Source organism: Hyperoodon ampullatus (assembly GCF_949752795.1).
Source record: "Hyperoodon ampullatus genome assembly, chromosome: 12".
NCBI classification, from domain to species: domain Eukaryota; kingdom Metazoa; phylum Chordata; class Mammalia; order Artiodactyla; family Ziphiidae; genus Hyperoodon; species Hyperoodon ampullatus.
The window spans coordinates 19,268,815-19,340,903 of record NC_136925.1 but is presented as its reverse complement, the minus strand read 5'-3'; positions in this window follow the sequence as shown (position 1 = coordinate 19,340,903).

Below are 72,089 nucleotides of genomic sequence, written 5' to 3'. Positions count from 1 at the left end.
AATTAAATTCTTAGAGGAAAATATAATCGTGTCAACTTCAAATGTTGAGTTGAACTATTCAACAGTGAGCTGTTCTTTTAACTGCCCAGTGTCTGAGCCCACCTCTTCCTATGTTATGCCAGCAGCTAAGGTCAGCTCCAGGCTTAGGTGTCTGGGTCCTAGGAGTAATAAAGCCTTTTGCCCAGAATTTCAACATCCCAAAAGGCAAAACTGAAGTGATAGTGACGAGACAAATGAGAATTGGGGACTTAGAGTTGATTCGTGAATGGGTTAAGGCTTTTGGGCTGGGGTGAACGTATCTGCATGTGAGAACTACGTGATTTATGGCAAACGAGAGGGTGGTGGGTTACGGGCTGAACTGTCTCCCCCCAAATTTCATATGTTGAAGTCCTAACCCTGAGCACCTCAGAATGTGACTGTATTTAGAGATAGGGCCTTTCAGAGGTAATGAATGTAAAACGAGGTCCTTTGGTGGGCTCTCACCTGAAATGACTGGAGTCCTTGTAAGAGGAGATTAAGACACAGACTTGTGCACACGTAGAGGAAAGACCACATGAGGACATGCAACAAATTTTAAAATTGCAAAGGGCTGACAAACTCAAAGACACAATCATGCGGTCACGTGGCAGGACTCTCCCCAGTGCTGTGCAGGGCGGGGCCCCGAGGCTCACGCTAGGTTAGCTGTGTGGTGAACTGCCTGTTTGAAATGATGGGAAGAGACTGGATACCTCGAGGGTTAGATTTTCTGTCTTCCCATCCTCTTGTTAGCTCCGTGACAGTAGATTTGTAGAGAGGGTTTCTTTCTCATGAGCCTCCACCAGGCTCTTAACGTTTATGTTTTCAGTCCAGCCAAATAATCTTTTTGTGCAAATGTGCCTTCTGGAAGAATCCTTGCAAATACCCTGCCCTGTGTGGTAATTAATCATGGTCAGTTACTCTTTTCAGTGGCATTTGATGGAGATCTCTGGACTTGGGCTTTCTGGGCCCTGCCAGCTGCAGGTGATAGAGCAAAGGGGTTGGGGGTAGGGTCCCTGGATGCAAAGGAAAGCTATTCTGCAGTTGCACTGAAAATTTGAGGATTTGGGTGAAATTTTTCAGTTTCAGAATTCGTTGGATCTCAAATCAGGTTGCCAGTGCTGAGGTCATTTGCATGACCCTTTTACCATTTTCAAAGGCAAAGCTTCCCTCTTGCTGAAGACTAAAACTCATAAAACTGTGCCAGAGAAATATGATTTTTTTCACAGTCCACAAAGCTGTCAAAAACGAGGTTTGCTAGTTTTGCTTTTAATGTGTAAAACCTTTCACGTGGCTCCAGGCACAACCCGGCATCTGGTGGCCAACCTGTTGGATTTCCTTCCAAAGGAAACAGTAGAAGCACTGTTGGAGAAGAGGATGGCATTGGCTTCAGCTGGAGCTGGGAGGGATGTTGCTCATACTCAAAAGTGTGGAAGCACTGGCTTCTACAGGGACAACCTTTATTTTAGAAGTAGGTTTAAGAGCACACATGCATAGTGTGTGTGTGTATTTGTGTGTGTTTGTGTGTGTGGTATTTAGGCTCTAGCTGGGAACTCTGGCCTGTGGCTCTACCTGTTCATGGGAGGACAGATCCAGATGACCCAGAATGCTATTTTGAAACAACTGAGGCCTTGAGTCAACTGCTCTGGATTTGAGTCCTGGCTGTGCTAGATCACAAGCTGTGACCATGGGCAAATTACTTAACCTCTCCAAACTTGAGTTTCAACATTAGTATAATGGAGACAATAATTCATGAGCTCCTTGTGAGGTTATATTGGGATTATGTATTTAGAAGTTTTAGTACAGTGCTTGCTAAAAGGGTGATGAATGTAATTAACATTCTTGCTACCTACCTAGTAGGGTTATTGGGAGAGGGAGAGATGATGAAAATAAAACTCCAGGCACATCATGGGCCCTCAAGAAATGGCAGTTACTTTTAATTTCTATTAATAAATGCAATCATGTTCAGGAGTACTAGCCGTGATGTTTTCTCCCCAGGCGAGTCAGTTGGGCAGAGGTTGGCAGAGCCAGAATCTGGGGGGAAGGATTATGGAACAGCTGGGGTCCCTGCATTTGATTATACTAAAAGTAGTTCAGTGAGTACTGAGAGATATGCCATGGATTTCATCACTTGGATGTTAACCTTTTCAACATCTGAAACACTGAGTTTTGGAGAACAGAGTTGGTGAATGGTCACAGGATATGGAAAACAAAAGACATTTCATGGACACCAAAGCATTTTTACATATTTTGCTAAAAGGGATACAACCAGAAAAAACAAAAACCCAATGAGATTCAAACTGAATTTGTCACCTCTACTTCGCTTTAATCACACTAGGGATTTGTTGCATGCACTTGGCTAGCTGTGTGTTCTTAACTGTGGAGCCCAGTCACAGACTGTCTGTCTAAGGGGACTCCAGCAATCCTACCCCATCTGCACCTTGGGCTCCGGGTGCAGACTCGTCATCTAGGGATTGTGTTCATATGCTTTCTTAGTTTTGGTAAAGTTTTACTGAAAGTCAAATCCAAGTTGCACATATAGAATGCAAGAGTAGCTCTGGGGTACAAATCTTTATAAAAATAGAACTTATCTATTATAGAGTTAATTTGTTTCCCAGCCAATTTATTTTTCTTTAGAAAATAAAACCCACACATTTTATAAGACTGGAGTATTTTGAGTTTTGAAAAAAAGATTTAGTAAAGGATGAACATATAAAGCACCCTATAATCTCTAGAGAGGTGAGCAGGAAATACCAGCTTGAAGCTTACAAAAATGGTAATGACCAAATCTCCTAAGAAAGTAATCTTATAACATTTTATGGTCATCAGTCCATTTTACACATGAGTAAACAGTGATAAAATGAGGTGATATATAAGCAAGTTTGTAACCAGCTGTGCCTTTTATGACTATATAGATGCCCTAACTCTTGATAGAACAGGAGTTAATTTCTTTAGTTGAGGACAACAATCACTACATTTATTCATGTAATTCTCTTGCAAGGGAATAATCTTGTGTTAATTAGTGAGTTAACACATGTATTGTTTATATTTTTATTTTTTGTATATTATGATGTTTTGACACCTGAAAAACCTGGCTGGGGAGAGACTCCCCTCCTGGGGCTAGCCTCAATTCTTAGAAATAGCTAAGAGCCCAGCTGGGAGCATGCATTTCACATATAAACTAACCAATCCAGAGCCACACCTCCTTTACGTGGCCCAAGCATCCTTGGAGGCAATATTCCTCTGCCTTTATCATCCCAGGGTCAGGTGCCAGGCAACCAGGGACCACGCCCATCACTTAGGGTCTGCCAAAATTATTCGAACTATCCAATCCTAAACTGATTGCCTTGTCCTTCTCAAAGAAACTCTAATAAAGGCCATGGCCTAGACGCTTCCCTCACCTCGGTCCATGTAACCTCCTGACGATGCTGGTGCTTCCACACGTGGTGCTGTCTGGCCTGCCTCCTGTCTCTAGGGCCTGTGAGTATAAAGCATTTTGTTTTCCTGACCCTCTCCTAGTTTCCTCTCGTGGCCACACGTGAATGACCATCATCCAAAAGAGCACATAACTATATGTGGTAATACGGGTGACCTCAGGTTTCTGCTACTAGATGCCATGCTACCCTTTCCAGATGGGCAGAAGCACAACTGTAGAGCCAGGCCACTGGAACTGAGAACACATCTGAACAGAGCTGAACACGCTTTTGTCCTCCTTGTCCCCACGTGACTCTCAGTTTCCCTCTCTTTGTCAGTCCTTTAAGCCTACTTTCAGCTTAATGGTTCTTGTACATTCCTTGCTCAGATCTGGCTACTCACCTACTGACACGTGGTTCTTGACCCTGGACTTCTTCTTCCTCTACCTGAACCCAAAGGCAATACTGCCCAGTTCCTCTCCAACCACTCATATCCCTCTCACCTGGCAGCTCACTTTAGTCCATGCCACACTACATCTTACTTGCTGAACCACTCGCCCAACACACACACACTCACACATACAGTAAGAGGTGACATTTGCCATAGCTACCTAAAACAGACAGCTAGGTTTAGTTCAAAACACTAAATAAATAGAAGTTTAATTAGTAAATGTGTTAATACTTTCTCCTATTTTAGGATATTTAGGAGTTATGTAAATTCAACCTCAAATTATGTATGCATGTGAGTACACTGCCTGTTACACTGTAGGAATATAATTACCATGTCACTAATTAAAAAATAAAAGAAAGCTGCTTTCTATTACTGAAAAAATGGTTTAAAGAATTTCTCCCTGTTGACACTAACCGATATTTACTGCTGTCTCCGTTTTAGTGAATAAAAATTTCATTGATCTGTTTCTATACGATTGCTGTGCTAAAGTAAGCAAATCAGTAGCACAATGTCCTCTTCAAGCTAAACAAGCCCCTTGAAATATTTTTTTAGACCATTAAATAGTTTGCTAAACATTTACTTAGAAGTGGTATAAAGACCAACTTAAACCTGGATGAAATAAGTACAAATAGAATTAATAAGCAAGTCTTGTGATACTGTTTGCTGAATCTTATACATGGCACAAAGATAAACTTGGATCAAAAAAACACAAATAGAAATAATAAACAAAAGTTGCAATATATATTCGCATACACAAACCTGCAAACAGTTTTTAAAAACTCCCCTGGGTGACATTCACCACTACCCCTGTTTACCCTCCAAAGGAAACTCACCTTCTCACGCTCTCCTGTGAGTAGTAAGTGGTGACGTCTCATATCTATGAAAACCTCACTACGTTCCAGACGCTGTTCTGGGTGTGATACATGTGTTACTTAATCCTCCTAACTACACGCAGTAGGCGAGAGAAGTAACTCACACCAAATCCCTAACAAGTGGTCAGTGACGAATCCAACCCATTCTTCCTCCAGGGCCTCCGGAGTCAAAGCCCCTGTGCTCCACCACCGCCCCATCTCACCAGAGATCAGAATCCCTCCGCGGAGTGGAACTGGAGAGAGGCCGCAGAAAATGTTGGGGGACCACCATCTAACTTCACTCCTTCCCTCAGCCCCAGTGAAAATACCAGTGAAAGGGACTTCTTTTAAAGACAAATTCAGACAGATGGGAAAACAGGAGATGAGATGGCGGCAACAAAATTTAGAAAGCTGGAAAAGCTGAAGGATGAGGAGGGGCTAAGTAGCTCATCCAAGAAAACTGAGCCCTAAGTTCCCATCGGGGAGCCTAATTGTAACTAATTAACACCCTCCCCCAGTCCCCATCACCACCCCGCCAATGGACCAAAGGCCAATGCTCAGGAATCTGTGGAGCCAGGGATCTCTGGCCTGGGAGTGAGGGAGAGAAGTGTGGGTGAAATCCTTGAGCAACAGATTCTTAGATCCCACCCCGCCCCAGAAAGTGTTCTCTCACCCTCTATCTCCCTAAACCTGTAAGAGTTCCTCCTATGCTTGGGAGTTTACCAGTGAAACCATCTGAGTTTGGAGTTTTAAAGTTTTTAATTACAATTTCAATTCCTTTAATAAGTACCATTTCATGCTCATGAGAATGGTTAAAATATTTTTTAAAGAATGTCAAAACCAAATATTGCTGAGGGTATTGTATAACCAGAACTCTCATCTGTGGCTGGTGGAGATGTAAAGTAGTATGACCATTTGGAGAAGGATTGGAAGGTTAAATTTACGTTTATCCTGTCACCTATCAACTTCACTCCTAGGTATTTATTCAGTACACTGTGTCTCTTTCCGTACCTGCTGCCTGTTTTACTGGGCATAGGCATATGTAACCATTTGCAATCACGGTTTCAAAAGATTGTTTCTGTTAACCCTTTATTTCTGGCACAGTTAGGATATATGCTTGATAATGTTTCAGTCTCTTGCACTTGTCTTAAAGACATTTGAAGGATGAAATTATCCTTGCCCTCCTTCTCTTCAAAGCCAATTTGTTTAGTATGAAGTTATAACACAAACAAACCACACTTAAGCATTTGCCACACTGATCAATGTTTTGAGTATTTTACATAATTTCACTTACTTAATCCTCACAAAACTTATTGGAAGGGACTGTTATTATAATATAAAATCAAGGCCCCATTTATAAATATTTTACAAAAATGAAACAAAGTGAAAGAAACACTGTAATTGTAGGAGCCAGGATCTGCAATCAGCCATCCTACCCCAAAGCCTTCCTTAAACTGTTTATGTGCCATCCTCTTAACCGCCCTCTCAGCAACTTGGAATCACTGATCCACAAGACTTGACAACATTTAGTTGTGCACATGCAGGTGTGTGTGTGTGTGTGTGTGTGAGAGAGAGAGAGAGAGAGAGAGGAGAGAGACAGAGGGAGAGAGAGACAAGAAATGAGCATAGATGGTAAGAATTTTTGATTTTTGTTGGGGGTGGGTAGAAGATTGTAAACAAGGGGAAATTTTCTTTTAAATGTCACTTGTTAAAATGCAAAATGAAAATGTCATTTTTGAACATCTAGTTCATGGTCTGAGGCTGTTAGAAATTTTAAATGGATGAACAAACAAAGGCTGAGTTCTAAGAATGGGAAAAAAGTTGAATAAAGTTAGCATCAGATAACAGTAAATTTCTAGGCTGGAAATTTCTTCCCTCATTTAAGGAAGAAAGTTAGAGACCCATTAGACACAGAAAATGAGACTTCATGTAGTAATAATGTTGCAAAGAAAATTATTTCTCCTCTAAAAATAATGACTCCTTAAATGAAGAGGAATGATCACAAGATAGATATCAGCAACTCACTAAATGTATCCAACATAATATGAGCAATTTTTTTTTCTGTAATTCAGTTTCTGATAGGTATAAGATTGCTGCATGGAATGAGACTTAATCAAGACATACAAGCAGAGTATTATATATAATAACCTTACATATAAATAAATACTATTAATTTATTGTATTATGTAATAATAATGATATAAAAGGGCACAATAGGAAAACCTGAGTTTATATTTTATCTTATTTTCTAAAATGGTAGTAGATGGTGGTAGATTAACCGAACCAGGTAGATTGAGCACTTCAAATTGGACCAACGTTACAGAAATAATGTTTCTCAGTTTTTGATCTCTCTTTGAGTTGTTTTGAACTATTGCATCCTGCTGCTTCTAGATGAGGATTTCTGAAACCGTGAGTATGCAGGATTAGTCCTGGACAACAGCAAATACAGTCAAGGAACCGAGAGGTAGGCTTGGAAGAAGAGGAAGCGGGTGTTGGCTAGCCAAAGTCAATATTGAAAAGTCATGAGGACATGTTAGAGCTAAGCTAGAAAAGTGGAGCATGCAAGCACTGCAAGTAGTTTCCAGAGCAATCCACGTGTCTTTATAATGGTTGAAAATATACATATTTGCTTTTGCCACGTGGAATCTTAAATATTCTGTCTCACTTGACCCATTGTAGAGTTGTTGAGACATTTAACTTTCTGAAATTCATCAGTATCATTTATGTTGAAAAAGTAATCAGGTTCTGCATACATTGCTAATTAGACAACTAGGACTGGGCTAGAAATATCAGCATGAGAAAAATTAACTGTATTAAACCTATAGCCATACTTGATGGTGAAGTCATAGTGTGCCTCCAAAGTCACACTCCGAGAATCTCCAAACAAACAAGATCCTGCTCACTACTACTACTAGTACAACTGGTTTTCAGGTTTTGGTTAACACGGTAAGATGGTACAGAGAAACATCACGCATGCCTAAAGAGAAGAGAAAAATTATGTGGATGTAAGATTCTTTCAGAACTAAAAATACACAACTAAAAATTCTTAAAATAAGAAAGATACTTCAGCATGCTGAGGAAGTTCAAGATAAATATCCAAAATAACTTTTCTTTATATAGGCAATAGCCAGTTAGAGAATTCCAGTCACAATGGTAACCTAAAATATAAAATAACTAGACAAAATACTAACAAGCAAGTGTGACTTTTTTTTGAAGTGAACCACAGAAGTAACTTTTTTGAAGTAAACCATAACAGTAATTCAAAAGATATGCGAGAAAGAAATGTCATGTTTCTGAATGACACTAAATATTAAAGATAAATTACTCATTTACTAATCAAAATTTATTTTTTAAATTTTAACTTATTGAAATGATTCTAACATTGAACTAGCTCATAAAAGTAGAGGTATGAGAATGGCTTATAAAATCTTGAACAAAGGAAATACTGAAGTCAGACTCATACTACCACAGAATAAAATGTAACATGGAACTCTGGTGATTAAAACCATATGGTATTGGCAAAGAATTGACAGATCAATGAGACAGAATGGATAACTTTAAAACAGAATCTAGTATGTAGAAGACATATTATGTAATAAAGGAAATGTCACAAACTGATGGGGAAGGCTTTTTCATCTAACAAATAAGATTGAGAACACTAACAAACTTCAGAGAAAAGCAAGATCCTCAGAGAAAAAGAAACACAAACGGTGAATAAACATAAAAATGCTCAATCTTGCTAGTAATTCAGGAGATGCAAATTAAGACCACATTGATTTATCTTTTATACTCACTAGATTGGCAAAAGTTAGCCAAGATACTGAAATTGGAGAAAAGGTGGATCAAGGCAAAATCTTATATCTTTCTGGTAAGAATACAAATTGGTACAGTCATACTGAAATTCGCATTATCTTTTAAACTTAAGGCTCATATCCCCTACAACCTAGCAATTTTAATTCTATATATACACTTCACAGAAATTCTTGCATATGTGCACCAGTAGACTTGTACAAAATGTTCTTAGAAGCATTGTTCATATTAGCAAAAAAAAAAAAAAAAACCCAGAACAACAAAAAGAACAGTAAACAAACAAACTATTCATTGACAATGGAATAAAAATTACATTGGGGTATATTCACACAATGAAATAATATACACCAGTAAAAATAAATGGACAAAATGATAAACGACTACTAAAACAAACTACTGAGAAAAAAAGGAGGTGACAGAATACTACATGCAGCATGATAGTATTTTAATAGAATTCCAAAGCCAGCAAAAGTAAATTACATATTATTTAGGAGATCATATGTATGGCAAACTATTGTTTTAAGCACTGTCATGATAAGTCGAACACACAGAATAGAAGAGAGTTTCTCAACCTTGGCACTACTGGCATTGGAAGCAGATAACTCTTGGTGGTGGGAGACTGTCCTATGCATTATTGGATGTTTAGCAGCATCCCTGGTCCCTATCCACTAGATGCCAGTTGCAACCTCCATCCCAGTTGTGACCACCAAAAATGTGTCCAGACATTGTGGAATGTCCCACAGGAGATAAAGCTGCCCCCACATGAGAATCCCTGGAACAGAGGTTGCCTCTGGGTTGGGACTAGAGAGCAAAGCAGGGAGACTGTAGAGGAGGAACCCAAGGGAAGGTGCAAGTTACTGATAATGCTCTAGCTCCTAGTTTGAGTTGTAAGTCAGGGGTGTCATTTTATAACTGTGCCTCGTGGCTTATATGTTTTTTGTATATATCAGATAGTGCATGATTTTAAAATTAACTATATATGGTAATACACAGTGAAAATACTAGAATAAAATATCCCCACATTAGCAGTATATATTATAGGTGAAGATTATTGATGGTTTCTAGTTTCTTCTCTGTATCGTGTTTTCAAAAGAAAAAAAGAACACGTATTAGTTGTACAAAAATTGTTTTAAAAACCTTTACACATGAGATGACATGACACTGCTTAATTATCAAGGTAGAGTGTAACACCAGCAGAATCCTTTCAGAACTCGTGAAAAAGTTCATTCCTTATTTGTTGTTTATATTTATTGGACATTTAATTTTGAGAAACAGCATTTGATCTGGCATGATATGGGTTCTTCCCTTGATGATTGTCTGTGTCTCAGAGAATGCTTATGAATCTAGTATGTATCCAGCTTTATTTTTGTAAAGGATAATAAAAAAAGGATTTGAAATTATTTAAGGGTTTGCTGTATTTGAAACTGCTGGCTTGGGTAGTCCCAGGCCTGTGATAAACCCTGGCGTTTGTTTAATCTGTTCTCTACTGGCAGCTGACGCACAGCATGCTCTGCTCTTTATATTTCTAATTTTTGTGACCCCTTTGATCAAAATCCGATGATGTAAAAAACAAAACAATAGGATCAGTGGCAGTGGCAGCTAAATGAGTTCAAGAAGTTGTTTAAAGCATTGTCACAGTTGAGAAAATCATTCCTTTCCTTCGAACTAGATCCAAATTCTGGATGTTAAAGGAGAGAGAATTAAAGATTATTTTGTTTATTCCTGGTGCGAATGGGCTGCTGTAGCCCCACTGATAAATATCCAATATGAACACCATGGAGCCCCTAATTCAGGGGTCATCTTAGCCAACATGTACTGGAATTTCTCCCTGTATCACAGGGAAGGAGACACTTAATCTTTCTCTGTTTATGGGATACATAACTAGATATTTTTATGGTATAAGTATATGCCACCTGTCACTATTTAACCTTTGTTTTTAAAAGAAGTCAGAGCAATAGAAACCCTGGATTTGATACGAACACTTCTTGTATAATCTAGGAAAAAATCACGTAAACTCTCTGAAATTGTTTCCTCAACCATGAAATGAGAGTAACCAGAACCCTTGACCATTTTACCTTACAGGTAGTTGAGAGAATTGCTTAAGGTTCTGTCTGAGAAAAGTGTTTTGGGAACTATTTGTATCTGTTTACCTATTCCTGTATGTAAGAATGTACCTATAGCTCTGTAGAGATGTAGTGTGTAATAATTAAACTCAGGGGCTTATTATGATCAGAATGTTTCAACTCTGAGGCAAAATATTCATTTTCATGGGGGTCACAAAGGGCAAGTGAAACAGTTTGTGGAGTGTGTCTTTGCTTGTTTGTTTCATAAGCGGCCCCATTTACATAGCTCACAACCCCTGTCTCTTTTCCCAACAGTCAAGTATTCTGACCACCAGCCCCATGGCTTGGAACACTGTTGCTTAAGCTAAAGGCCAGTGTCTGGGCACTCATCTCAAAAACTTCAGGCTGGGCTTCCCTGGTGGCGCAGTGGTTGAGAGTCCGTCTGCCGATGCAGGGGACAACGGGTTCGTGCCCCGGTCTGGGAAGATCCCACATGCCGCGGAGCGGCTGGGCCCGTGAGCCATGGCCGCTGGGTCTGTGTGTCCGGAGCCTGTGCTCCGCAACGGGAGAGGCCACAACAGTGAGAGGCCCGCGTACCGAAAAAAAAAAAAAAAAAAAAAAAACCCTCCAGGCACAGATCTGTCTAACTCAGATGTTCTCAGCCAGGGCCAGTTTTGCTCCCCTTCCTCCAGGGACAAATAACAATGTCTGGAGATATTTTTGGCTGTTACAAGTAGGGTGGAGGCACTACTGTCATCTAGTGGGAAGAGGCCAGGGATGCTGCTAAACATCCTGTGATGCACAGGACAGCCATTCTCCCCCAACAAAAAAGAATTATCTAGCCCTGGATGTCAATAATGCCCAGATCGAGAAACCCGCATCTAAGTAAACATTGGGCAATTGAGAAATGGTCCAAGTGCTCGTGCATCCAGAGTAACTAACTGATTTGAAAGGACTTCAAATGGTCCTACTTGCTTTGGCTCACTTACATCACTGTATCAAGAGGTTTGAATAGGTGTGTGCCCGTCTCTCTCTTTACAATTCATCAGCCTCTGGGGAATTGAGCCAACTGAATATCTTGAGATTGGATTCAAATGCAGTCAAGTAGAATTCTTCTTGGTCTAATCAGTATCTCTGATTTTCTCTACATTGGGTCTCTGCAATTGGTTCCCCTCTTTGGAAACAATTCTGGGTCATTTGCTCTGAGTTTAGGTAGAGAAGCTCCTACTTAGCATTGAATGATTCTACTATATCTTAAAGACATTCAACCCGGCACGTCCTCCATTATATTGGAAGGAATTCTAATCAGCCAGAGGGCAGGAAACAAAGCAGAGAGTAAGGGATGGCAGACGGTTTTCCAGGCAAATGAGGAGGCAGCTGCAATGCTGGATTGGCAAAAGAGCAAACAGTCGGGAGCCTGGGGACACCTCTATCAGTTTAACACCGTAGACAAGAACCCTGGAGGATTATCACTTCTCAGTATATTTGGATAAAAATGTCTCCCTGCAATCATCAACACACAATATAGAATAATAAAACCGTTAACTGGGTCAAAGTTATACAGCCAATAAGACACTACCCAAAGTATCCTTCATTGTATTCTTATTTATCATTACATGCTAATGTTTTTATTAAGCTGGTAATATAGTACTACAAATTGACCTGTTGGAAATGTTGTTACATATTTTTTAATAGCTCTCTTAGATTCCACTGGAATTTGGGAAACAATTTTGAAGAAATACTTCCAAAGAGAAATCATTACTGATTCTCATATGAAGATAATACGTTTTTTCCTTTTTCTTTTCTATCTCCTAGACATTGACAGTGTGACTAATGTGTTTGGTGGTATGAGAAATCCACAAGGCAATGACATCACAATATGTAATTTTTCCCTTGTGTATTGGGGAAAGTCAAAGTTCTCTTGTACACTTAAAGAATCAAAAGGCCTAACTTGAAATTGGAATAGTATCCAAAATAAACAAGTTGTAATGTTCTCTTTCCCCCTAAACCCAACCTTTTCCCCTGTAGTTTTAAAGTTTGGAATTAGCCTGTCATAATAGTCTGACTTTCATTTTTAATTAGTCAATGATTTAAAAAAGAAAGAATGAAAGAAGAACTTTGCTGTGCATTAAAATCATTGATGTGTAGTTTTCTTTGGGTTCTGGTGTTTGAAGTGCCTTACACTGATCTTTTTGTTGCCAGCAACTGAAATACCTACTAATGCTTTCTGGCTCTAAAAGAATTGCACATCATTGGCTACATATGTTTACCATTATCCACAGAACTGTCAGACCCTTTATTCCAGTGGAGGCATGCATGGAAATAGGCCAGAACGTGAGGGAACACAGTTCCGGTAGTGAAATTAGCAACTGGACAACATTCCCAGGGAAGTGGCTGAGTTCAGTTCTGGCAGAAATCCCATTGCTGCTGGTACAAAAGAAAAACAAAAAGGAAAGAAAGAAAAGAAAAAGAAATAACAAAGGATAAAATTTATCTGGGGAATCAAAAGGAGGTAAATGCATGTGATTTGCACACATATCAAAAAATAACCCTGATCATTCTTTCCATTTATTCTAAAGTTTTGGTTATTGGGTGACTTCTGATTTTGGAATGGCAAATGCTTTTATGAACCTGGATTATGAATGAAGGTTTAACACTTAAGACTGTCAACCTTTTGAACTCTGAAGAGAATTTTAAGAGTTTATCCCACTGTTATGGTCACAGGATTTGAAAGCCATCATTATGGTTGAATTCAATTGTAGCCATTATTTTTATTTCCACCAAATTGTATCAATTCACCAAACTAAATATGGTGAAATGGAAAAAAAATCTATTTTTTCAGTGTAATCTGCAAAATTTTGGTAGGAGTAACTTAAAACATGGATAATCATTAGATGAGATGTTACCAATTTATTATATTTATTTCATGTTCAATTAGGTTACTAGGTAACATGAGTGCATTTGTAAAATATTGCTGAAAATTCAAAATATCAAGGAGGGCATTTTAACATCACAAAACTTGCTAGGGACCAGGCAAAATCTAAAATTATACAAATCTGTATAACCATAAAACAAATATATCTTGGCCTTTCAGATTCAACTAACAATACTATGTGTTAATCATTGTATATTTATTATTGCCTTTATGCTTAACAACAATTGCTGAAATCAGCTTTATTATCCCTTAAAAGGCAAGGAAATTGAGACATGGAAACTCACATAAGAACTCTTTGTAGAACTAGAATTTGAACCCAGATCTGCCTGACTCTAAACACACATTGTGGGCCCACTAAATTCATTTCCTCTTCTTCCTGGACCCCTTGTAGTCCCTTGTAGTTAGATTTGGTCATGTGACCAAGTTCCACATACTGGATGTAAATAGAAATGATGTGTACCATTTCAGGACTGGCCCATAAAATCCTTCATGCAGAACGCTACTTTATACTATTTTTCCTTCCAGAGGCTTGAGGCAAACATGCATAGACACCTTGGATATGGTAAATATGATGGAAGCACAGGAAGGAAGGTGCTCGGTCTCTGCTTTGCTGCTTGACAAAAGTGTCATCTGCTAATCAGACACATCTATTTTGGAATTTACATGAATGAGAAATAAACTTCTATTGTATTTGAACCATTATACATTTGGGTCTTTGTTATCAGCTGGCATTGCTTTGCCTATATATTACCTGTATATTATAACACAGGTCTTTCTTCATACTGAAAAGACCTGGAGAAGCTTATACAGAAGGGCAAGACAGCTATTGATATATATACTGGCAAATGTTTATTAATAAAAGTTATTTAAATAACTTTTAAATAGGAATCTGGAAAGATCTGAACAAATAAGGAGACTCTTTTAAGAGTCATCAACTTTTTTAAAAACAATCATCATTTAGAAAGGGCATCTCTTATTTTTCTAAGTTATCAACAACGTCTCAAGAACCTGGTTTAGAATCATAAAGATATAAAATCCATCCACTAATGGATATTTGAAAAATAGATATACTGTAGACCACTACTATGTACACAGAAATGTTCAGTAATCATTTTTATCTGATAGATTTTATTCGAAAAACTCAGAAGGCAAGAGGAAAGAAAAGCAAGAAGACTCAGTATACCTAAATGGGATAATTCAGTTCAGAGCAAACAAGAGTCACTTACAAGTCTGTAGAATTTTCACTCTTAGGGATATTAAATTTCACTTCTGTAAATTCTAGTGATTGAGAATGAAATGGGACTCCTTTAAGAATCAACATTCATGTGATGAGGTTTCAGGGTAGTTATGTTTGTATGAAAAAACATCCCTAAAAGCCTACATTTTTGTGCATGTGTTTTCTCATATGAGAAAAAAATATTTAAAGAAGCCTTTGAGATGATGCTAAAGCTTTGTAGGATTGTCATAAAAAATTTATAACTAACTCTTAATGTACGCAAGGAGAGTAAGGCGGTTCTGGGTGGAGTTGGGACAGTGGAGCAAAGGCTGCCCCTTCCACAGTTATCCAAATCCATGTCCAATCTGGTCTGGCATTGATATCTGAGTGTAGTGTGTGGTGGCATCTCTGGAAGACGGGGTCTTTAAGGATGGTGGATGAATAGTGTCAAAGTTCCAGAGACGAGGGGTTGGAAGTTCATAAATTCTGGAATCAGAGGCACCTGCCTCTTCGACTTTGTAGCTGTTTAGCTGTAGTTAAGGAATTAGATATCTCTAATTCTGAGTTGTGGTTTATCTTCAAAAGAGGACAATGTTATCTACCTTGAATGGTTTTGGTGAGAATTTCCAGTAATATACAATGAGCCCCTGGCAGACACAAATAACAAGTAGAGTGATGGCTGTTGTCGGAGCACAGTTCAGCCAGCGAGCAGAGTTCAGTCTCCATGGAGGTAAGTTGACAAGACTTGGCTAGAAGGCTCCCAACTACGGTCTAAGGGTCAGAATAGGGTTCCAGTTCAAGAGGGGAAAAAACTGGGACACAGACACACGGAAAACAGATGCTCAGTCATGAGGATAGAGAGAAGATTTCAGGGAGCATATGGAGCCACTCCAGGATCACTAGGTACTAGGCTTATGACAGCATAACTGCATCCAGAGCTCAGTCGCTGAGGGCATGGAGCTCCTAATACACGGACAGACATGGTAGGATTTTCTCAAGAACTGGATAAGGCTGAACCTTCAGGCTGTAGGTATATAATGTATGTGTCTGTGTGAGGCAGGCAGGGACTGAACACTGTTATGGAAAGTGAGCTAGAGTCCTCTTTTTTTTTTTTTTTTTGCGGTACGCGGGCCTCTCACTGTTGTGGCCTCTCCCGTTGCGGAGCACAGGCTCTGGACGCGCAGGCTCAGCAGCCATGGCTCACGGGCCTAGCCGCTCCGCGGCATGTGGGATCTTCCGGACCGGGGCACGAACCCGTGTCCCCTGCATCGGCAGGCGGACTCTCAACCACTGCGCCACCAGGGAAGCCCGATTCCTCATTTTTTTTTTTTTGCTTTTATTTTTATATCACATTCAACTATCAACCCTTCCCAAACTTATTTGCAATCATGAGAAAGAATCCTTCACATGTATAGGCTAATATCATGAGATTTACACCTCTATATCTTCTAAATTCTAGATTATTTATGATTCTCACTGTATTTCTCCTTGAATGAACTGGACCTGTCCCCCCCACCAGGACTGAAACAGGGTAGAAGATAGGAGAAAGGTAAAGGGTAGGTCTGCAGGAATAAGCAGAAAATATTGACACATTTATCTTTCTAAGAATCTTTTATAGATACTGAACATACAGTTACTGAATTGAGTATTATGCTTTATCAGTTTATAAAGACAAGAACAAAACAAAAACCCCCCACCAAATTGGATTGCCAACATTGTCTTTTCATTACTCTTTTTGTAAATCTCATATCCCACCCCCGTTTCCTTCCCTTCTTTCTTTTTTCTTTCTTTCATTTCTTTTCTTTCTTTCCTTCTTTTTCTTTCTTTCTCTCTTTCTTCCCTCTCTCCCTCCCCTCCCTCCCTCCCTTCCTTCCTTCCTTCCCTCTTCTTTCCTCCAACTGAAATTCAGTCTCATAGGGCTCAGAGATGTAAGGTGATGCTATTCACTATGATAAGGGCTATAAAAGGAGGTACAGAGATGTGCACAAAGGGCTATGAGAACAGAGAAGAGCAGTTTCAAGTCTCCCACAGTGAATCAGGAAGGTTGAGGCAGGAGATGTTCTTGAAAAATATTCCAGGTCTGTCTGACAGAATGAGAAGCAGGAGGACAGCTCAGATGCTGGCCAACCATGAAGAATTTCCCGCTGCTTCCCTAACCCCCATGTTCAGCCATGGGCTCTGTGAGTGGGGTGCAGGGGTGGCCCCTAGAGACAGCCGCTCCTAAGGCCCCCTGGCTCGAGTGAGAGGGAGGGAGTCTCTAAATGGGGTGAGCGTCTCTAACTGGAGGAACCCTGACTCCAGAAGTCGGCTTTCACTGCAGGCCTCCTAAGGTTGGATATGGATATGATTAGGGTCTGCAATAAGTGACATCTGTTTGCTCTGACCTTTGGGTAATGTGGCGTTTCTTTCTCTGGGGCAGATGCTAGAAAGGTGTTTATTGTGAGTTGACAGGGGTCTTGGTGGGTGGTGAGGTGTAAGTCAAAATTCGACTATGCATTTTGGCATTTTGTCTACAGATGTTTCTCAGATGTTTGTGGGCGGGCATGTCTTTAAATAAAGAAATACTGAATGTGTGTGTTTTTTGCATGGGGGGAAAGGAAAAAAGTCGTACTTGAAAACTTGGCCCTTTTATGCCTTCCATGACACTCTTGTTTCAGGGCCAGATTGGAATTAGTTGTTGCATGTACTTTCTGAAGAGAAAATTTGCTCATTTTAAGAAAAATCATGTTAGTTTGAAATTAACATGCTGATGAAGAAGCTGAATATGGCAGTGGGGGAAGAATGGAAAATTTCAGGAGGTACCAGGTAGTAGTTTTATGTAGTCCAGCCTTGCTTCATCCTCCCAAGGTACCATCTCCCCCTACCCAGGCCGGGACACAAGAAACCTTTGGTAAAGCTCATTCCTAACTCCAAATTGTCACTGCAGTGAGAGTTAGGGGTGTCTTCAGAATTCACAATCTACACCCATTTGTTATACCATGGAAGTCATACCTTCTATTCCAGGTGCCAAGATGCTGACTTGATAATAGAGGAGAGAGAGGGAGAGAGAGAAAGAGAAGTGATCTTGAAGGACATTCAACTTTTAATTCCTTTAGAATTACCTTAAAATATACTTAAGAAAAGAATTGCAAAGAAATGAGGAAAATCAAACCACATTTTTGAAATTATCTTCTAAAAAACGAAAAAGTCCTGTTTGGTTTTGATTTCCAGAAATCTTCTGAAGTTCTAAAGAAATCCTCTAGCTTTAGTTTAGTTTGAGAAGATCTACTTGAAAAACTTCACAAATGGATGGAAGAAACTCCTTACAGAGTTGATTAATCTGATTAGCGAATAAACGAAAAAATAGTGATGATGGGATGTGCCTGGAAACCAAGAGCTTAAACATTACATAGAGTTTTCCTGCTTTGTATCAAAACTTCTTGAAATAATGTTTTCAACAGATGCTCACTTTGACCTCCACTTGTTAGCAGTTATATGGAATTTATCTGCCCCACCCCCCCCCCGCCAAATTTAGTTTCAAAAGAAGTTTGTTGTGTATGGTTAAAGAGACCAACTTTTTCAACTTGGCTCACTTAACATTCTAAACCTTAATGACTATCCTGACAGGAAGGAAATGTTTTATCTAATGTTGCTTTTTGAAAAGATAGCTGATGAATGATTATAAGCATAGTTCATTGCAAACAAAATAGTAAGACTTGTTGTTACGTTTGTTAGTGACTTTGTTCTGAATATAAAACTTGCTTTTTAAATTGGCCGCCATCTAGATCTACCCTCTAGGCCATCTACAGAAACAACACAGAGAAACATGAAATGTGGAAACCCCTTAAAATTTGCTCACAGTCTTGATTTCCTTCTCCTGAGTTAGGGTAGTTTGTTCCAGCAAACCTAGAGAACGGAGTACCTTAAGTACTTAAAGTACACAATTTCTTCACTTCAACTCATTGGTACACTAATGACTGACCGTGGTCATCAAAGTCTTGTGGAAAGTGGGCCTGTCTCCACCGACATTTGGGGCACTCACAAAGCTTAGTGGTAGCCACTCAGTAATTGTTGCTCAGTCAGAAAATCACAGGCTGTTTCCTGTTTTCCTTATCTTCTCAGTCTTACGCTACTTCCTCCATCCCTTTCCCCACTCCTCAATTACATGGAGGGAAAAGTGGTGGTAAATAATGTTTCTTATCCAAAAAATGTTCAGCCAAATGTCCCAGGTACAGATCACCCGGCTTTCCTCGCTATTGTAGCAGGACGGCAGTCGGTGTTTATGAAGCTCAGTACTACATGCTGCTCCAGGATGTTCAAGGCAAACGTGTCAGTCAGGATAAGTCGGGTTATGTTGAGCAAACAAACTACCCAACACTCTCAGAAACTTAAAGCAATAAAGGTGTATACCTTGCTTACACTATATGCCCAAAGCAGATGGGTGGAAGGCTCTGCTCCCTAGACCCTGGCTGACAGGTGCTCCCCATCACGGGAAACTCCCTTCTCTTTTTAAAAAAATGTTTGTTTATTTATTTATTTATTTATTTAGCCTGTACCGGGTCTTTGTTGCAGCATATGGGATCTTTAGTTGGGGCATGCGGGATCTTTAGTTGCGGCATGCAGACTCTTAGTTTCAGCGTGCCTGTGGGATCTAGTTCCCCGACCAGGGATCGAACCCGGGCCCCATGTATTGGGAGCGCAGAGTCTTACCCCCTGGACCACTGGGGAAGTCCCAAGGGAAACTCCCTTCTTATCCAGAGCTTCAGGGTTTGCTGCAAGAGGGAAAAAGAATAGGGAGAACTGGGGAGCCACTGTCCTGGAAGAGACGTATGCCACTTCCCTCCATTTCATTGGTCAGAATAAGGGACATAGTCATGCTTACCTTCAAGAAGATAAGGATTGGAATTCTCTATGTTCCCACAGGTAAGGAGAAATACTAATGTTACCACAAGTCTACAGATTTTTTTTAAAAACTAACCATCCTAGACACAGGCACAAAATAAAGCATCTCTGAAATAAAAACTACTGTCTTTCATGTAATGAGCACTCAATAAATATTTATGAGTGGCAGTTTATTATTTGTCTATTGCTGCATAGCAAATTATCACAAATTTGGCAACTTAAAACCACACCATTTATTATGTCACAGTTCTGAAGTTTGAAAGTTCAGCATGGTATGACCAGGTTCTCTGTTCATAGTATCTCAAGGCTAAGATCGTCGTTAGCCGGCCTGAGTTCTCATCTAGAGGCTCTGGAGAAGAATTTACTTCCAAGATCATTTAAGCTATTGGCCAAATGATCAGTTTCTTGCAGTTCTAAGGCTGAAGTTCCCATTTTCTTGCTGGCTGTCAGCAGGGTCACCCCCAGCTCCCAGAGGCTGCAGGGAGCCCTTGCCACGGAGGCCTCCCAAACTTCAAAGCCAGCAACAGAGAATCACCCTCACATTGAATCCTTCATATGCTTTGAATCTCTCTGACTTCCTCCATCTCTGACCTCTAGACCCATATTTTAAGGGCTCCTATGGTTAGGTCGGCCACACCCAGGCAATCTCCTTATCTTAAGGTCAACTGATCTGGGGCCTTAACTACAATTGCAAAATTCCTTTTGTATATAAAGTAACGTGATCAAGGAGTGATGTCTCATTATATTTACAGGTTTCACGAACACTTTGGAAGAGGAGATTATTTAGGTCATTAGGCATCATGCTAGAGTTCAGTCTCCCACAGGCAGCTGGGGCAGAGTGAAAAAAGCAGTATTGAATTGAGCCAGATGACTTGGGTTCAAGTCACAGGCTCTACTAGTTAATAACTGGATAATTTGAAACAAGCCATGAAGCTTTTCTTCTCTCAGTCTCAGTTTCCACAATTGTAAAATGGGAATATTATTCCCTGCCTTGCTAGCCCCATAGAGTAGTTGTGAGAATCAAATGAGATTATATAAAAACATTCTGTTAGCTTAAAAGACCAATACGGATGCAAGTTATTGAGTTTGAGTTTTATTTTACTTCTGAGGACCTGTGAGACCAGATCTTTTAAAGACAATGCTGGAAGAGGAGGCAGGCATAGGGGCAGAGGAAGGGTCCTGAGAGACACAGACTTTTTGGCTTTCTGTCCCCACAGATGCAAATCTGATGAGCTAATCATAAAATACATGAAAGCTTTTGCTACGTATTCCTTTTCTAATGCATGAAATAGGTGTACCCCTCCCTCCCCCCGGCCTGAGTGAGCCAGAGCCCCCGGAATCAGCTGCTCCTTTAACCCCGTCCTGTCTGAGCAAAGAACAGACGCCCTCAGGTGACTTACATGCAGAGGCGGGGCGAAATCCAAAGCTGAACCCCGGGAGCTGTGCGAACAAAGAAGAGAAAGGGAAATCTCTCCCAGCAGCCTCAGGAGCAGCGGATTAAATCTCCACAATCAACTTGAGGTACCCTGCATCTGTGGAATACCTGAATAGACAAGGAATCATCCCAAAATTGAGGCGGTGGACATCGGGAGCAACGATACATATAAATTTTTCCTTTTTCTCTTTTTGTGAGTGTGTATGTGTATGCTTCTTTGTGTGATTTTGTCTGTATAGCTTTGCTTTTACCATTTGTGCTAGGGTTCTGCCTGTTCCTTTTTTTCTTTTTTTTTTTAGTATAGTTTTTAGCACTGGTTATCATTGGTGGATTTCATTTTTGGGTTGGTTGCTCACTTCTTTCTTTCTTTCTCTTCTTTTTTCTTTTTTTAATTACTTTACAACTTTTTTTTTTTTAATAATTATTTTAAAATTTTATTTGAATAACTTTATTCTATTTCATTTTTTTCTTTCTTTTTTTCTCCCTTTTCTTCTCAGCCGTGTGGCTGACAGGGTCTTGGTGCTCTGGCTTGGTGTCAGGCCTGTGCCTCTAAGGTGGCAGATCCGAGTTCAGGACACTGGTCTACCAGAGACCTCCTGGCTCCATGTAATATCAAACAGTGAAAGATCTCCCAGAGATCTCCATCTCAATGCTAAGACCCAGCTCCATTCAACGACCAGCAAGCTACAGTGCTGGACACCCTATGCAAAACAACTAGGAAGACAGGAACACAACCCCATCCATTAGCAAAGAAACTGCCTAAAATCATAAGGTCACAGACACCCCAAAACACACCACCGGACGTGGTCCTGCCCACCAGAAAGAAGAGACCCAGTCTCATCCACCAGAACACAGGCATCAGTCCCCTCCACCAAAAAGCCTACACAATCCACTGAACAAACCTTAGCCACGGGGGCAGACACCAAAAACAATGGAAACTACGAACCAGCAGCCTGCACAAAGGAGACCCCAAACAAAGTAAGTTAAGTAAAATGAGAGGCAGAGAAACACACAGCAGAACAACCCTCCAGACCAAACAAATGAAGAGGAAATAGGCAGTCTACCTGAAAACGAATTCAGAATAATGATAGTAAAGATGATCCAAAATCTTGGAAATAGAATAGACAAAATGCAAGAAACATTTAACAAGGACCCAGAAGAACTAAAGGTGAAACAAGCAACGATGAACAACACAATAAATGAAATCCAAAATTCCCTAGAAGGGATCAAGAGCAGAATAACTGAGGCAGAAGAACGGATAAGTGACCTGGAAGATAAAATAGTGGAAATAACTACCTCAGAGCAGAATAAAGAAAAAAGAATGAAAAGAATTGAGGACAGTCTCAGAGACCTCTGGGACAATATTAAATGAACCAACATTCGAATTACAGGGGTCCCAGAAGAAGAAGAGAAAAAGAAAGGGACCTAGAAAATATTTGAAGAGATTATAGTTGAAAACTTCCCTAATATGGGTAAGGAAATAGTAAATCAAGTCCAGGAAGTGCAGAGAGTCCCAAACAGGATAAATCCAAGGAGAGACATGCCAAGACATATATTAATCAAACTATCAAAAATTAAATACAAAGAACAAATATTAAAAGCAGCAAGGGAAAAGCAACAAACAACATACAAGGGAATCCCCATAAGTTTAACAGCTGATCTTTCAGCAGAAACTCTGTAAGCCAGAAGGGAGGGGCAGGACATATTTAAAGTGATGAAAGGGGAAAACTCACAACCAAGATTACTCTGCCCAATAACGATCTCATTCAGATTTGACAGAGAAATTAAAATCTTTATAGTCAAGCAAAATTTAAGATAATTCAGCACCACAAAACCAGCTTTACAACAAATGCTAAAGGAACTTCTCTAGGCAGGAAACACAAGAGAAGGGAAAAATCTACAAAAACAAACCCAAAACAATAAAGAAAATGGCAATAGGAACATACATATCAATAATTACCTTAAATGTAAATGGATTAAATGCTCCAACCAAAAGACAAAGACTGGCTGAATGGATACAAAAATGACCCGTATATATGCTGCCTAAAAGAGACCCACTTCAGACTTAGGGACACATACAGACTGAAAGTGAGAGGACAGAAAAAGATATTCCATGCAAATGGAAACCAAAAGAAAGCTGGAGTACCAACTCTCATATCAGACAAAATAGACTTTAAAATAAAGACTATTACAAGAGACAAAGAAGGACACTACACAATGATCAAGGGATCAATCCAAGGAGAAGATATAACAATTGTAAATATTTATGCACCCAACACAGGAGAACCTCAATACATAAGGCAAATGCTAACATCCATAAAAGGGGAAATCGACAGTAACACAATAATAGTAGGGGACTTTAACACCCCACTTTCACCAATGGACAGATCATCCAAAATGAAAATAAATAAGGAAACACAAGATTTAAATGATGCATTAAACAAGATGGACTTAATTGATATTTATAGGACATTCCATCCAAAAACAACAGAATACACATTCTTCTCAAGGGCTCATGGAACTTCCTCCTGGATATCTTGGGTCACAAATCAAGCCTTGGTAAATTTAAGAAAATTGAAATTGTATCAAGTATCTTTTCTGACCACAACGCTATGAGACTAAATATCAATTACAGGAAAAAATATGTAAAGAATACAAACACATGGAGGCTAAAAAATACACTACTTAATAAGAGATCAATGATGAAATTGAAGAGGAAATTTTAAAAATACCTAGAAACAAATGACAATGAAAACACGATGACCCAAACCCTATGGGATGCAGCAAAAGCAGTTCTATGAGGGAAGTTTATACCAATACAATCCTATCTCAGGAAACAAGAGACATCACTAATAAACAACCTAACCTTACACCTGAAGCAATTAGAGAAAGAAGAACAAAAAAACCCCAAAGTTAGCAGAAGGAAAGAAATCATAAAGATCAGATCAGAAATAAATGAAAAAGAAATGAAGGAAACAAGAGCAAAGATCAATAAACTAAAAGATGGTTTTCTGAGAAGATAAACAAAATTGATAAACCATTAGCCAGACTCATCAAGAAAAGAAGGGAGAAGACTCAAATCAACAGAATTAGAAATGAAAAGGGAGAAGTAACAACTGACACTGCAGAAATACAAAGGATCATGAGAGATTACTACAAGCAACTATATGCCAATAAAATGGACAACCTGGAAGAAATGGACAAATTCTTAGAAAAGCACAACCTTCTGAGACTGACCCAGGAAGAAACAGAAAATATAAACAGGCCAATAACAATCACTGAAATTGAGACTGTGATTAACAATCTTCCAACAAACAAAAGCCCAGGACCAGATGGCTTCACAGGTGAATTCTATCAAACATGTAGAGAAGAGCTAACGCCTATCCTTCTCAAACTCTTCCAAAATATAGCAGAGGGAGGAACACTCTGAAACGCATTCTACGAGGCCACCATCTTCTTTCTCCAAAGAAGATATTCAGATAGCCAACAAACACATGAAATAATACTCAACATCACTAATCATTAGAGAAATGCAAATCAGAACTACAACGAGGTATCACCTCACACGGGGCAGAATGGCCATCATCAAAAAATCTACAAACAATAAATGTTTGAGAGGGTGTGGAGAAAAGGGAACCCTCTTGCACTGCTGGTGGGAATGTAAATTGATACAGCCACTATGAAGAACAGTATGGAGGTTCCTTAAAAAACTAAAAACAGAACTACCATACGACCCAGCAATCCCACTACTGGGCATATACCCTGAGAAAACCATAATTCAAAAAGTGTCATGTGCCCCAATGTTCATTGCAGCACTATTTACAACAGCTAGGACGTGGTAGCAACCTAAGCGTCCATCGACAGATGACTGGATAAAGAAGATGTGGCACATATATACAATGGAATATTACTCAGCCATAAAAAGAAATGAAATTGAGTTATTTGTACTGAGGTGGATGGACCTAGAGTCTATCATACAGAGTGAGGTAAGTCAGAAAGAGAAAAACAAATACCGTATGCTAACACATGTACATGGACTCTAAAAAAAAAAGAAAAGATTCTGATGAATGTAGAGTAGGACAGGAATAAAGATACAGACGTAGAGAATGGACTTGAGGACACGGGGAGGGGGAAAGGTAAGCTGGGATGAAGTGAGAGAGTAGCATCAACATATATATACTACCATGTGTAAAACAGACAGATAGCTGCATAGCACAGGGAGATCAGCTCGTTGCTTTGTGACCATCTAGGTGGGTGGGATAGGGAAGATGGAAGGGAGATGCAAGAGGGAGGGGATATGGGGATATATGTATACATATAGCTGATTCACTTCGTTATACAGCAGAAACTAACACAACATTGTAAAGCAATCATACTCCAATAAAGATGTTAATACAATAAATTTTAAAAAATACTTATATAAGTGATACCCACATACAATTCTGAATTTTTTTTAAGATTGCTTGTTTACCTCTTGGTTAAAATAAAATCAACAACAGAAAAACAGAAATTTGGGAAATTGCTCATGGAGCTGTACAATATTCAGTGACGTAAAGATATTATATATAGGGCACAAATCAAGTTCTCTTGATTGTAATTTCAAGCTAACATAAGAAAGTATAATAGTGTAGAAAATATGGAGTGCTGATGTATTTAATAGGATACACAGCAATAAAAAATTAGTACACTCTTAAATCTTACTCTTAAATAAAATACACTGCCAGCCCCACACATACTCCCACACAAACACACTCCTTTCTGACATCCAGAGACTAGGCTTCCCACCACATGAAGGTATAGAAGAAGAAACTGAGAAGGCTGGCATGGTCCAGAAAGTCTGAAGTGCCCAGCTCTGAAATCCTCCCCTGCCATCCTGGACATCACCTGTAAGGTGCTTCTCACATAAAAAGATGAATAAAGAGTCTGGTTTGACCATATTGTTGGTTTCTGAGCTATCATTTTATTTTTGGGAAATCTCTTTGGTGCCTCCATATGAGTACCCGGCAGATTTAAGAATCTTCTGGTTCCTGCATGGTTCCATATTTTGTGAACATGCTTGAAGGTGATCTAAAGTGTTATTGCTTTATTGCATTTCCTTTAGCCAAGGCTGGGCGAGGCAGGAGGACAGCAGGACAAATTCTGAATCTGTACTGTTCACAGGGAAAGTCCAATGAGACGAGCTTGTTAGCTGTTCTCATATGTGAAGTGCTCACATAAGCAACCTTGCAGGTGGATTCTGTATAAGCATCATCTCCACTTCACAAGCGGGAAATGCTTATAAGGTGCCTGGACTCCACAGGGTATTTTTGCATATTTAATTCTATGAAGAATCGTATGTGGTGTATTATCATCCCCATTTTACAGAAATGGTAACTAGGATTCAGAGAAAATAAGAAACTTGCCCACTGTAAGCTGTGACTCAAATGTCAGTCTGACAGAGTAGAAAGTCAATATCCTTTCGTTTACTCATTTCCTTCCAACTCCTTAAAGAGGCAATTATAACATTTTTCTTTTATCATCCAGTACTATTTGAATGCTTAGTTATACATCCAGCAGGACTTCTATAAGCTTCATTAGGAAGTCTTTATGGCAGGAACTAGAAAATTCTGGGGTGATACGTTTCCAAACGAAGGGTTAAGTGAATTAGCTGCAACAACTTAGACTGTCTTTTATCAAAACTCTATCTAAGCCTTAAAAACCTGGGATAGGATGACTCACAGACCAGAGAGGCTCTCACTGACTTAAAGGGGAGCTGCAGTGTGTCAGGGGCAGTTCTGTTTAGTGCAGACTGTTCTATGAAGGATCCAAATTCTGACTAAATGGTCCTTTCTAAAATTTCTGGAAGTAATGCTACCCTCCTAGACTGCACTCTTCTGTGGCACCAACATGATATTATGGCTCTAATGTGTTGACAACCAGAGTGACATCAGAATGTGAATTCTTCAGGACATACACTTTTGGTGGTTTTGGCACAGTGGTTTCTATTGAGTCTTGTATGTTTATGGGAAATATTAAATAATCATGTGATTGGAGATAACAGATTGAGAAGCTGGGGAATATAAAGGGGTGGGGTCAGAGAGATTTTCTTGACTATAGAAGATAAGGAGTTATAATTTGTGGGAAGCTTTTATGAGATAGAGCAGTCTCTATGCAGAGATTCTAGGCTGGGTGTGTGGGCATGAAGCAATTAAGTATACAGACTAATAAAAATATATTTCCAAGAAATTCTAAAGGTGTGGAGAATTGGGGAAGACAAATGGAAGAGGAGAGGGGGCAAGCTGACCTGACAGACTTGCTGGCAGAGTAACTGAAAGTTCTTGACCAAAAGTGCTAAATGAATAGAGTCATGCATATTTCCTCAACAAAAAGAACACTGCAGAAATGCCACCAAATTCCAGAGGTGCAAAAATCACCACTTGTTTTATGTGAAAGACACAAAGCTTCAGGAAAAAAGCCAGATGGCTTCATAACAATTCTGGCCGTGATTGAGGCAGGGACAGAGATATTCAGGTTACTTTACACCTCGACCAGAAACCTTAGCCCAAAGCTTTTGTGTTGAGCTACTGAGTGACCCTATAAAATAAGCACCCTCAGATTTACAATGGAACTTGAGGCCAAAATGTGGAAGAGTGATGTGATTTTGCATCATGGTGGATTCAGAAAACATACAAAACAGGAAAGGACTCTTTATTTCATTTATCAACTCTTCAATAGTATCTCACTAAACCTTGAGTCTGGACCCTCAAGGGGCAACTTTCATTGTGTGGTTATTTTGCTGTTTATCAACAATGAGTCAGTTTTACTCTTAGTGTAAAAACACTTGTGAAGAAGAGTCCTAGACAGGCTAGAGGAGCTGGTCTGAGAGGCAGCAAGAGGCCACAATGCCACACTTTGGGAAAAACAAACAGGAAGCTGTCAATCCTCCGAGGTACAGGCAGGAACACCAAATGGAACTTAGGGAAGGAAATCAGATCCTAAGGTGGGGTGGTGGTGGTGACCCTAGTTTGAGAATCCTTGGAATATAGTACAGGAAACCAGAAAGAAACTTGCCTGAAGAGGTTAAGGAAGATGCCAGTTATAGGAGGAGGGCATTAAGACAATAACTCTGAACAGGTATCCATAGGGGATACCTGCATAGGGGAGGTGGTACCAGGAGGAGGAGACCCTGAAGATGGGTGAGCTCTGACCCAAGGCCACACAGAGAAGGTTATCATGAGTAGAGAAGGCGTACCAGCAGACTCAGCAAGTAGTTCCAGAGCCCCACACTGGGCCCTGACCTCTGCTGCGTAGGAATACTTGGCCCCAAATGGCTGCTGGCAGTGGTTCTGAGACGGAAGGGGGATTGGGGCAGTGTAGGTTCTGGCTCAGACAGGATTGCGTGGAGAACTCTGATGGGCATTATCATTCAGGCAAGGCCATTACAGACCTGATGGCGAAGCACCAGGGAAGACAGGGGAGACTGAGTGAGACCAAAGGATGCCCAGAGACGGTAATGAAGTTCTCTGGTTTATCATTTCCAAATTCGTCATGTCCAGTCCAAGCCATCATCAGCACCAAAGGAACCAATAAATCTTATATAATGGATTCTTTACTTATTCCAGTCTGAGTCTTACAGTTCCTGCCTGGATTGTTGGAAGAGCCTCCTAATTGTTTTTTCTTAACTGTGGCTGATAGACTGGAAGGTAGCTTCCATGCCCCCCCACCTCCTGGTACCCATACCTTTGTGTAATCTTCTCCCTCCCTTGAGTATAGATGGGGCCCATGACTCACTTGTAACCAATGCATTTTGGCAAAGTACTGGGATGTCACTCCACAATCCTGTTCTGTTATATAAGACTCTATATTGCTAACAGACTTGCTCTAGAGTCTGGATCTCTCCTTTTCTCTCTCTCTCATGATCTTTCTCTCCCTCTTTTTTCTCACCACGGCTAGTTTTGAAGGAGACGTCTACATGAATCCTACAGCTGCAAAAGAATGAACTCTGTCAACAACCTGAGGGAGCTTGCAAGTGGACCCTTCCCCAATCGAGCCTCCAGATGAGGCCTCAGCCCTGGCTGATATCAGGACTCCTGCCTGCAGGGGACCCAGCTAAGCTGTGCCCACACCCCTGACTCAAAGAAACTGTGAGATCAGAAAAATACATGTTTTTTAAGCTGCTAACTTTGTGGTAATATGTTACACAGCATAGAAAATGAATACACTAATATTAGCAGCTCTTCCCAATAATATCTATTCTCAACACCACAGCCAGAGAATCTTGCGAATTTGGAAGTACTTTCTCTACTTAAAACCCTCCAGTGTCTTGTTCAATACAGAGCAAAAGCCAAAGTTTATACCACGGCTCACAAGGCCACTTGTGCCCACTGCCTCTCTCACCTATTACTCTCTCACTGCTCTCTTTGTCGATGCTTGTTGTCCTGCCAACTCTCCAACATGCCTGGCACCCTCTCTGGGCCTTGGGGTTTGTCCCTCTATCTGGAATACCCTTCCTTCCAATATCCACATGGCCACTCCTCCAGCTTTTGCATGTCTTTGCTCAAATGTCACTCTCTCAGTGAAGCCTTCCCTGATCGCCCTATTAAAAATTGTAATATCCTTCCCACCCCATCGCCCCTCACCAGCCTTTGCTGTTTTACTTTTCTCCCTAGTATTTATACCATCTGATATATGTTCTACTTATTTGTTTATTGTCCGTCTTCCTGCAGCAAGACATAATCTCCATGAGCACAGGGACTTTTATCAGCTTTGTTCACTGCTTTATCTCCAGCACCTACAACAGGTCTGACACATAGTACATGCTCAATAGATGTCTGCTGAAATAAATTTCAAGAGGCATCATGAAATCTGCTTTTAGGTTATATTTCCAAAATTAAAGTAAAATCTTCCATTTAAGCATGACATAAGCATCATCAAAAATTCTCAAGCCTCTTATCCAGGTTATTTGCTCTATGACCAGAAGAGTGGGCCATTTTAGGAAATCCATTTTTTGCCTGGGAGAAGGCCAAGATCAACCCAACTCAGTGAAACCCTCCACTTATCCAAATTTTCCTTAGATTTTACAGATCTGGAGCCCAACTTTCTACCATAAGAGCAGACTGCCCAATAGGGAACTGACAGAAAACTAAAGCACCAAAATCAAGATGCTCTCCTTGTGACACAGGAGTTCTCAAACTAAAATTCTACCAACTAACTTTCTCTATGGTTCTAAAGTGAGAAAACTTGTTTCTTTAAGCAACTTTAAAAATAAATTTTGTTAACACCTGTTTATCACTAGCTGGCAGAACCAGATATGTAAGGCCTTGCAGCTAGAATCTTTATCAATTCTGCTGAGCAACAAGCATCCCGGCTTGGTCCTGTGACTGGGTCCCCATGCTGAACAGGACTGTGGGGCAGGGAGGTGGCAAGATACCTCCAGAGCTGCTGTGTAGCAAGCAGAAGTGTAATAATTACACACATATTGGAGAACACCTGCTTGAAAAGAGGGAGCCTTGGTGTATGGAAAGAGGGTGAATCTTGGAGCCAGAAAAACCTTCTTAGTTTAAATCCCAACTCTGCTCCTGATGCCCTGACCTTAGGGAAGTTACAAATTTTCCGTTCTTCATTTCTTTATCTATAAAATGGGAATATAGTTCCTTCATCATGGAATTGTTATAATAACTTAATGTGATAATATGTGTAAATTCCTTGGAATGATGGCTGGCACACAGCAGGAGCTTGGTCAATTGTACCTACTATTCATAATAAAGACACATTAAAGAACAACTTCAAGCAATACATTATTGGTGTGGACTAAAAGCAAACACTAAAGAACAGTTTGAGCAGTGCATCATTGGTTTGGCAAGAAAAACAGCAAGGCTAGATTTGAATAAAGAGAGGTATATCCCCAGGAGAGAGCACAGAACTGGAAACCAAAGAACTGTCCTCACATATATACCTTGTAGGCATTTGCTTATGTATAGATTTGACATTTTGGTGACCCATGTGGATGATGACTGACTAGAAGGATTTTCTGACATCTTACACACACAAACACACACACATGCATGCGCGCACACACACATACACACACCACACACTGATTGGATGATTCATGTTTCTGTGTACCTGGAGAACCAGTGTTCTGCCTGGTTTTCAGTTTATGTGTTTGTGGTTTAGTGTACTTCTGGCGCTGGCAGAATGGAGTAGATGGCTTCCCGATTCCCCTCAAGCCCTGACTCTAGGAAAAGCTTCACCCAGAATACCTTTACTCTCTTAGGGTAAATTTCTGCAGCATACAATTGAGACAACTCAACTTTCATACTCACACCATCATGCCTGTCAAGAATACATTGCCCCGATGTTAGGTGAGGGGTGTAGCAGCACGAGAGACCCTGCTTCCCAGAGCCTGTGTTCTATTGCTACTATCATAGAGAGCAGGGGAGTCCCATGGGGACCTTACAAGCTGATCCAAACAATAACCAGACTTTCCAGCTGGGGTGAGGGCTCTCAGCTTGGCGTGGTTTCTGGAAACAGCTTCCTGGATTGCAGCCATATTTTCTCAGAATGTGCGGCTTCAGGAAGGTTTGCTTTCTTATGGTGAGCATGGTGTTATTTGCTAGGGGGGTGGCAATAGCACCAATGAAATAACACCCCACTGTGGTGTCATGAGAGCCTCAATGCCTCTCCTTGGCCCTTTTGTTCCTGTGGTCAATGACTTTGTGGACAGCTCTGTGGTCATGTCAATCTCACCTGCCTATGCAGTCCTTCACTGTGATGAGCCCTCAGGAAATGCAGTGGTTCAGACAAGATTCCTTAAGCCAGCCCACAGTATCCCCTTCTATGAGGCTTATGTGCGACAGAGGAGCAGATATGGCGAACAAAAAGGAGAGTCTAGTGGTTCCCAGGTGCTGCAATTTCAAGACAGGTAAAGTTTTCCAAACTAAAAGCACTGACAAAAAGTAACTGCAATCTAATATCAGAAAACAAAGGTTAGGGGGAGGAGCTTCAAGACGGTGGAAGAGTAAGACACGGAGATCACCACCTTCCTCCCCACAAATACATCAGAAATACATCTACACGTGGAACAACTCCTACAGAACACCTACTGAACGCGGGCAGAAGACCTCAGACATCCCAAAAGGCTCTTGGTGCTACAGCCAGATATCAGGGCTGTGCCACTGAGGTGGGAGAGCCAAGTTCAGGATACTGGTCCACAAGAGACCTTCCAGCTCCATGTAATATCAAATGGCGAGAATCTCCCAGAGATCTCCATCTCAACGCTAAGACCCACCTCCACTCAAAGACCAGCAAGCTGTAGTGCAGGACACCCTATGCCAAACAACTAGCAAGATAGGGACACAACCCCATCCATTAGCACAGAGGCTGCCTAAAATCATAATAAGGCCACAGACACCCCAAAACACACCACCAGACGTGGACCAGCCTATCAGAAAGACAACATCCAGCCTCATCCACCAGAATACAGGCACTAGTCCACTCCACCAGGAAGCCTACACAATGCACTGAACCAACCTTAGCCACTGGGGACAGACACTAAAAACAACAGAAACTACGAATGTGCAGCCTGCAAAAAGGAGACCCCAAACACAGTAAGATAAGCAAAATGAGAAGACAGAGAAACACACAGCAGATGAAGGAGCAAGGTAAAAACCCACCAGACCTAACAAATGAAGAGGAAACAGGCAGTCTACCTGAAAAAGAATTCAGAATAATGATAGTAAAGATGATCCAAAATCTTGGAAATAGAATAGACAAAATGCAAGAAACATTTAACAAGGACCTAGAAGAACTAAAGGTGAAACAAGCAACGATGAACAACACAATAAATGAAATCCAAAATTCCCTAGAAGGGATCAAGAGCAGAATAACTGAGGAAGAAGAATGGATAAGTGACCTGGAAGATAAAATAGTGGAAATAACTACCACACAGCATAATAAAGAAAAAAGAATGAAAAGAACTGAAGACAGTCTCAGAGACCTCTGGGACAACATTAAATGCACCAACATTCGAATTACAGGGGTCCCAGAAGAAGAAGAGAAAAAGAAAGGGACTTAGAAAATATTTGAAGAGATTATAGTTGAAAACTTCCCTAATATGGGAAAGGAAATAGTTAATCAAGTCCAGGAAGCACAGAAAGTCCCATACAGGATAAATCCAAGGAGAAATATGCCAAGACACGTATTAATCAAACTATCAAAAATTAAATACAAAGAAAACATATTAAAAGCAGCAAGGGAATTTGGTAAAGTAGCAGGATACAAAATTAATGCACAGAAATCTCTTGCATTTCTATACACTAATGATGAAAAATCTGAAAGCAAACTTAAGAAAACACTCCCATTTACCATTGCAACAAAAAGAATAAAATATCTAGGAATAAACCTAAGGAGTCAAAAGACCTGTATGCAGAAAAGTATAAGACACTGATGAAAGAAATTAAAGACGATACAAACAGATGGAGAAATATACCATGTTCTTGGATTGGAAGAATCAACATTGTGAAATTGACTATATTTCACAAAGCAGTCTACAGATTCAATGCAATCCCTATCAAACTACCACTGGCATTTTTCACAGAACTAGAACAAAAAAGTTCACAATTTGTATGGAAACACAAAAGACCCCAAATAGCCAAAGCAATCTTGAGAATGAAAAACAGAGCTGGAGGAATCAGGCTCCCTGACTTCAGACTACACTACAAAGCTACAGTAATCAAGACAGTATGGTACTGGCACAAAAACAGAAATATAGATCAGTGAAACAGGACAGAAAGCCCAGAGATAAACCCACGCACATATGGTCACCTTACCTTGATAAAGGAGGCAAGAATGCAGAGTGGAGAAAAGACAGCCTCTTCAATAAGTGGTGCTGGGAAAACTGGACAGCTACATGTAAAAGAATGAAATTAGAACACTCCCTAACACCATACACAGAAATAAACTCAAAATGGATTAAAGACCTAAATGTAAGGTTAGACACTATAAAACTCTTAGAGGAAAACATAGGCAGAACACTGTATGACATAAATCACAGCAAGATCCTTTTTGACCCACCTCCTAGAGAAATGGAAATTAAAAAAAAATAAACAAATGGGACCTAATGAAACTTAAAAGCTTTTGCACAGCAAAGGAAACCATAAACAAGACCAAAAGACAACCCTCAGAATGGGAGAAAGTATTTGCAAATAAAGCAACTGACAAAGGATTAATCTCCAAAACATACAAGGAACTCAGGCAGCTCAATATCAAAAAAACAAACAACCCAATCAAAAAATGGGCAGAAGACCTAAATAGACATTTCTCCAAAGAAGATATACAGATTGCCAACAAACACATGAAAGAATGCTCAACATCATTAATCATTAGAGAAATGCAAATCAAAACTACAATGAGGTATCATCTCACACCGGTCAGAATGGCCATCATCAAAAAATCTACAAACAATAAATGCTGGAGAGGGTGTGGAGAAAAGGGAACCCTCTTGCACTGTTGGTGGGAATGTAAATTGATACAGCCACTATGAAGAACAGTATGGAGGTTCCTTAAAAAACTAAAAATATAAGTACCATATGACCCAGCAATCCCACTACTGCGCATATACCCTGAGAAGACCATAATTCAAAAAGAGTCATGTATCACAATGTTCATTGCAGCTCTATTTACTATAGCCAGGACATGGAAGCAACCTAAGTGTCCATCGACAGATGAATGGATAAAGAAGATGTGGCACATATATACAATGGAGTATTATTCAGCCATAAAAAGAAACGAAATTGAGTTATTTGTAGTGAGGTGGATGGACCTAGAATCTGTCATAATGAGTGAAGTAAGTCAGAAAGGAAAACAAATACCGTATGCTAACACGTATATATGGAATCTAAGAAAAAAAAAAGGTCATGAAGAACCTAGGGGCAAGACGGGAATAAAGACACAGACCTACTAGAGAATGGACTTGAGGATATGGGGAGGGGAAAGGGTAAGCTGTGACAAAGTGAGAGAGTGCCATGGACATATATACACTACCAAACGTAGAATAGATAGCTAGTGGGAAGTAGCCGCATAGCACAGGGAGATCAGCTCGGTGCTTTGTGACCACCTAGAGGGGTGGGATAGGGAGGGTGGGAGGGAGGGAGATGCAAGAGGGAAGAGATATGGAAACATATGTATATGTATAACTGATTCACTTTGTTATAAAGCAGAAACTAACACACCATTGTAAAGCAATTATACTCCAATAAAGACGTTAAAAAAAAAAAGAAAACAAAGTTTGGGCTGTAGAGTCAGACTATCTACTTTGTTCCAGACCTTGAAGAAGATGCTTTACTCTGTGCCTCAGTTTTAGTCTCTTTACAATGGTGATGACAACTGTACTCACTTCCTAGGCTTCTCCTGTGAATTACACATAAATTACCTGCTAAATGCAGACAAAGCACCTAGCACCATGCCTGGCACATGCTGGTATTATCCTCATTATTTTAATTTCAAAAGAAAGATTATTTTAATGCAAAATGATTGAAAGTATTTCAGGGTAAAGGAAAATCATTTCTGAGAAAACTCAGCTGGCAAAATAAATACATATGTATTATATATATTTGCGTGTGTGTATGTGTACACAAAAATGATCACTTAAAGTTTCATTTTATAAATGACAAAATACAATGTTTTTTTGAGACCTTCTGGTCAGTCTACAGATATATTCAACAATGTAATTGAAATGAAAGTCAAATTCAGCTCAGTTCTGTACTTTGTTATTTAAAATGGAGAGTGTTGAAAATACAGTTTCTCTTAGGCTTCTTTTGGAAAATGGAAGTAGCACAGCACTAATACACCTAATCCAAATATTTGGAGCTAATTAGGAGAGCTCAAATATGAATAGCCCCAAGGAACCAGAATGGTAGTCAGCTCAGTTTCAGCTTCAGGAAGGTGGCAGGGAGAGGGCTACTGGGTGATCCTAGCTCAGAGCCCCTATACCAGGGCCCAGTCTATAGGAGGGTTGTCATACTTGTCTGCCATGGACCTGAGACTACTTCTCTAAATACCTGGTCAGGGACTTCCAGCTCTGTCTTGAGTTATCTTGCTTTTGTTATGCCGTCCTTGTCCATCACCCTATTCCTGTCCACCACTTGGAAGAAGAATGACATGAGAATGTATACATTGTTCTATGTGCTCAGTGATTTCCATACTATTGGAAAATTTATCACGGGCTTATACTACCATATTTAAATTCTCCCTACATGAAGGGGATGAAAGGCACAGTGGTGTAGATTCCTGTCTGTCCTTCTGCTTCACACTTGAAGCAAGACAATAAATTAGTTGACCTCCCAAGGTGACCTCCTAGCCACCATAACCAATTACCACATGTCACAGCGTTGGCTGATGGAAATTATATTGGAAAGAAATAGAAGCAGGACAATGGACAGTATACTGAAAAACAGAAAATTCAAAACCTAGACCTGAAAACTTTCCAAACACTTGATAACTACAACAATGACACCATAATCATTAGTTACTATTATCCTCATTGCACCTAACACAAAAGCAGTGTTTTAGTCATGGTGACAGCTGAAGACAGAATACACGTGGGGAGACACCCAGCTGCTGACAGAGAGGCAGTGCTGAAATAGCTAGGGAGAGAGGAAGAAATACCTCAAACCCGCTTTTCCTTGCCACCCTGTCGTCTCTGGCCAGTGTCTCCTATTGGGCTACTGGGTGAACTCAACTGGCAGCCAGCCAGCAAGAAGGACACGGTGATGCCACTTGCAGGGTCCAGTCTTGCAGGCACCAGGCAGAGCAGGATGGAGAATGGATGTGGGGCAAACAGAGGATAACTAGAGAGAGCACTTATGCCAGACCCTGGGCTGGGTGCCTTTACATGGACAATTTTATCTGATTGTCAGAAAGCTTCTATTATCCTTGTTTTACAGGCATGAAGATGGAAGCCTACAGCCGTTAAATAACATGCTCAACAGAGCACACTGCCTGCAAATAGTAAAGCCAGGTGGTTTGACTCTACTAAATAGTCAGAAAAAAAATAGGAAATAAAATTTGAGATGTTACACTAATCAGGGTGTCAGAAAACCAGACCCTTGGGCCAAATCCAGCTTACCACCTGTTTTTGTAAATAAAGCTTTATTGGAACACAGCCACACCCATTTGATTATATTTTGCTGCTTTCACACTAAGGCGGAATTGAGTAGTTGCATCAGTGGCCAAATGTCCCACAAAGCTTAAAATATTTACTAGCTGGCCTTTTACACAAAAGTTTGGTAATAGAAGAAGAGATTTTTACTTGGAGCCACTTCCTGACTTCTCTGCTTCTTAGAAGACCACCTGATACCACCACAAAATACACAGAATGAACTCCCTCTAATTTGGGCTCAGCCTATGCCTGCCCGATGCCATCTAGGCGCGCGAAGACATGGATGTCAGCATGGCACTGGGATCCACATGGAGGCACTGATTAAAAATAAATTATTAATTTCAAGTATTAAAATTATTAACATTCACTGCACAGAATTTGGAAAATACAAAAAGTGTGAGGGGGACTTCCCTGGCTGTCCAGTGGTTAAGACCTCGCCTTCTAATACAGGAGGGGCAGGTTCCATACCTGGTCAGGGAGCAAGAATCCCACATGCCTCACGGCCAAAAAACCAAAACATAAAACAGAAGCAATATTGTAACAAATTCACTAAAGACTTTAAAAATGGTCCACATCAAAAAAAGAAATGTGAGGAAGAAGATAAAAATTATGCCACTCAACAATATGTTAATTATGCACAGACATATGTAATTTTTACTTTTCACAAAAATGAGTTTATACCGTGTATACTGCTATGTAACCTACCTACTGAACTGCCTTCTAACCTAAATATTCTATGACATTATATATTTTTCCTCAAGGATATTTTAATGGCTATTGAAATAATGATTCACATTTAGGTAATTATTTATTTGAATCACACTAGTCTTACCCAAAATTGATTGAACATCTTTTATATGCCAACACTCCACTAGGTGCTGGGGATAAATCAATGAATAAGAGGCATTTTATATGCCTTCAGAGAACTTATATTCTGGAAAGGAAGGCATAGAACAAGTTAACAGGAAAATAAATGAAAGAATTACAAATTGTGATCAGTGTTATAACAGAAAGAAAAGAGTAAGAGTAACAAAGAGAACTTACGTGGAGGTGCTTTATATAGCCTAGTCAGAGAAGGTTTCTCTGGGGGGTGGAATTTTAGCTGAGACCTAAAATGATGAGAAGAAACCAGCCATGCAAAGAATGAAGGAAGTGCATTCCATGCAGAGGGAACACCAGATGCAAAGACCCTGAGGATTCAAAAGAAGCTTGTCCAAGGAACCAATCAAAGATCAGTGTGGCTGGAGTTTAGTGAGTACAGAGAAGAGTATCATAAAATGTAGTTAAAGGTAGGCAGGAGATTAATACCTGGGGTATACAATGAACTACTACTCAGCAGTAAAACAGATCCTGTTATGGCCAACAACACAGATGATCTAAAAAATCACTGTGTGGAGTAAAAGGAACCAGACACAGAAGAGATGATACCATGTGCTTCCATTTATATGAAATCCTGGAACAGGCAAAACTCATTTTTGATGATAGAAATCCTAACAACAGTCCCTAAATTAGGGAGGAGGGCAGGGATTAGCTGAGAAGGGTATTTTTCTGGGGTGATGGAAATGTTTCATACCCTGATAGGGGTGTGTGTTACATGAGTAAATACATTTGACAAAACTCATCACATTGGGCTTCTCTGGTGGCGCAGTGGTTGAGAGTCCGCCTGCCGATGCAGGGGACACGGTCTCGTGCCCCGGTCCGGGAAGATCCCACATGCCGTGGAGCGGCTGGGCCCGTGAGCCATGGCCACTGAGCCTGCGCGTCCGGAGCCTGTGCTCCGCAACGGGAGAGGCCACAACAGTGAGAGGCCCACGTACCACACACACACACAAAAAAAACCTCATCACATTATACACTTATATCTTATAAATTATAATATAAAACAAACAACAAAGGACATACACACACAAACAAGAGTAGCTGGGGCCATTTCATTCAGGGACTTTGAAGTGGTGGTATGGGTTTAGATTTTATTTCAAGCACAGTGGAAAGCCCTTGGATGGTTTTCAGCAGTGGAATGACATGATGTGATTTATAGTTTAACAACAGTGTTGTTGCTATTGAAGAATGTATTGGAGGAGGACAAGTGTGAAGATCTCAAGACCAGCTAGGATATATTGCAGTAGTTCAGTTAAGAGATGATGGTGACATAAAGTGGGGAGTATCTTGGGTCTAAGGTGGAGGCAGTGGGCTGGTATTCAGCATGTAAAGGTACCAGGATAGGCCAAATCAGCCCCTTATTAAGTGACATTTGTTCTGTTCCCTTCTTGTATTATTTCCATTATAAGCCATCCTACACCCTTATAGATCAATGTTTGAGCACATCTATGGTTATATTCTTGGACTAAATTAATTCTTAGAAGCAGAACTGCTAAAAGAAAGGGAATAAACATTTTTATTTAGATACAGGTCATCAACTTATCCAGAAATCAGCAAGTTTGAACACCCATGTCCTGGAATCTCCATTCAAACTGGTTGTTAATAATAATAATGATGATGATGATAATAATACTATTAAACTAAAGAATAGCTTGTTATTTTTTATTACGACAAAATTTGATTTTTTTAATATTGTTTAGGCATTTGAATTTAGTTTTTGAGTTATCTATTTATTTCTTTGGAAGGTGGTCGCTCTTTAATAACTCTCTATGGTATTGATATTAAGCTTTAAGCTAAAATAAATCATTATTTCCAAGACTTGCAATTGGATTTCATGAGTTTCTTCTAACAAAAAAAGACAGAATTGCACATTGTAAGTGCATCGGATAGCCAGGTTCCATTTCCCCATGTGGGACTTGATTTAGCGTACTACCTTGGGTGAGGTATTTGAGCTCCCAGTGAATTAATCTTCTAGATGGGTCAGCATCCTTCTAGCAGTATCTGTGTGACTGTTTTCTGTTTCTCTCTTCTCACTGTCATGCTGAGATAGCGCCAGAGAGATGAGATGGTAACTTTGCATGAGATCCCAGAAGGCCTCTATCTGTCTTCTTGTTTTCTATGCCTTAAGAGCAATTAGTAGAATGAAGTTTGTTTTAATGGTTGAACCTATTGAGGGTACTCCTCCAGAAGCTCTTGTTTCTCAGCATTTGCTTCTCCACAGTTGATGTCATTAGAATCTGTGAACTGAACTGGGATCCAGTTTTCTCTTGTGTTTCCCAATGTCCTTCTCTCCAAATTCCTTTCAATATCTATGCATTCTCATTGGTCAAAGCCATCTGTCAATAAAGATGTAACATACATTCCTCTCATGCAGACTTACAGTAAGATTAATTGTGACAAGACTATTGTCTGCATTTCCTACCTTTTATTAAAACAAAAATTCATGGATATTTAACAACTACTTCAAGACAAAGGATTTCCATTCTTATATGAAGGCTTCTAGTATAATATTCACCCTAGCCCTCCATTCTTATCATACGCTTCCCACATTCTTCCTAGTAATGTTCAGTATACATCTTGTGTAGTCATCATCTATAGTAGAGAAATTAAATTCCTATAGACTAATGGTTCTGTTTGGAAGGTTGTTGGACTTTTCCCTTCAAAGGTCCTTTGTTTTTTTCAAAGTGGTTTCAGAATCTTCCTAGTCTTTTCCACAACCATTTGACTTTATTAAGTTGGTTATTTGAATTCCTGACACACATGGCACAGGTAATGGCTGTACTACCAACTGGCAGTTGTTATCATAGTGATTTATGACTTTGTAGACTTATAAGTTCCTTAAGGACCAAGACCATGTCTTGTATATCTTTAGTTGCCTTTAACCAATTTTTTTTTGCCAAGTGCCAACCAACATTGTCAACACTTGACATAAGTTTGTGGACAACCTAATGAAAGAATGAATGAATGATGGGTGAATGGTGAATTAAGAAAACAAAAATACAGTCTGTGGCTGTGGAACAGTCTATGAAGGGGTGCTGTGTATTTTCTCTCCTTAATACCATAGTATAGCCAGTCACATTCACAGAACACTGTAAAGCTTAAATTATAATATATTTAATTCAAGTCTTTATCAAGCACCTTAATATAAAATAGGCTTATTTATTTAAAGAATTTTATTAGAAGTCTGAAATCCTGGATATTTTTCTCCTATGCCTAGTTTGACATTGTGCAAGGAATTTAAACACGCTGAGCCCTTTGTTACCTGTCTATAAAACTCTTGAGAAACTCATAGTTAAGATTTATGAAAAAATATTGGGAGGTTGCTTTGAAACTACTGAATTTATATAACTGTACCATAAAAGTACACACCAACAATCATAATCATCATTAAAAATAAGTGAATGTTTTAGGTTTCCTTTAAAAATATATTTAGTTCTGAAAAGCATGAAAAAAAGATATATACAATTCAGTCAACAAAGTATGTATACAAATTAAGTTTTTTTAAATAGAAAATTTATGTGCTAATAAATGCCTAACCCTGGGAAAATTGCTGTAAGCTAAAGTTCAATAAATATGACTGAGCAGGAATGAGAGCGAATGCTAGGAATGGTGAGAAACTTCGTTACTGCCTATTTCCTGGAAATAAAACCTGACTTCTGGGTGAAAGTGCTCTAAGTCTGTGAATTTCAGGTATGATTCCAGGATATGGATGACACGTAAGGATCCTCAAAATGGTGCAGGCTAGCTTTTTGTAGTGCTGCAGTAACACAGACAATAAGGAAATGCCTCTAGTTTCTATCATGAATTTGTATTTATTTGCCATATTTAATACAAGGACGCGCTTGTGCAACGTCCTTGCTCTTGGAGGGTTTACATTCTCTTTGAGAAGAGAAAATGAAATAAAAACTAATGCCTAATCCAGTTAAAACAGTGTGAACAATGCTTGTCAAACTGTAGGTCATAATCTGTCATGGGTTACGATATCAAAAATGAAAATATCAGAGGGCACCACATGGAATAAGGCAAAATGTTATTTTGTGAAAATACTGTAAGAGTTGTGTGTTAGTATTTAGGTATGTATCAAATGTATTCTTCTGTTTTACTGTGGGTTGTGTCTCCAAATGTTTGAAAGCCCCTGAATTAGAAGGCCAGTGCAGATTTGCTATATAAACTAAAATAATAAAAATGAAGAGCTGCAGCCAAGCTTGGGTGGCTGGGCCATTTCTGCAGAGCAGGTGAGCTGCCTCCTGAGCTTCCATCAGCTGTCAGGAGTGGTACAGCTGCATCTGAATGTAAGGAGCTGGGGCTGGAGGATTCAGCCTTGCCTTCATGACAACAGCAGCAGATGGCCCTGTTGGGAACTCTCGCTGGCCATTCATTTGCTGGCCAGCGTTCACACAGAGAGAGCAAGTGACAGAGCTTAGGAGCAGAGTGTTGTAAGCTTTAAGAGACTCTGGAGACCATGAAGCCCAGCCCCTCATATTATATCCTAGCCAAGAAGGATGTGTGAAAACCTCCTGGTGTCCAGGGATGGCTCCAGAGCTTCTCTCCCTTTCCCCTACCTCCACTCCTCCACCAGATAATCCCGCCTGACATGAGGGATTTGATAGGATAGAAGTATGTTGGCATCCTCAAAATTGGGACCTCTCCATTTTACATAAAGCTAATCAACACAAGGCTTTCCCAAGTTGAAACTTGCCCATGATTACCAAATGATGTACGGTTGTTTGTGATACAGATAACATTCCAATAGGGACCTCACTAAATATCCTCTAAAAACTCCTATTAAACAAGACCTCTGGCTGAACTTCAACCTTCTGCTAAGGAGTGAAAAAGAGTCGTGCTGTATCTGTTAACACGCCTCTCCCCAGCTCTATTCCAAATCCTGGAATTGTTAGGCAAATTATCCTATTTACCTCGTAAAATTTTGGACAAAGTGAGGCATCAACCTCCAGAAGAGTGTAATTAATTAAAGATAACTGGACTGATTGAATTTAACATTCAACTCTGGAGTGCCTATAAAAAGGACAAGGTGACCATCTATTATTAAGTTCTTAGTAGCTTTTGGCTTTCTTTATAACAGACGTTTTCCTGTGTTGGTCAATAGTATCCTATGGGTTATAAAATAAAGTAAGAAGTCTGAACAATTGATTGGCAAGTTTCCCAAACTTAGGTTGGCCTCAAGTATATAAGAAATGATGCTACACTGAGGGCAAATACCAAAAAAAATCAATCTGATTCTACAAACTCTATTTTAGTTTGGCTGGATGCTCCCTGAACTCCCACTGCAGAGAATGGCAAGCAGACAGTGCCTGGTTCCAGAAGTCAGTATCAAAAATGGGTTTGTGTGATAGTACTACACAATCTCTTTAGATTTGCTATGTAGGTTGCTATTAATCTAAGAGAGTTGTTCTGTGTCTGTCACTGGTATTTTCCCTTAGAGTGCAGGGTAATATGAATATACTCTAATTGCAAGATTATTTTTAAAAATGAGAAGATTAAAAATCCATCCTGATCAACAGTGACCAAATATTAAGTGTGACTGAAAAAGTATTTAGACTTTCTAAAAACCAGACATGCCAGAATTTATACGTCTCAATAAAGCCATTTGAAAGGTTGCAAATATCATCTACTTTCCTTGTTCAGAATTAGAGTAATTAGAACTCATTCTTTGGCTACTTAGAATTGAATTACCTTGGACAAGTGTTTTAAACTCTCAGAGCCTCCAAGTCCTCATCAATAAAATGGGGATTTTTTCCATAGACATCTATCAACAGAATACAAATGCAGCAAAACTGCAAAACTGGGCTTCCCTAGTGGCGCAGTGCTTGAGAGTTCGCCTGCCGATGCAGGGGACACGGGTTCGTGCCCCGGTCTGGGAAGATCCCACATGCCACGAAGCGGCTGGGTCCATGAGCCATGGCCACTGAGCCTGCGCATCCGGAGCCTGTGCTCCGCAATGGGAGAGGCCACAACGGTGAGAGGCCCGCGTACCGCAAAAAACAAAACAAAACAAAACAAAAACTGCAAAACTATTTTTGAGGATTAAGTAAAATAACATATGCAAAGTTTCAAACAGCAACTAGCTCATAGTAGGCTCTTAATACATAGAAGATGTCATTATCTTTTATTTATATACAACTCCTTCCACAAGACATAAATCTCATTCTTTCTTCTGAAACAATATCCTCGGAAACAAAATAAATAAATAAATAATGGTACAAAGGTCATCATTCTGCCCAACCATCACTGTTTCTGTCCATTCACTGCATTACAAACAGCTTTGTTTGGGAGAAAAAATCCATTTAATATCTCTGTTTAAGGAACTCTTCAACATATTGCACATTTAGACTTCTTAACAATCTGGCCTCTGCCTACTTTTCATTATAACCTCTACACTGAATCCCATCACTAGTGCACAATACCATGCCTTTTGTGGTCTGAAAACAACTCCCCTCTGCTTGCAATGTCTGTCCTTCATTCTTTATCCAGCAACTCCAATATGATAATATCTTTTTTTCTCACTTCTGCAGCACAAGTTATTCTCTCCCTCTGCTGTGCTCCAGTATTACATTGTACATTCTTTTTTGTTGTTGTTGTTTGTTTGCTGTTTTTTAGGTTTTTGGAGGGTTTTTGGCCACACCATGTGGCATATGGGATCTTAGTTCCTCGACCAGGGACTGAACCCGTGCCCCCTGCAGTGGAAGTGCAGAGTCTTAACCACTGGACTTCCAGGGAAGTCCCACATTGTACATTCTTGATGCATTCAAATTACTTGCTTGATTTGAACAATCTAGATGAACACAGAATAATTTGAACATAGATGCAAAAAGATGCAACAAAACATTAGCAAACTGAATTCAACAATACATTAAAAGTATCATATACCATGGTCAAGTGGGATTTATTCCAGGGATGCAGGGATGGTTCAACATCCACAAATCAGTCAATGTGATACACCACATTAACAAAATGAATGATAAAAATTGTATGATCATCTCAATAGATGCAGAAAAAGTACTTGACCAAATTCAACATTCACTTATGAAATCGAGGGAACATACTTCAACATAATAAAGGCCATATATGATAAGCCCATAGCTAACATAATACTCAAAGTGAAAAGCTGAAAGCTTCTCCTCTAAGATCAGGAACAAGACAAAGATGTCCACTCTCACCACTTTTATTCAGCATAGTATTGGAAGTCCTAGCCAGAGCAATTAGGCAAGAAAAATAAATAAATAACATCCAAATTAGAAGGGAAGAAGTAAAAATTGTCACTATTTGCAGATGACATGATATTATACGCAGAAAACCCTAAAGACTCCACCAAAAATATAAATTGGTACAACCACAGTGGAAAACAGTATGGAGGTTGCTCAAAAAATTAAAATTAGAACTACCATATGATCTAGCAATTCCACTTCTGGGTATTTATCTGAAGAAAACAAAAACACTAATTCAAAAAGATATGCTCATGCCCATGTTCATTGCAGAATTATTTACAGTAGCCAAGGTATGGAAACAACCTAAGTGTCCATCAATGGATGAATGGATAAAGACATTTTAGGTATATATCCAGAAAAAAAATGAAAACATTAATTCGAAAAGATACATGCACCCCAGTGTTCATAGCAGCATTATTTACAATTGCCAAGAAATGGAAGCAACCTAAATGTCTATCAACAGATGAATGGATAAGGAAGATGTTGTATGTATATATACACAATTGAACACATATATCTATATAAAATGGACTACTACTCAGCCATAAAAATGAATGAAATTTTTCCATTTGCAATAACATTGATAGACTTGGAGGGCATAACACTAAGTGAAGTCAGACAGAGAAAGACAAATACTGTATACCAGTTATATGTGGAATCTAAAAAATAAAACAAACTAGTGAATATAACAAGAAACAGACACAGATATAGAGAAAAGACTAGTGGTTACCTGTGGGCAGTGGGAAGGGGGGAGAGGCAATATAGGGGTAGGGAATTAAGAGGTACAAACTATTATGTATAGAAGAAGCTACATAAGCTACGAGGTTATATAGTACAACACTGGGAATATTGCCAATATTTTACAATAATAATTATAAATGGAGTATAATATTTAAAAATTGTGAATTACTATATTGTACACCTGTAATATATAATATTGTATATCAACTATACTTCAATAAAAATGATGCACAAATAAAAGGAATTTTAGTTTAACTATACAGTGGACTATTATTCAACCATAAAAAAGAATGAAATCTCACCATTCATGACAATGCGGCTGGACCTTGAGGACATCATGCTAAATGAAAAAAGTAGACAGAGAAAAATGAATACCATATGATTATATGAGCTCTCTTATATGTGGAATCTAAAAACAAAACAAAACAAAAAGCTCATAGATATGGAGAACAGGTTGGTGTTCGCAAGAAGCGAAAGGTAGGGGGTGGGAGAAATAGGTGACCTGGTTATGTTTTAGTTTAAATAAATTGAATAAAAATGTTAATAACAAAACAAACAAACAAAAACCAAAATTACTTGCTAGCACATTTGTACCCTCCAATAGAGTTTTTAGTAGTATCCTAGAGTAAAGACAATGGAAGACATTGTGTGGAGGTTAGAGCACACATTCTAGAGTAGAACCAAGCAGGGCTCTGCCCTTTACCAGCTTGGGTGGGTGACTTGACCACTCTGAACCTCAGTTTGCTCATGTAGCAAACAAGGATCCTATTAATACCTGCTTTATAGGGTGATTGTGAGGATTAAATGAAATGATGGGTAATCAAGACTTTACACCATTTCATGACATCTAATAACTGTTAGCTGCTTTGGTTTATGTATTTGTTTGTGTTTTTTTTGCTTACTTATTCCTTGAGGCTTTACTGCAGCTGTAGTCTAGAACATAGTAAGTCTTTGATTAAAGTTGAATGAGTGAATGGTGACTTAAAAAATATCTCAGAGATCTAGCTCCTTACATGTAAGAAGTATTTAAAAAATGATATTCTATGATTCACTTGAATAACATACCGAAGTAGCTTACAATTCATACAGTGAGAGATGTGACAGAAGAGACGTGAGGAAAGAAAGATGATTCTCGTAAACATGTACTCTTGTTAGAATTTTTATGTTGTTATGATTTAGGTGCAACTCAACAGAAGTGCTACTTTTCAGGAAAAGTCGCTCCTATGTGAATCACGAAATAGATGAATTATTCACACTGACTTCACAGAGACCTTTCCCACGGAAAAATGTTATTGCAAAAGTACACTAAAAGGGGCAACAATCTCCATCTTTGAGCTTGGAACTATAAGAACCGTCCTCAGACTAATCAGTCTTTTTGTTGCCACAGTGTTCCCCAGGGTTTCGAAGGTTGTGGGTACGGTTGCCTGCCTTAATGGAAAGCGAGGTACCTGCCTAACAAGTTCCTGACCTGGGATGGTACCTGAAAAGCCTGGTCCAAGGTTCGCATTGGTGGTTTCACTCCTATCACAGGAGCGATAGGAAGACAGGAAGGAAGAGAAGTCCCGGATTCTTCTACTGTCTTTCATTATGTCAGGAGTTCTGCTAAAGATAAGAAAATATGAATCTACTTCTATTTTATGCTTTGCTATAAAATGCTTTTCATGGGATTTATCTGTATCATTATTATTACTATTATTATTATTCATACCTTTTAAACAAACCCTTACCCCATAAATTTAAATGCATTATATATTTGACTTCCTATAAAACTTTTCAGGACTTTTAAAAGAGCAGTTTTACATTTACAGGAAAATTAAGAGGAAGGTACAGAGATTTCCCATCCACCCCCCTGCCCCTACATGTGCACAGCCTCCCCTATTACCCAATTCACCACCAGGATGGTAAATTTGTTACAACTGATGAATTTACATAGACACATCATAGTCACCAAAGTCCGCAGTTTACGTTAGGATTCACTCTTGGTGCTATGCGTTCTATGGTCTTGGACAAATGTATAATGATGTGTATCCATCATTATAGTATCAGACAGAATATTTTCACTGCCCTGAAAATACTCTATGTTTTGCTTTTTCATCCGTTCCCTTGCCAAGCCCTCTTTAAAAATTTTACTCTATCCCTGTAGCTCCTCCTATTCTATTGATACTATCTCTTAAGCGTGTATAAAGTACTTGTTTCTTCACTGGCAGATAGCAGACGGTGTAACCTTTGTTTTATATAAGCAGGAGGTAAAGTTTTCATTATGTTAAAGATTTGTGCTCTGTACCTTTCCCCAGCAATATATTTCAGGAGGAAATCTGCATTCTTTATGAGTCTGGCCCTAAAACTCCATAGATTTCAATTATCCTCTGAGTTTAGTTATGCATCAAAAGATCTCTTTTTTTTTTCCCCAAAAAAATATGGTGCCTAAAATGAAAAGCTGCTAGGTTGTTCATACACTGTGCTTTGAGGAACAGCTTTTCACAGATGGAAAGGCATAAAAATGATGGGCTGTTATCTTGTAGCCTGAAAACTCCACGCTCTGAACATATGAAATATTGATATTAAATCAAGCTGTACCTGGTTTCTCCCATATGAATCCTTCCAAGTTCTTGACCTCTCTTCTGTTGCTGTTTCATTTTAGGCAGAATTCCAGAGGCAGGGGGCGGATAGAGGGGATATGTGGCCTCTGTGAAAGACAAAATGAAATTGGACTAGCCTGTTTGTGTATTAGTAAATTCAGGGATGGCAGAAAACAGTAAAAATAAGGGTAGTGACAATATGGTCAAACAGATAAACATTTATTCAGTGTGAACTCTTTCACTCATGTGCAATGGCATCATTAAAAGCTGACAACAGCACTTCTAATATTCATAAGTAATAGATTGTGAAAGAAAATAAATTCTATACAAGATTCTAATTACACAGATTATTAGTTAAGGTAATGCTTGCTGCTGTAAAAACAAATCCAAAGCTTATAACGGTTCAAACACATATTTCTCACTCATGGATGGCCAGATGAGTGTTCCTGATTTGATGGGGCTCCCCTCCGGCCACTGATTCAGGGTACTGGCCTCCTCCCATTTGTGGCTCCATCAGCTTTAACACAAAGCTGTTGCCACATTCCTCGGCATCAATTCACGTGAAGGAAAACAGCCTAGAGAATCTATCAGGAGAGGTTTTTATACACCAGGCTCAGAAATGCTACACATCACTTCTAACTCATTCCATCAGTCACCTGGCTACATCTAAGTATAATACAGTCTTATAAAATGTTATCTGGCTGTATGGCCTGGAAGAGGAAGAAAAGCTTTCATTGATCATCTAGAAGTCTTTTCCATAGCTGGCATATTTTCAATAGGAGCACCTTCAAAAATTTTCTTCATAGATAATTGGGCAAGATCATGAAACAAATGGGTTATTGGGATAAAGAGTGGTTTTCACAAAAAAGGGGGGAAAAAGATATCTCATATTTTTAATATATCCTGAAAATGTAGTTTGCCTTTTCAGTCCCTGTAATTGTCTTACCATTCTGTCTGAAAGCAATATAGTAAAAGAAAGTCATACACAACTGGATTTTCCAAATTCACAAAGATATGAAGGCAGGCATAGCAATTAAACTCAGATGTGTCAGTTGTCAAAGCCCAAACCATCAAATGCTAGAAGATTCTGCCTTTCATTGGCTACCCTGGGTCTAGTCCAAACCTTCGTTCTTAATATCTGGTAGGAGAGCTACAGAGTTATGAGGACATGGAATGAAATCAAGAAGAAAAATTTCTGGAGTATTAGTCATAAAAACTTACAGTGTCAGTAACAGGTAATTACTGCTCTTTCCAGGGACTCCTATATAGGTAACAGTTACTCCAAGTTCTTTGTAATAACTCCCATCTAATCGCAGAGTACTTATATCCATCCTGGGGATAAATTGTACACTTTTTGGAGGTTAACTGTTTCAGGACCTGACATATAATTTAGATTAAGAATTCACTAGTTGGCTCCCAGGGGGCCCAACCACCAACAGGAAAACTAATTTCCCAGATCATCTTTGCAACCAAATTCTGTTCATATAAATTTTATTTCTAGCTTTAAAACCCTGCATTTCAAAATCAATTTTGTAAATATTCTTTGAGGTATACTAGCAAAATAGAAGAGTGACAATGTTATGCTGAAATTCACTGACAGTTTACCATCCCAACCCCTGATGCTGGCTTTTATCCAGAAGCTTTTCCCTCTTCTGTGCTCTGTTGTGTTAGTTTATCAGTCTTAAAAATCACTTGGAAAATCAGAAAAATTTTCCAATGTCACTTATATATAATCAGTAATTTCTAAACACATGGCTTCTGTGGCTCACGAATTAAGAATGTTTCTTAGAGAAAAGAAATATGCCATGGATTAAATACATATATTCAGTTTCCACATGTTTATGAGCATTTTTTTGAACATCCACTAGATAAAGACATCATAACACATTGAACATAAAAGAGAAAATGGACATGTTTTGCCCCCTATGAAGAGGGGAGAGGTGGAGAGGTAATATATTTACCCAATATGAACCAATGATATTCACTAAACAATAAATAATAAATCCTCTCATAAGGAACAATAAGTCAACAAATGAAAATTGCTCTCCTAGGATGGCAGGCTAAAGAAGTATTTGCTTTCAGGCTAGATCATGAAATTCTAGAAATGAATTATTTAACTGAAATTAATATGCCCTTGATGTGCTGTTAAACAAAATAGTTAAGAAAGCTAAAGAGTAATCTAATAATCTGGTTTAATATTTAGGATTCATAAGAATGAGTAAATAAAGTAATGTGAAAATATAAGAATTAATTCCACAAATACAGGGGTTAAAAAAGAAGAGACCCCATTAATGAGAATTATTGCCTTTCTGAGTATAGATCCTTAAAAATGTCTTTTAAAATACCTCTGATTTAGCAAAGTGGGTGGAAAACTCCTGGTAACTTCAGTTTCTTATGTTCACTATTGTTCTTGCCTGAGAAAAGAATAGCTAATTCCTGATCCCACTGCTCTTTTATGATCTTTCAGAGATAAGGTGTTTTTAAGATATAATCCACAAAAGAAGACCTGGGGAAGCATATATTGATCCCAGAAAAACATAACCTTAAGGAAAATATTTAAGCAGGAAACTTCACACAGTGATATTATAGCATGGTTTGATATCATTAGCCCATACTAACAAACATTCCACTTTAAACCAAAGTAGAAAATATAGATTACACTTCAGGTAAAAAATTATTTCACCAAATTAATAAGGGAAACCTAGGCCTAAGTTACACAGCAATCAGGATATGCTAAAAAAAGAAAGTGGTGAGCCAAGTCAAGTTGGAAAGCAAATGAATTCTTGGTCTAAAATCCTTTTCAAAATGTAATTGCACCAAGTTGACAGAAAATCAGTTTGTTTTGATTCCAGGGGTCTTGACTGTGCAATTAATAATTTGCACTCTGAATTTAAAATGGTTGGAAGCAATATGGTGAAGATGACACACATCTGGACCCAGAGCCCACATGCACCATCTACGGGTTCCCAGCCTTGTGACCTTGGGCAAGTCCCTTCAACCCTCTATGTCTTGCCCTGACACCGTATGAACTGGAGTGTCCTCCATCCTGCCTGCTGCCTCCTGCTGTCCACCATGCTGCTCTCAGCATTCTGACCGGCGAACAACCCCAAGCTGCTGGCTGACTGTGGTAGGGTGAGTTTGGAAGATGGGTGGTCACACCAGAGAGCTCTGGAGGGAAAACCATGCTCGATGAGGTCTTTGAGGGTCCTTAGAAAAGACAGCTCATGCATTTCCAGAGTTATAAATTGTCACATAAAGCCAGTGATCTCATTTTAGTGATATTTGTTGTTGAAAGAAGTATGGTGACAACTTGTCTTAAAATCATTTCATGACGTTGTGGTAAATAATGTCAGCCTAGCCCTGAGCACTGGCATCTCACGCTGCCTTTAAAGGTGAACAAACCAACAAAAAAGAAACTTCTTGATCCTCCTCCAACCAAAAGAGGTGGAAGTGCAAAATCATCATATCTATTTGAAAATATAGAGTATACCTCCATTTTTGTCATGAAGTACAGTGCCGTGTTTGCAAGATTATTTTTATTTTGTATGTACCCTGTAGTGCTCAACATTTTAATTGCCACTTCCTCAATAAAGTTATTGGAAATCTTCCATCTTGCCATTAGCGCTTGCAAAATAACTGTTAACAATAGGTTATCCAGACACAGAAACTTTATAATTAACGTTGGAATAGTCTTCAAAGCCTAGTGACTAAAATATATCCTATAAAAATTATTGGACTTCATTCAATGCTGTTCTGCGGTTTTAAAGTTCAGTAAATGTGTTGAGGGGGAGATATTTGGCAACCTAAGTTGGGCAGTCTGGCAGTGAGACCTGAGACGCTGGAGGGTTTGATTTCTGTTTTGTGGTAAATGCACCAAAGGCCTCCAGTTTCAGTGCAACCCCTGAAAGGCTGAAGGAGATCTGACCAAATGCAACCCCCGGTGGGAATCTGAACAGTCATCTGGGGCTGTATTCCCACCTTGACGGTTGATGAGGCGCTGGGACAGGTTCCATTTAAGCAATAAAACACAACAGGTCATGTATATATCTGGGTGATTATAGCATAACTCAGATTGTGTTATAAGTCATGAGGCTGAAGGCCAAGTGTCTTAACTCCATGAGAAGTGCAATATTGGCCCTGAAACACACTGCCTGAAGTGTCTTACTGCTGTCAAGAAATGGAATTTCTATAGTACTTTAAGAAAAGGGAAACACTTAGCACAGTGGATTTAAAATAACCATGGCTATGACATCACTGACAGCTAATCAAAACTCTAATTGCAACCAGAGTTCTGAGGCTATTGTATGAAAGGTCTTAACAGACCCAGTCATGGATACAAGGAAGAACAATGCCGATGCCATGAGCAAAAACTTCAGTAGCACAGGACCTGAAGCAAGAATGGGGTAGGCTGGCAGATTTCAGACCATCTCATTAGCAGTGAGTTGGTAACGTTGCAGTGAACTCACCTTGAGCAAGTTAGCCAAGAAAAAGCAGTGCAAACACCCCTTGAATACTCTTTCTCCTTCAGTAGCAACCTTCATTTTCATACAATTAAATATTTCTTTAAATGATTAAAAGATAAGGCAGCATAAATGGAAAAAATATCCAGTTCACATGCTCTAGAAGAAATGAAAGATCATAATGAACTTAGAGGAGCTTGGGGGTAACACGTTACTCGTGATCCGTGCAAGGAATTTCCAGCGATATTAAGTTGAAGTTGCCCAAAAGGATTGAAGTCAGTATGTGGTATAAGGACCCAGTTCAGATTTTACATCTGAATCTGTGGAGGGCCACAAAGTGGAACGTGCCTTTCAAGGTCCAGGTAACAGCCTCAATTAATTTAGTCATGCCAAAGCACACACTGAGAAGTACACTCAGAAGGCATGTATCAGGGAAGCATACAACACCATAAGTGAGAACAAAAAGAGGGCTTGTCTCAGGAGCCAGAGGATTTGATCCTAATGATTTTCTGGGTCACCATGAATAAGCATTTAATTTTTGTGGGCTTTAGTTTACCTCCAGTGAGCTCTCTTGGACTCTGGTTATAGATGTTGCTTCCTCAGCCTCAAAATGGAGCTACTCTGCCATTTCCTGAAAGTTTATTGACAGTGCCATAAAGAGGTAGATTATAGTTAAGAAAGGCTACCTTTCACACATCGTGGGACATACATGTACATTTGGAAATAAAAGTTACATACAAGCTTTACATCAGTTTCAGCAAAGATAGCCTTAGAGATAAGCCATTACTCAGGATCTCCAATGAATGGTACTGGAACAAAAAATTATTCATGTTCTTGTGGGAAAAAACAAGGAGGAGTTTGTCCCATTAGAATCCATTCAAGTTCTGGAATGAACACACCACAAAAACATGTTTCTTTCTTCTCAATTTATTGAAAAATTTTACCTATATCATATCCATCAGCCATGATTATACTAATATACAGGTAATAATTGTACCCTACCTGTGACAAAATATTTTTATTTTTATATATTTCTAATAATCTTTATTTATATCAGCTTGGGTTCTTTTGGAACTATAAAAATGCTAAATGGGTAACCAAATGACTAAAATTGGATATAAGTAAAATTATTATTCCTTAAAAATATTAAGCTCTTATTCTTAAGAAATAGATCAAACAATTATTTTATCGTGTCAAAATTGTATACATCTGGATTTTAAAATTCTGCTTTTTTTAGCCAATCCATTAAAAGGGTTAAGAGTCCTGCTGGTTTTAATGGCATCTGAATTGTTTTAATATATATTTTGGTTTAACTTGAAATAAGCCACATCTCCAAATTCTTTTTTTTTTCCCCTGGTACACGGGTCTCTCACTGTTGTGGCCTCTCCTGTTGCGGACCACAGGCTCCGGACGCGCAGGCTCAGCGGCCATGGCTCACGGACCCAGCCGCTCCGCGGCATGTGGGATCTTCCCAGACCGGGGCACGAACCCATGTCCCCTGCATCGGCAGGCGGACTCTCAACCACTGCGCCACCAGGGAAGCCCCCCCAAATCCTTTTTTAACTAATGATCCTGCAATAGACCTTTCATAGACTAGATCCTTCATAATTATAATACCTTTCTCTATGATAAGGCAAAGAACTAGAGTCCAATATATATACAGTTAATGACTTAGGATCTAAAATATTGTCACAACCTCAAAGCTAGTCACTGAAGAGTTTAATAAAAAATATTCCAATAACACCACTATTCCTAGAGTGTTTTGTCCTGTAAAACTGAAGTATTATACAGAAATCCAAGCTCTAGGGTCTAATGACCAGCTAATAACACATTAGTCAGAGCCACTATGAAATGATATCCTCTTTCATTGTACATCAACACCATGAATAAGTGCAAAACTGCTGTCGAAGTACATGCTTCATACTTCTTGTAACAATCTAACATAGTTTCACCTCTGAACTGACCTGCCTAGGACATACTATGGGCTCCCACAATGGGGACAATTCCTAATTATTTGAACTAATGAATGGCCTGAATAAGTTAAGCCAGCAAATAAACCCAGTTCTCTTATTGTAGACATTGCTTGTAACATACTTGTTAGAACTGTTGCTGGGATGTTGACATATTTGGCTAAACGATCAAAAAATAGATATTCTGTTCGAGCAATCACCTCTCCTCAGAGGTTCCTGCTGTGCCGCGTGCGCACACGTAAAGGGAAGCAAAGTGCAAAGTGCTGGGGTTGTTTCTTGGATTTTATTGGTTTAGCCCTGCCCAATTACCTCCAGTGCAAAATGAAGGTGAAAACTCAGTTGGGCTGTGTATGCAGCATAGGCTAAACTACAAAGTGGAGCCACTTCTTAGCCCTACTCCTAACCCATATTAGGCTCTTACCACCTCTGGCCAGTCATATGGGACAGAAATCAGAGCGATGACCAACAAGTGCAGGCATACTTTGAGGGGAGCAACAAGACACCTTCAGGCTTTCTCACTGCACCAGAGGCACCATGGAGGGGCACAGAAGAAAGCCCATGGGTGCACGAGCATGAATACAGTAACCCTGATCATCAGACCACCAGTCAATATTCCTGGACTCTAAACAGTCAGCTTAACAACTCTTCCTACTTGGGGAAGGGTGAAGAAGAGGCTTGAGCAGAGAGGGCTTGGAAAGGCAGAAGATCTCTCCATTCCCATGTTTCCTCTCTGCCCAACAATCCTTAAATTCTACAGGTTTAATTATTGTAAACATACATTTGCTGGGAATTGGGAGAGAATTGTGGGATTCTTTCAAGTAATATAAGTCTGTTTGCCAGGGGTGTTTTCTAGGGAGTAGCTTCAGAAAAGAGAGCATGAGGAAGGAAGACGTTGTGGGCAACAGAGTGGGCAACAGAGAATGGGATTATCTGGCAGGCATTTTATTAGAGTCTATGGACTGTAAAACACCATCTGGAGAAGCCTGCTGATGGCTCATTATTCGCCGTAATCTACTTCCCCCACCAACCAGTAATCCTCCAGGTAGCAAAGGGACAGTGAAAATATGAATATACACCCCATGACGGGGAGTGAGGGGGGTGAGACAAACCCTTGCCCCACAAACAGGGCCTGTCTGCTGTGTAATCACCAAAATGATGTAACTTAAATCTTTCTCCGCTGGATAAGTCAATCAATTTTTTTTAAAAAAGAGAGAAAAATGGCTAAAAAGATGTGAATCAAGTATCAAAGGAGAAGAAGAAAAAGGACAAGCCTAAAAGAGCCACAAAGCGATGAACCAACCCTTGAGTAGTTACAATGGATTGAATAATGTTCCCCCCAAATTCATGTCCCCCCAAAACCTGTGAATATGACCTTATTTGGAAATAGGGTCTTTGCAGATATAATCAAGTGAAAATGAAGTCAAACTGGATTAGAGTGGTATATGACTGGTATTCTTACATAAGGAAGGAAATTTGCACACAGGCACAGAGAGAAGATGGTCATGTGAAGATGGAGACAGAGATTGGAGTTGATGCCCACACAAGCCAAGGAAAGCCGGGGTTTGCCAGCACCCACCGTAAGCTAGGAAGAGGCAAGGAAGGATCCTCCCCTAGAGCCCTCGGGGAGAGTACGGCCCTGCTGACACTTTGATTTTGGACTTCTAGCCTCCAAAACTATGAGAGAATACATTTCTGTTTTACGCCAACCAGTTTGTGGTAATTTGTTATGGCAGCTCAAGGAAACTGATGCAGACACTAAGGGTGTATTACTAAAACTTGTCTATTAGTTACATTGTTCTTTCTTTACATGACAGTTTATTCTATTCACATACCAAAAAATTAGACTTTTGCATAGGAAAATAATATTATTTACCCGCTCCCAGAAAAACATGGGCTTGGAGTTATCTTCCACTTCTACAAATTAATAGGTACCAAACCCTCTCCCACTTCCTCTCCATTCTTCTCGTGATCATCATCATGCATTTACAAACTGGAATATCAGACTGTGAGTACAGTTTTCAGTCATGGAGTAGAATATTTCTCCATGCTATGAGGACTACATGGAGATAAAATCTGAAACCTAGCCTCATCAAAGACTATTATCTCCTCGATGACAAAATATACTAACTGATCCAAGCCACAATGAGACCATTAGAATGATTACACAGATAATGTGGATAAATTACAGCATTTCTTTTAGGTATTGGTTTCTTTTCATTGTAATATATATTCAGGAACTATAAAGCATTTAGGATGAAATAAGTCTTGCTTCTCTAAGTTGTAGTAATGTCTTTTGAGGTGCTTAGAGGGTTTTTTCCTCTACCTCATGCTACTGATTGAGAATTCCTTCTCTAAATTAATTTAATTTGCATCAAGGGAAATATAAATGGTACTGGCACTAACCTTCGGTCTTTAAATGCACTCGGAAATAATGATGATCAGAACTATCCTGCTGTGAGTTGTATGTTGGCAAAGTGGATTTATCATGCAATGGGGTCTAATGGGACCCAAGTATCCTGACTTAAGTGGAGGTTTTGGATGAAAGCCCAATTCTCAGCATTCTTATCTCAGCCCCAATGTCCAGGACCTGAATAAAAATTATAATCATAATGATAACAGTACCAAGAGCGACAGCTAACATTCATTGAACATTTACTATGTTATAGACACCATGCTAAGAATTTTACCTCATTTAACCATCACAAAAATTCTATGATATAGGTGCCATTATTATCTCCATTCTATAAGTGAGGGAACAGATTTAGAGATGAAAAACAATTGTACCTGTTGAGATCCACCCCAGCAGGGAAGAGATACCACCCCAAAAGGGGTAAATAAAGAGAGTTAAATGAAGTGACTATTTACAAAGTTGTGGGTAAAATTAGGGGAAACCAGCAAGCAATGGTGAGAGGATAACCCCATCTGGCAGTTCTTACTATCGCAGGCTGGAACACTATAAGACCAGCCAACAGCTTTTGATAGAAGGACACAGCCACTGCCAAACTGTGACCTGGCAGGCAGGTGGCTAGGAGAATAAATATCCTGACCTCTGTCTCCCCTCTCTCTGATCTCCTGAACCATATCACACTGGCTGACTCAACTAGAAACCACAGGACAGGGGAACTTGGTGATGCAGCTCTAAAGACCAGCCTCCCAAATACAGAGCAAGGAGGAGAAGAGTGGAGAACAGGTCTGGAGAGGCAAATGAAGTATAGGCAGCATGGTAACACACCCAGGACATACAACTACTCAATGTTGAGTAAAGGCAAAATGTTAATATGGGTAGAGCTCCTGCACTTAACCACTATACTGTCTACAGAGAAGGAAGAAAATTGTGATACAGAAACCAGTGGAGGATGCGAGAGGATTTTTCTCTCCTCTACCCTTCTTGAAATCCACCTAAAGCCCCCCTTCTCCAGCTGAACTCTTAGTCTTTGCAGAGAGCTCCTCTGATGCAGACAGAGAGGGTTTCTGCAGAAACGAGGGTACACACAGCCTTCTCCCACTGAAACGTAAGCTCTATTAACACAGAGATTTTAATCAGCTTGTTCACTGCTGTATCCTTATAAATTCAATCCCTGGGTTCCAAGAACTCTTTTGGAACAAGAGATGCTGAGCTGCCCATTTCAAAAAGAAACCTGCCAGCAACAGAAGGTGATCAATGAAACATTCTGACCGCCCTGCTTGTCTTTCTTGTATCCGCTTCCCTGTTTCTTTCACTTGTGCGGTTGTGAAATGGTGCTAGTCTTTGATTAACTGTTTAATATTTTTTTACAGTGGAAATCTAATGAGTGCAACATGTCCTGTTTGGTGCTAAGAGCTTTATGTAGATGTTCTTACTTGATCCTCATCATCACATTCCTCTGAGATCAACACTATTATTATCCCAATTTTACTAGTAAGTAGACTGAGACTCAAACACAAGTATATCTTATTTCAGACACTGAACTTTAAACTACTTACCCCATTCTGCCTTTCTGACTATTTCTCTATCACTGTTTAAAAGTAACAGCTCCGTTGGTGAGGCCCAGTCCTTGATGGTACCAGGTCCTCACACCCAACTTTGATGGCTCATGAACCACCACTAAAGTCTGAGGCAGGGGGAGAAACTTCAGGATGGCGGAAGAGTAAGACTTGGAGATCACCTTCCTCCCTACAAATACATCAGAAATTCATCTACACGTGGAACAACTCCTACAGAACACCTACTGAACGCTGGCAGAAGACCTCAGACATCCCAAAAGGGAAGAAACTCCCCCACGTACCTGGGTAGGGCAAAAGAAAACAGAAAAAACAGAGACAAAAGAATAGGGATGGGACCTGCACCAGTGGGACGGAGCTGTGAAGGAGGAAAGGTTTCCACACACTAGAAGCCCCTTCGTGGGCGGAGACAGCGGGTGGTGGAGTGGGGGAGCTTCGGAGCCGTGGAGGAGAGCACAGCAACAGGGGTGCGGAGGGCAAAGCGGAGAGATTCCCGCACAGAGGATCGGTGCCGACCAGCACTCACCAGCCCGAGAGGCTTGTCTGCTCGGCCGCTGGGGCGGGCGGGGCTGGGAGCTGAGGCTCGGGCTTCGGTCCCAGCTAGAGGACTGGGGTTGGTGGCGTGAACACAGCCAGAAGGGGGCTAGTGCACCACAGCTAGCCGGGAGGGAGAGCGGGAAAGAGTCTGGAGCTGCCGAAGAGACAAGAGACTTTTTCTTCCCTCTTTGTTTCCTGGTGCGCGAGGAGAGGGGGTTCAGAGCGCTGCTTAAATGAGCTCCAGAGATGGGCGCGAGCCGTGGCTATCAGCACGGACCCCAGAGACGGGCATGAGATGCTAAGGCTGCTGCCGCCACCAAGAAGTCTGTGTGCGAGCACAGGTCATTATCCCCACCTCCCCTCCTGGGAACCTGTGCAGCCCGCCACTGCCAGCATCCCGTGATCCAGGGACAACTTCCCCGGGAGAACACATGGCACGGCACACCTCAGGCTGGTGCAATGTCACGCCGGCCTCTGCCGCTGTAGGCTCCTCCCGCATTTTTCACAGAACTAGAACAAAAAAGTTCACAACTTGTATGGAAACACAGAAGACCCCGAATAGCCAAAGCAATCTTGAGAAAGAAAAACGGAGCTGGAGGAATCAGGCTCCCTGACTTCAGACTATACTACAAAGCTACAGTAATCAAGACAGTATGGTACTGGCACAAAAACAGAAATATAGATCAGTGAAACAGGACAGAAAGCCCAGAGATAAACCCACGCACATACGGTCACCTTATCTTTGATATAGGAGGCAAGAATATACAGTGGAGAAAAGACAGCCTCTTCAATAAGTGGTGCTGGGAAAACTGGACAGCTACATGTAAAAGAATGAAATTTAGAACACTCCCTAACACCATACACAGAAATAAACTAAAAATGGATTAAAGACCTAAATGTAAGGCCAGACACTATCAAACTCTTAGAGGAAAACATAGGCAGAACACTCTATGACATAAGTCACAGCAAGATTCTTTTTGATCCACCTCCTAGAGAAATGGAAATAAAAACAAAAGTTAAAAAATGGGACCTAATGAAACTTAAAAGCTTTTGCACAGCAAAGGAAACCATAAACAAAACAAAAAGACAACCCTCAGAATGGGAGAAAATATTTGCAAATGAAGCAACTGACAAAGGATTAATCTCCAAAATTTACAAGCAGCTCATGCAGCTCAATATCAAAAAAACAACCCAATCCAAAAATGGGCAGAAGACTTAAATAGACATTTCTCCAGAGAAGATATACAGATTGCCAACAAACACATGAAAGAATGCTCAACATCATTAATCATTAGAGAAATGCAAATCAAAACTACAATGAGATATCATCTCACACCGGTCAGAACGGCCATCATCAAAAAATCTACAAACAATAAATGCCGGAGAGGGTGTGGAGAAAAGGGAACCCTCTTGCACTGTTGGTGGGAATGTAAATTGATACAGCCACTATGGAGAACAGTATGGAGGTTCCTTAAAAAATTAAAAACAGAACTACCATACGACCCAGTAATCCCACTACTGGGCATATACCCTGAGAAAACCATAATTCAAAAATTGTCGTGTACCAAAATGTTCATTGCAGCTCTATGTACAATAGGCAGGACATGGAAGCAACCTAAGTGTCCATCGACAGATGAATGGATAAAGAAGATGTGGCACATATATACAATGGAATATTACTCAGCCATAAAAAGAAACGAAATTGAGTTATTTGTAGTGAGGTGGATGGACCTAGAGTCTGTCATACAGAGTGAAGTAAGTCAGAAAGAGAGAAACAAATACCATATGCTACACATATATATGGAATCTAAAACAAAACAAAACAAAAAAACAAAATGGTCATGAAGAACTTAGGGGCAAGATGGGAATAAAGACACAGACCTACCGGAGAATGGACTTGAGGATAAGTGGAGGGGGAACGGTAAGCTGGCACAAAGTGAGAGAGTGGCATGGACATATATACACTACCAAACGTAAAACAGATAGCTAGTGGGAAGTAGCCGCATAGCACAGGGAGATCAGCTCGGTGCTTTGTGACCACCTAGAGGGGTGGCATAGGGAGGGTGGGAGGGAGGGAGACACAGGATGGAAGAAATATGGGAACATGTGTATACGTATAGCTGATTCACTTTGTTATAAAGCAGAAACTAACACACCATTGTAAAGCAATTATACTCCAATAAAGAGTTTAAAAAAAAAAAAGTCTGAGGCAGCTCATGGCCTGGCTCTAGCTCTGCTGGGGTGAGTCAGGATACCATCAGCCCTTGACCCTGCCAAGCCTCAGTCCCTTCTCTATTATGCCTCCTACTTAGGCTACTCCAAACTTAAAACAGCTGCTGTCTCCTGAAGCTCTCAGTGCCCTGATCCATCAACCGCCCCCGTGATGAGTGCTGGAAAGTTTGCTTTGCGGTGCAGACTCCCCAAGCAAGCAATGAAAATGCCTGCTCAACTTTACTGATTTGGGGAGAATATTTAATTGACTACTGCCTCTCCTCCCCCTGCTGCCTCTCTGGACTATTTTCACACCAAGTGCACATTTCCCACCGGCCACTCCGAGGCAATGCCTGAGCATGGCAGAGGTGCTCTGCCAAGATGTGGGGATTCTCTAATACGTGGTGTTGTTTGAGGACTCCTCATTAGCCTGGATGAACCTTTCTTGAAATCACACCACAGTACAAAACTAGATTCCTCTTTCCCATCCACTTTCTTTCTCCCTTATATTCCATACATGTCAGACCTACGTGTAGCCTGAAGCCTCTCCCCACCTTCTCCAGCTCCTTCTCCCAATAAATCTCCTACATGTCTAACTCCATCTTGGCATCTGCTTCTCAGTAGGCATGAACTAATGCAAGTGATACTGGAGGTGGTCTGAGAGACAGGTGGTAAGATAAGAACATGAGACTGGCTTACTCGTCACAGAAAGGCAAAAAGGATGCTATCCTGAATGGTAAGTGGAGCATAGATAGTTCCTGACACAAGTTGGCAGCTCAGTTGCTAGAGATTTCACTAGTGGTTACCTGGGAAAATGTCCGAGTGGAAGGAAATATCTTTGCAGATTAAACAATCCAGACATTTGAAAGATGTGAAGTAACAATAAGAACAGTGGAGGTGACTACTTATTTCTAAGTTGTTTTGATTTCCTAGAGAGGGATGACGAGAAACTGAGCCATTAACAGGCGTTTAAGAGCTGAGTGTGAGAGCCAGAGAATATCTTCGGTAGCTCATTAAGAGGTCCTTAACCCCTGAATGGAAGAGCAGACACAGCAGAGCAACATGCTAGAGATCTAGAGATCTGACAGTTGAGTGTCAGAGCTCCAGAGATGCTTGAATGTGCACTCTGTTAGGCTAAGAACCCTGGCTGGGAAAAACTGAGCCCCTGAAATATGGCATGAGGCCATCTGGATGGATGCCCCTAAAGACGCTGGTTCTGCAGAGCCCCTTCAGGCTGTTGGAACTGTGTGTCTTCTCATTTGGGGGAAGGGTGAGAATTTCTTTACTTGTGAGGAAGATAGCTCTATCTCGTTAGGAAGAAATAGGGAGTGGTACAGTTGTTGCATGGGAGTTCTCACGGGTGTAGAAGAGTGTATATGGAGCTGAACAGCCTCCACTGGTGACCCCACAGCCCTTGCCTGGGCCTGGTGAGCACCTCGTTGCAGTTGCCCTATCATCAACACTGGTGTGCTCCAGGACTTGCACTGCAAGTGGCACCCCAACTCCTTCTTCATGCCTATCCACCAGCTTCAGCTTACCTACACTTCAAAGAGTTACGTCCTACTGCCTGACGATGGCAGACCAACTCTGACCCAAGAAACCCAGCAAACATCTCAACCGTCAATTGCAACCACACCTACCACAGTGAGGTCTGAAGCCTGGCCTTGGGGACGGAGCCTCCGTTCCAAGCTGTATGTTTCCTTAGCCCAAGGGGTTCCTTTAGAGTTCTTTTTGCATCCTTATAGTTATTGCATCTCTTATATGGTTTAATCATTATTTATATTAAAAATCCCTTGTTCATATTACACTGTAGTTTCTGTTTCCTGACTAGACCTAGACTGATACAAGTATCCAGAATGTACATCCAAGAATCCAGAATGTAAGATTAAATGAGCAAACATTTATTGTCCAAGCCAGTATATTTACATTTAATATCATGGTAAGGATCCCAGGTGATGCAACAAACTCACTGCTAGAGTAGCTCTTAGAGGCTTCTAAAACACTATGGCCAATGCTGAGAGAAATGGAAATGCTTGGGTTGCCTTGGCTGATGGTAGAGGAAGAAATAAAGAGGCTAAGGGAAGTGGACATGCTGGAATGAATATATTAAAAGGCCAGAAGATGTTCTACAGTGAAGTCGAGAGAACACAACGTATCATTCACTAAGGCCATTAAAATGGCAATGGTGGGAGGGGCGTGAGCAACAGTAAATATTCATGGTGGCCCTTCTCTGTAGGCTGGGCTCACTGTAGGGGAGGCAATCATAGAACTGAGCTCAATAACGTTCAGCCCCAAAGTACTAGAGGCTACATGGGGGTACTTACCCACCAGAAGCCAGTTACCATAATTATTACATGCAAGACCAGAGGGGTAGCCAAGAGGTCTTGATGTACAGGGAATTGCAGAGATGGTTAACATAACATGGTGGCGTCTGCAGGGGCAAAAAAGACCACTGAGCAACAAGGATGCTGCTTTACTTCTACAATCAGAAAAAAAGTACCAATCCCTTGCTCAGTTTTCAGAGCCAGAATCCCTTGACTTGAAAGGGTCCCTTGAAAGAAGAACACTATAACACTGCTCTAAGGACACATTGTAATGATTTCCCCCTGTTCTTCCCCAGTGGGATCTATGGGCATATACTTGGGTGACTGGATATACGGGGGAAAGGCGAATACCCAGACATATCGAGGCTACTGGATTCAGAGTCTGAATTGACAGTGAATCCCAGAGGCCCAAAGCATCATCATGGTCCCCCCTGCTAGACTGGGGGCTTATAGACGACAGGTAATAAATGCAGTTATGGCTAAAGTCTGGCTTACAAGTTTTAGAGACCTATCCAGTGGTCATTTCCTTAATTCTCTACCTTATAATTGGAACTGACATGTTAAGCAATTAAAGTAACCCCCATATTGGGTCCTCAGCTTATGGAGTAAGACCTATCATAGTAGGGAAGACCAAATAGAAACCTTTGAAACTGCTCTTGTCTCAAAGACCAAGATAGTAAATCAAAAACAATATCACATACCAGGAGGGATGGTGGAGATTAGTGCCACTATGAAAACCTAAAAGATACAGGGATGGTGTTTCCAGTTATATTTCTGTTGAATTTGGCAGTCTGGTCCTTGAAGAAACTAGATGTCTCCCACTAAGCCTCGGGCATCTTTACACAGAAACAGAGCACATGTTGTTATTTTGTTGTAATGATAATTGGGCACTCAAATTTCATCATTTGAACTCGAATTTATCACTCAAGTTATTGAAACCTATAGATCATACCAAATTAGAACTAGAGAGAGCAATATGGGTATGATTTTAGATAAAGAAGATTACCTTCTGGACATATTATGGTCATCCTAACTGTGCTCCATCAGCAATACACTCCGCAACATTCTCCAAAAAGGCACACTGCTGCTTGGTGCTTTCCTGCTCCAAGCTCCTCTACACGGACTATTATTCACCCTATATTTTGCCAGGTATACTACAGCATCTATTTTAAGGCTCAACACAAGAGCTACCTTTTCCGGGAAGTCTCCCTGAAACCCCATCCACACACCAGGCTAGTTTAGAGGTCCTTTCTGGCTGCTCCAGTAATATCTCCTGCAGTTTTATACTTGCCAATAATCTCTCACCTTGTCTTATCACTGCCCATTATTATGTCTGTCTCCCCACTATGCTGCGAGCTCCTCAAGGGCAGGGATTGTATCTCATTCATCTTTGAGCCTCTGTGATTTAGAATAGTGCTTGGCACCCGGTTGGTGGCCCATAAATACTTGATGAATGAAAGAATAAATAATTTAATAAATTTAAATATTCTGTGGTGATGTTTGGATTGAGTACCAGTTCCTCAGAATGCAGCACTCTATGAGCGATTTCTTCCAGAACACATCAGACTGTTTCATGAATGTGTATGTAGGCACATTTCCAATTTATCCTTTTGAACTGGAACAATACCCTGCTCCAGACCACCCAGCAAAAACCAGTCTGTGCAGTCACTGCTCTGTAACCAGACTGAAACATCAGCTTTCAGTCTATTCTGGGTGGAATCCTCGGCACAGTCATCTCCACAGAAGGTCAGAAGACCTACCAACAGCAGAACTATTGACTGTGGGTATGGCCGGAGCCTGGCACCTGGCTCACTTTCCACAGAGGGGCCGAGTCTGCCAAAGGTCCCTTTAGGTAACGCGGTTCTTTATTCTCCGCTCAAAGCATCACTTTAGGAGGTTCCACAGAATCATGTCTACCATGTGCCAGAGAGAAGAAGGCTCTAACACGGCAGTGTGGTCAGTTGTAGCTCAACCTCGGAAACTACCTTAGGTCAGATCTTGTACTACTTCTCAAGCCACACAAGCCTGCTCTTGCCATCTGGAAGGAGCTGCTGCAATCAAAGCTACAGCCAGCATCCAAGTGTCCTGCTTATAGAAAGCCATGCATTACAGCACAATTAACATAAGTGATTGAACCTTCAAACATCTCTACACAGCAATGAATATGGTGGTTACCCTTTTGTACCTGCTTCCACTGTCTGATTTAGTCTGCCCAGGTTTGAAGTGTAAAAATATGAGACATCAATAAATCCAGAGGTATGTCTTAACCAGTGCAGAAAGGATCCAACTATACATTAGGACCAAACAACAGCACCATCATTGTTCCTTCCTTCATCATTGTTCAGGGGTGGGAGGGAAAGAAGGAGGAAGGTGGCTGTTGAACTACACTAACTTGTATTCTCATCCAGGCTCTACCACTTCACAGCAGTGTGACTATGGACAAGTCACTTCATCTTATTAATCCTGTTTCACTGCCCATAAAATGGGACAGTCTGTTTATTTAACTGCAAAACTTGAGCTCCTTTCATCATATCATGCCGCTTCCCATGATAAGACATGATCTTTGCCCTTGGATAGCTAAAACCAGAAAAACAAATAATTAAAATACAATCTAAACACCTCCCAGTTGCTCATGGAAGGCTTGGCCCAGGTTTCCAGGGAAACATCACTGGTTTAAGATTTAGAAACAACATAAACCAATGTCTACCCCAGTCTCTGATACAGAACAGATACTATGGAATAACAATATCATGACCACTTAAGTTCAGCTGGATTAAAGCTACCTGCTTAGTCACCCTTCTGGGAGCCCCTACAGATACCAAAATCCACAGATGCTCAAATCCCTTATATAAAGTGATCATAGTACAATGAATACAGTTGGCCCTCCAGACACCTCAGCATAGATGATGCGAAAATAAATCTTAACTCTACTACTCACTAGTTACTTGACTGCAGCTTCTCATCTACACAGCTGAGTTTATAATACATACCTCACAGGGTCAGAGTGAGAATAAAATATGATAGTGTACCCATTCAAAAACATTCCACAAATAATTATCAGGTAACCATTCTTAAGGAGTCTTAAGTGAATGCTCATAGCAGAGGCCTGACACAATATACTGCTCTATAAATAGCAGTCAATAGAAATAGAATTCTGATAGCCAGAAGGATGCTCAACTGCATAGAATCACAAGGGAGACATTCTGAACCCCTCGTCTACAACAAAATGCTGTGCCTATGGTCCCTTATAGTCTTTATTACACAATTTTGTGGCTATGGGCACACTCATAAATATTATTTCAAAGTATTTTAGTTCTAGAGGACTCCAAGGATAATTTATATCAACTCATAATAATAAAAAGCTCCCACTGACATATATACTTTTAATGCCTCCTATGTATATCATTTCTTTAAACTTAACAAAAAAGAATAGCATTTAGTTCCAAAACATATTCCCCCAAGTTGGATGATACTACTTATTACCTATGCATGGTTTTAGGTATATCAACCTAAACTGCATTTTATAGAATTTCTTCTGGCTGAGTGTCTGTTTTTCTCATTCCACATTGAGTAAGTTATCAGGTCTAATTTTGAAATATGAGAGCTATTATCCAAAATGCACCAGTATTTCCAGGTGTGCTTTATGGAAGTGCAGAACTACTTCTCAGAAGCATAAAACAGTTGTTGAAAAATGCTTTAAAGTGCCAACAAGTTAGAAGTCTTATGAGTTGAGCAGGGTCAGGCTCAGAGGAGTTGAACCCCGAGGTCCATTTGCCCCAGCCCTACATTCATGATGGGCCTCATGTTCAGACCTCTGACAGCTTACAGTCAAAAGGGAACATAATACATTCTATTTTGAGGGTTAAAAGCTCTACTTTACTTCATGTAAACGTTTAAAATATACTGCACGATTTTAACTCCATTTGGCACTTTATTGGTTTATACACTGCAAGTCTCAAAACTAGCCCAGGCTCTCTCAAATTCAGAGAAGACCTGGAGGAGAAGAAAGAGCTTCAGGCAGCCTTTATATTCTAATACATTTGATCTGCAGAGCTTCAAGTGGGAACATCAGGGATCTTCTCTAGTGATCAGACTTTTGGAAAACTCATATAACTGTAAGTCATGAGACTGATTTATGGCAAAATCCCTATTCAGTGATTTACTATTAGAAGTACAGTATACAGCTTACGCACAGGTAATCAGTGCATTTATACGAAGGACAGGAAAGATGTTAGGAAAGCCTACTTGGGGAACCCATCATGAGGAGAAAGCAGTTTGCTGATTTTGTAGCTTTTATTTCTTTAACCAGCATTTACTGAATACCTAAAATGTTCTGGGTTATATGCCAGGTGCTGTTCAGAAAAAATAAAATAAAATAAGACAATTGTTTTGACTCATGGAGCATTTATACTATGTCAAATATTTTGCAAAAATGATCTCATTTAATTATTACAAAAATGTGAAATGTTACAAGGCCCACTTTAGCAAATGAGAAAGTTGAGGCTCAGAGAAATAAACTTGCACAATTACACAGCAGTAAGTAGCAGGACTAGGAATCAAATCCAGATCTATTTTTCTGCCGAACTCTAGCTCTTTCCATCACATCATGCTGCTCTTATTTTTTTTTATTTTTTATTTTTTTAACATCTTTATTGGAGTATAATTGCTTTACAATGGTGTGTAATAAAGTGAATCAGTTATACATGTACATATGTTCCCATATCTCTTCCCTCTTGCGTCTCCCTCCTGCTTTTAATTTAATGCAGGGGTCAGCAAACTAAGGCCTGTGTTCAAATCCAGCCTATAGTTTGCTTCCGTAAATAAAGTTTTATTGGAATACAGCCATGCTCCTTCGCTTATGTTTTACTGTGACTGCCTTCTCTCTACAGGAGCAGAGTTGAGCAGCTGCAACAGAGACCATATGGACTACAAAGCCAAAAAGTATTTCATATCTGGCTCTTTCACAGAATAAGTTTGTTGAACCCTGATTTAAGACATGATCTTTGCTCACGGAAATATCAATCTAAAGTGGAAGAGAGACAGGAAAACAAATAATTAAAATACAACTTAAAAGCCTTCCTATTACACATATGGCTATCTTAGCCTGGTTCCCAGGAAGACAAAACCTGAGGCAGGTTATGTGCTAATGCTCTATTAGCAAGTGCAATCCCAGGCAAAAAGTGGGAAGTAAGGTGGGGAAAAAGAGGAAGCAAATACTAAGTAGTGCATTACCCAGATTGGCCAGTCTCTGAAGAAAACATAGCTGGTTGTCAGCCATGTGGGATATTTCCAAAGAGGCTGTTTGGAACAACTGCATCTCAGAACAGTCCTCACCCCTCAGGGGAAGCTGAGACCACCAATGGTACTGGAAGATGAAGTGAACTGCAGAACCGGTGGAAGCCATCACTGTGGCTGCTCAGGCTGGAAAGCGACACCAGAGACCCAGGGGATAAAAATGTTGAGCAAATAGGGATTGGTGCACAAACTGGTCTAGTACAATTCACCCCGTGCACCTCTCAGATCTGTTCTCACCCTTTACTATAACCAAATCTCATGCAAGAATAAGACGTCCTCACTTCCTCCCTGAGAGAAAAGGTGTCTCATTCTTGAAATTAATGGCCAGTTGTAATCTCCTAAACAGACTTCAACAGGATTATCAATCTAAGCTATAATCACTGATGCTGCAGCAATTGCTCTTGGAGCCATAGTTCATAGGGATCAGCTCCCTCCTCTACCTCATTCCAGACTTCCCTTTCCCTTGGCCAGCATTGTACTAACTTAGTGGAATTAAGCTGATGATGGTTCCCAAGGGGTCTAAACCCTAAATTGTCTTGCCATGGTTGATGCAATTACCCATTCACACTTATCCCTGGCCACAGAAGCACCCATATACAATCCAGTGATTTTCTTGGGCATCAGACATAGTTTTTCTAGACCCTCAATTTTGTAGTCCTCATACAATTCCTTATGGTAATTAAGGTTAGTTATCTCAGCCTTTGTTGGGTCACTTTGTTGGTTGATGCTTAATTCAAAATGGCCAAGTGGTAATCACAGCTTCCAGTTCAGTGGATCTTGCTTTGTCCCTGAAGGAAGTACCCCACCATCTATGACCAAGGAATATAGCTCAACAGAGCCTAACGTTACAGGAAGGGGAATCAGAAATTCCATAAACGGACAACTGGGAATGATGGCAAATAGGATCAATCTTACTTCCACCTTATGTTAGTTTGGATCATCGAAGAAATATTCCCCTCCAAAATGGGATTATTTGTATAAGTTATTCATTAGGGGAAATGCCTGTGATGGACAGAGGGAAAAGGAACAGGAATAGGCAGTGAGAGAGTACAATGCAGGTCTGATATCTATGAAAGGAGATAGGGGAGGCATAACGCTATCCCTGTTATATGATATGCTTTTGATTCTTCCTGCTGCTAGAGATCAAAGGAAAGCATTTCCCCAAATTAACAGCTGCATACTAGGTGTCAGAGTCTTACTGATGTCATGGCAGCTGAGAGTGAAGCTACTAATGCCCCCCTACCATTACCACACATGTACATTAAATATACTGTAGTCCACACTCATCAGTTGTGATCCATCTGGGTTTTCTGGAGGTCTAGTAGGTAAATTAATGGAGACCTGATGAAGACCACTTTGCATGCTTTAAATGTGTGATAGCGCTGTTAATATTTTCCATACCTCTTAGAATGTTATACTCCTTCTGGCATGCTTATCCTGGACTGGGAGAGTAGGGGATTAATTTCAGCGGCTTTCAATGGGCCCTTCTATGTAAGAATTCTATCAGCTGCTAAGTATATATCTGGAGTATAACCATAGGTTGGATCTATGAAGCCACTGAACTCATGATGAAAAAAACTTGGGCTAAAAGTCCATATATTATCTGACCTCCATAAATCCCCACTCTAACCAGAGGACCAACATGGTATTTCAGATCTCCTAGTACTAGTATCATCTCAGCCCTCATATTTTACAGTACTTAAGAAGCCTGGGTATTCCACAGAGGACAATTACCTTGACCACAGGGCCATTAAGGGAAGGACCTGTCCCACTGGTCATATGTCTATTTTTGCCACTACCATACTGTACTTGAGATGGCATTTCAGGTTCTTTTTCAAAAGGACTGATCTCTTTTTCAATATACTCTAGCTCTGTAAACTATCCTATATCTGGAAACAGGGTAAATAAAGTACCATGATTTTTCCACTGCTGAAACTGACGTTCACCTTCTGCTTGCTGGGTACCAGTTGTTTTTATGTACAAATCAACACTCAGGTCAACTTCCCCTCTGTAGTAGCCCTAAGAAATCTGTGCTTTATTAGCCATCACCATAGGTCTCTGAATCAAGGCTCACTTGTTGCCACTCTTGTCTTGCTACCCATTATGGTAATTATGTCCCCTTACTTTTGGTGGCTAATGCTGTCACCAGAACCTGTTATTGTAAAATCTCATCATTCCCAGTGATATTGGGGGTCCAAGTTCCACAGCCAAGCTTCTCAGAGATATCTGGAGTCCCCTCCAGCAGTACATTTCTTACAGTTTTAGAGAATGGGGTTTGCTCTGTTGCCTCTCTGGGAACATAGTCAGGTGTTCCACACAGTAAATCCATCTATTCTAAGATTTCCACTACACTGAGCCCTCTGACTACTTCTTCAATCCTCTGCCAAGAAAGTTCCATTTACTGTAGGCCATTGCTATGTCCAAGTTTCAAGGAGTTATCTCGGCAAATTATTAAGACCAGAAATAGACATACTTCCAGAATACTGAGTCCTGAGTCATACGTGAGGTGCCCATGACAATGAATTCTCTCTTACTCATATATTGCACCTACCCCTAACTAGCCCCCTCAATATCCTAATGTATTTCTATGTTCCTACTGATATGTGTGTATATCCTGGAACTACAATTCTTTTGCGATGTAAGTGCTTCTTCTTGAAGCAGCCTTGTACTTCCCTGCT